This window comes from Cervus elaphus, chromosome 2, assembly GCF_910594005.1.
Source record: "Cervus elaphus chromosome 2, mCerEla1.1, whole genome shotgun sequence".
In the NCBI taxonomy this organism is placed as follows: Eukaryota; Metazoa; Chordata; class Mammalia; order Artiodactyla; family Cervidae; genus Cervus; species Cervus elaphus.
In genome coordinates this window covers 7,188,845-7,257,463 of record NC_057816.1, presented here as the reverse complement: position 1 = coordinate 7,257,463, position 68,619 = coordinate 7,188,845, and the positions used below count along the sequence as shown (strand labels likewise).

Sequence of the window (68,619 nt, the reverse complement as noted above, 5' to 3'; positions counted from 1 at the left end):
AGGTCCACTCTCAGGCCTCAGAGGGTAGTAACCAGAGTGCCCCCCAGCACAGGTCAGGGCTCGATACAGCGCCTCCCACAGTGAGTCCTCCAGTGAAGCGATAGTGAGACCTGCCCTCCACTCTGGAGGCCAGAGCTCCATGGACACTGAAGGCAGCCTTCCGGTGCCCCCCTTCCCCCGCTGCTGTGGATCATTTTGTCTAGAAGTTCTGCAGTTTCTTACCGAGTACAGCTCAGTGCCATTTCACTCCAGCCTGCTGGGTGGTCATGTTTATGTCACATCTGAAAGCATTTTGTTCCTATCAAAGCACATCAGCTTTTGCCTAATCACTGCCTTCTTCCTCACCACCACCCTCCAATACCTACACAGTGCAACAAGGTGCTGGAAACTTCAGAGAACCATTGAGTTCACTTTACACAAGTGTCTCTGGACTGGACATTCCTGGATGGGGGCCTTTCACAGCCCCTCCCTGGCTGGGTTACCAGTCACTCTGCACTTACTGGGAGTCTACTGTGTGTGTTTGTTTCACTCTTCTGTTTTTTTAATTTAAGGATTCCCTGGTGGCTCAGAGGGAAAAGAGTCTGCCTGCAATGTGGGAGACCTGAATTCGATCCCTGGGTCAGGAAGATCCCCTGGAGAAGAAAATGGCAATCCCCTACAGTATTCTTGCCTGGAAAATCCCATGGACAGAAGGGCCTGATGGGCTACAGTCCATAGGGTTGCAAAGAGTCAGACACGACTGAGCGACTTCACTTGCACTTTCAAAATAAATACTATTCCAATGTATTCATTTAATTATTATTTAATAGACACATTCTGAGCTTCTAGTGTGTGCCAGGCACTAGTGATGCCAAGAGAGGCAGCCTTGGCCTCAGTTTTCTCATCCATCCAAGGGGTTAACAAGAGCATCTCCCTCACACGGTGATCGTAAGAACTGAAAAGAGACCGTCCATGGCATGCGTGTGGCACAGTGCTCAATAAATATTACAGAAAAGAAAGCTGCCACTGGATTTCCTGTCCTGCAGGTGCACCAGGCACAATGAAGGGATTGAAGAAAGCTGGGAGACCCTGATCTCCGCCTAGGGAGGGGGTCAAACCGTCTCCACTCAAGGCTAGCCAGGACAAGAGCAGAGGCCACAGGGAGAGCGCACAGCCTAGGAAAGGAAGGTCTGAAAGTGCTGGGTGAAGCCGGTGAAGGGCCCTTAAGCTGGGGATAAACAGGCTGAAATAGAGCTGCCTTCTGCCTCTTGTTGTCATTCTGTCCTCCTACATCCCATGATGCTACCGACTGGCCTTCCGGAAAGATCCACAAATAGGCTGCAGGGCCCAGGGCCAAGAACATCATGTGGCAAATAAACTAAAGAAGGGAACGAGCAGCATGGAGTTCTTGGACTGGAGACGAGAAACCTCTTTTTCAAGATACTTTCGCCTATATTCTCCCCCAGAAAGAGAATTCTATCCACACAGAATTCTTCCACTGCGTCCTACACTTAAAGATGGATTCTTTTCTTTCTTGTTTAAATTATTTATTTATCTGGCTGTGCTGGGTCTTAGTTGTAGCATGTGGGATCTAGTTCCCTGATCAGGAAGCAAACCTAAGCCCCCTGCATTGGGAGCACAGAGTCTTAGCCACTGAACCACCAGGGGAGTCCCTGGGTTCTTTTTTATTAATTTTTATTGAAGTATAATTGCTTTACAAAGGTGTGTTAGTTTCTGCTGTACAGCAAAGTGAATCAGCTACATGTTTATATACATATACGCCCTCTTTTTTGGATTTCCTTCCCATGTAGTTAGTTCACCACTGAGCTGTGAGAAGTTTCCTATGTCATACAAGAGTTTATTAGGTATCCATTTTGCACATAGTGTAATAGCGTATATATGGCAATCCAAACTCCCAGTCCATCCCACCCTCTCACCCCTCTTTTTCCCTTGGTATCCATACGTTTGTTCTCTACATTTGTGTCTCTATTTCTGCTTTGCAAATAAGATCATCTATACCATTTTTCTAGGTTCCACCGTATTTCTCTTTCTTACTTCATCACCCTGTATGACAGTCTGTGTGTCAAGTCACATCTCTGCAAACGTCACAATTTTGTTCCTTTAAGATGGCTGCTTTTCTAGGGAAGATAGGAGGAGAATGTTTCCTTTACTCTTCAGCCTAGTGATCTTCAGTGCCTGAGAGAGAGAGGCTCAGGCTGCCTCTTCCCAACAATAGTTTGGGGAAGGCCGATGACACAGCCATTTTTAGTTTCTGTAACTTGTTTTTGCTAGAAATGCCCACAGTTCTCTGTGAGGTAACCGTGTCTGGTGGATTTCAGTGGTTGATTTTAGATTTTCTCTGGGTACATTTTTAGCTGTCCAAAATCCCCTAGAAAACAATGACCTCTCTTTTGCATAATGGAGCTCTGAGCTGCATCATCTCTGTGGGTTTTTCCTACAGTGGGAGTTGGCTGCTGTGCAGAGAGGAGGGAGCCAAACTTTTGCGCAGTCATCATTCCCGAGATCAGCTTGGGGAAGGTGGGCAGCAGGAGGGAGCTGGGAACTGCAAATTTCTTGAGTCTTTAGAAAACGAGAAAGTTGTTCTCCGGGGTGGGGGTTGGGTGGGGATTCCCCTTGTCTTTTATTGTTGACTGGACTTCCTTGGTGGCTCAGATGGTAAAGTGTCTGCCTACAATGTGGGAGATCCGGGTTCAATCCCTCAGTCAGAAAGATCCCCTGGAGAAGGAAATGACAACCCACTCCAGTACTCTTGCCTGGAAAATTCCGTGGACGGAGGAGCCTGGTAGGTTACAGTCCATGGAGTCAGGAAGAGTCGGACACGACTGAGTGACTTCACTTTACTTTATTGCTGATCAGCATTTCCAAAACTGTCTCTGGCAACAAAGGATTAGCTAAATAGCACAAGCTTAGAGGAAATAAAGAAAAGAGGTGTGGGGGGTTACCAGGTATCCCTGAAGACTCACTCAGACTGGTCTCTGAACCTTAGACCCAGAAAGAAAAGGCCTCAGAAACTTCTCTTGATTAAGCCCCTTGACTAAGCCCCACTGGCCTTATTAGAAAGAGGAGGTGGAGCAGATTCTAGCATTCTTTGGAGGTTTCTGACCTGACGTGATTCTGGAGGATTAGGTGACAGAAGCTCTAGAGGCCTGATTCTAAATTTGTGCTAAATTTGTCAGTCCTTTTCAGTGCCCCACCTCCTTGGAGCTACAGCCAGGAGGCCTAAAATCTTCCATGTTCCCTTCTCATCTCTTTGTTTACTGCATTTCATAGAAACCGCATCATCATTTCTTTCCTCGAATCTCCACATTTTACACATAAGAAAATTACCACTGAGAAGTTATTTGGGTTAGTACCCAAGGTCACACGCTGTCAGGACAGTAATTGCCAGAAACCAGAACCAAGAGCCTCCTATTTTTAGCCTGGGCATTTTGAAGGTGTGGTGGGAGCACAAGGTGACCCATCAGCTAAAATGGATTAGCCCTCTTATACCTGTGCCGTTAGGCCCAAATAAAGACCAGGTTTCAGAACGAGGTAGAGGGGAATAAACAGGGTTTTGAGACCAGCTGCCTTACAATGTTATGAAGTAAAAGGAACATGAACGAGGGCCAGAGAAAAAATGCCTTGAAGAAAATGTAGTTTTGTGTTAAAGAGAACCTTGGTTCAAAAGAATTGGAGAAAGGCTCATAATCAAATGTATTATCTTCTCACCAAAGAAAATGGCAAATCTAGGCCATCTTGTTTAAATTATCTTACAGAAAAAAAGAGACTCACCATGTCAAGAAGAAGGAATTAGAGTATTTTGGAGACCTCTAATTTTGTGAAGCAAAAGCTAGGAAAGATGAGGGCAGTAAACCTTCAGGCGTAAATAGTAAAAAGGGGATCAGTGTTCATAACCTCTAAAATATTTTTTACTTACCAACTGGGAAAAAAAAAGTAAGAATTGTCTTTTTGGCAAGCCATACCTCCCACCGAAGTTTCCTGACTGCTGAGCTTCATTCAAATCTCTTTCCCCAAATTCGGGGGAATTAGCCAAATACAACACAGCCATTCTCACAGTATAAGGAAAATGCTACATCTATGTGTAAGGAGAATGGAAATGACTAGTTAGCTATGCTGACAACTACTTAAAGCACTTCAGGGCTCTTATTTCAGTGGCTCCAGAGTGGGAGAGAGATCCCAGACAAGACGGGGGCCTAGGTCTCCCATCCCTACCAAGACCTAGAGAAGGGCAGTCAAGGAGATTGACAGAAGCCCTTGGAGAAGGGGGGTTAGTGCTAAGAGGGAGTGGAAGAGAAAGGCAGGTGCCACGAGGTTGGAATGCTTGGATTCAAGAATAACTACTGGTACTAATTAGCTGCGTCTTATTTTAAGCAAATCCCAAACTCCCCAGGCCCCCAAACCTCCACTTGTAAAATGAGGTGACCCAACTCACTTTTTCCTCCTTCCAATCCTAAAAATCTACTAAAAATTTTCCAGTCCCTGAGCAAATATCAAAACTGCGTCTGAGGGGAACCATCGGCATCTCAGTAATATTCCACTGTTACAAGGAGGAAGATTGCTTAAACAAGTACAGCTACACTAACATCACTTTAATGCAGCCTCTTAAACTAACCCTGCTTTATTGGGGGTGGGGGGGGGAGTGGGTAAAGTTATGAGGTTAGCACAGGGTACAGAACCCTCACTTGCTAAAGGCCCCCAGGCCTGCTCCCTCACCATTCCACAACCAGTGCTCTTTGTAGGAACCAAAGGGGTTTTAAAAAAATACAGATTAGAGACTTTAAGAAGCCATCCTAACCTATACCGTGCCAATAGACTCCATTTACCTCTTTTGGAATGTACTGCCTAAACATCTGCACACATTCTAGAATTAAAAACCCTGGAGGTGAGAGAGGGCCAGAGAGTGGGTGTCACCCTGTCCTGGGGTCTAGGTTTTTTTTTTTTTTTTTTTGGGGGGGGGGGTCTAGGTTTTAAATCACCATGTGCCCTGGAGCGCTCCACTTTATCTCACCACCACTATCCTCAAAAACAAAACGAACACCCCCTTCCAAAAAAACAAAAACAGGCAGCTGTGTTAGGTCAATCTCTGAGACCCCTTCTGTTTCAAGCAATCTAGATTAACAAGATTTGATGACGTACAAACACTCAATGGCTGTTACAATAAACAATTAAAGAGGAAGGATGATGTGCCAGAATTTTTAGTTAATGGATGACTTTGCGGTAATGAGGGAATGACAAAAGATGAAGGACGTGAAGGAAAGGCCCTTCCGGGCTGAAAATGAAGGCAACATCCCCCGGAAAAGAAGAGGAGCCCAAAAGTGGTGAAAAGTTGGAGGGGCAGCCAATAAACCCCGATCAGGGACAGCTGCCACCCTCCCCCACACACTTCCCTAGGCGAGGCATCTGCCTTGGTGGCGGGGCGCGCGCGCGCAGTGGCGCTCTGCGTCAACCGCCCCCGCCCCCGGAGGCGGCCGGGACCGGTTGGAGCCGGTTAGAACCGGCAGCACCGCCCGCGAGCCGACGCCTCACAAAGGGAGGCGGCTCACGGCCAGCATATCCCTGCGCCGTGCCGGCGTGGGGTGTGGGGATCGAGCCCCACCCGCACCCCCACCCCCACCGCGGACTCAGTGACCGAGGGTTCTGGAGGTTGTACCTATCCCGCTCGGCCTCTCCCTAGTTTTTTGTCGCCGCAGTGGCTTTAGCTGCGTGGAGGGCGTGTCTGGAAGCCACCGGCGCCATTGTGTTTTCTAAATCCTCAGCCCTTGCCCGAGAGACAGGTACCCCTCGCAGTCGGGAGAATTGAGGCTTCTCTTCAAACATTAGAGACGCAACAGTACTCCTTTCCCGGTGCTTCCCTCTGATTTCCCTTTTGGTAGGACACAGGACGTGTTTTAAAAGTGGACTACTGGTTAACCTGCAGAAAAGGCTTTGAGTTTGGAAAAAAGATTCTTTCTGGGCTTTGCTTTAAAAAGTCTTAAGGGAATCAAACCGGAGATAATACAAAATTTGTGGGGGGAAAAAACCTGGTAAACCCTTAAGTAAAGGCTCACAAACATTTTAGAACACGGTCCTTTCCCGAGTGGTAGCCGAAGGTTGTTCTGTCTTTGACGGTGAAACCGTTGGCTTTTCCGGATACAGCACACGTTTGGAAAAGAACAAAAAGTCCAGGCTATGTCTAAACAGGCAACCAAAAGTGTAGGGGTCTAGCTGGTATTTAGTAAATACAAAATCAACAACAAAAGCCTGAAGCATGCCAAGTAACACAAGCCCACCCTAATTCCTTGATTTGAATCTAAGCCTTTAACATGGGTCCAGCACTATTGCAGGGACAACAGTAAACGGTGACTGTTGAGATATTTTCCGGAAGTGGATTTCTACAATTAGTAGAATTCTTAAGTGGATAACCCAGAGTAACTATATTTTACGAATAAGAGGCCAAATGAGCCGGGTGAGGTATAAACCTCAAAACCACCTCGCAGGACCTGGGACCGTTTTTTTTGGGGGGAGGGGTAGGGGGGAACTCCCAAAACTTTACTTCTAAAATGGCTGCGGTCTGTAGTTGTGAGGCTGAAGTTCGGTTATCTAATGGGAAGGAAGGCTGTCAGGAAACTCAGTTTAACCTTCCTTCCAAAACCACTGACTTGTACCCAATGTACTCCAAGGAAACACGAAAAGTATTTTAAAAGCTACTAGAAACATTACCATGTAACGGCGCTTAGTTTTTATGAGCTATTCGATGTTTATTTAAATGTGATTCTCATTGTTTTTGCCCAAATTTTCAGCTCAAATCTACTTGCTAATAAGTTCTAAATATCTGGGTACAGGGCTTGCAAGCAACTTGCATAAACTGTTAGGAAAAATCCAGAAAGTCTTGTAAATGAGATTCTATTTTTACCTCTTCAGAGGAACTATTTTTGCTTGCCTCACAAAGGCGGCGGAGGGGTATTGAATACCGAGGTGTGAGCTGTCTTGTTCTATAAATACACCGCTGCGGACTGAGCGACAGGCATTGAGGCAGCCAGCGCAGAGGCGGCTTTAAAGAAGGAGATGCTGCTTGAGGAGTCCGCAGATAAGTTTTTCTATCATAAAAGATAGGAATTAGTGTATTTCTTTAGGGATTGTAAGTAGTGAGAATACGGAGATATTGCTTTGCATTAAGTCCATAAGTTTTAGGGAAAACATGAAGACTTTAAAGAGTAGTTGGAGAAAGGAAGAGGGAAGAAAAAAGAATCTTAGAACCTGATGGAGGTTAAGAGCTGAAATTTTTTCATGGAGTGAAAAATTTTTAAGAGAATGACTGAGGTAGGACTGCAAAGTTTGGATTTTTTTTTTTTTTAAAAAGCCTTAAGTTGAAGGGCAACCTTTTACCTTAACATTAAAACGTTGGGTTACGTAAATCGAACCTAAACGTTTTTAAAGGTTGAGTTGTAGATGATTAAAATATTATAAAGGCCATCTTAAGATTTAACTGAAGGTGGTTTCAGAAATAATGCCTTCAAATTCACGGCGCAGTAAAAATGGCGTCATGAAGCCTTCTTGATCTTAAGGCTTTGTTTGGCTAAAGTTGACGGAAATATTAGGAATGGTAGGAAAGAAAATTGGAAAGTTGAAGTGGAAAATGAGGAAGACAGAAGTACAGGAAGGTGAAAAGAAAACTAGAGAAGATAGAGATACACGTTTTAGAAGACAAAACCTGAGCCTAGGAAGTAGGCAGAAGAAAAAGACAAATCTAGGAGAAAATTGAAAATACGGGCGAGTGCTTAAGATAGAATGAAAAGCAAGCTATTGGACGCAGACATACAAGATAGACGTCCAAAAATTTAGAAGATAATTCAAAGTCAATAATGTTGGATAAATTACAGGAACAAAAACTAAGAGAAATTTTTATACCATTAATAATCTATTGTAAAAGCCCATCAACTTAATTCTGGTGGTGCAGAAGTTAGATCTCAGAAGATGAGGGTTTTTTAAAACTACTGTAGACCAGGACCAACTTAGAAGAATATCCGGAAACTAGAAGGAAAGGCAGTTTAAAATCTCAGCAAAAAGTTAATAAAAGGGACTGAAGTAACTTAAAAGCTAAGAATGTGTTTGGAAGAGTTAAAAATTTGAAAGGCCTTAAATGCGGTAGCGTAGTTTCTTTTGGCAAATCTAAAGGACTTTATAAGTGAATTAAACTGAAGAGCAAGAATAACCATCGAGTTATTGGACTTTGAGCTAAGATGAATGTTTAAATCCTGAGGACTAGGCGCTAATTAACAGCTGACGCAGGTGCTACACAGAAGTGGATTCAGTGAAGCTAGGAAGACAGGAGCGGCAGACAGGATTCCAGGAGCCAGTGTTCGGTGAAATCTAGGACTGAGGAGCCAGCGGCAGTTCGTGAAGATAGGAAAGAGAAGCCGGAGCCAGTGCGTCTTGGTGAAGGAAGCTAGGAAGAAGGAGCGAGCCCTAACGATTTGGAGGTGAAGCTAGGAGAGGATTCCAGGAAGGAGGAAGCCAGTGCGGTGTGGTGATGAAGCTAGCGTGCGGCGCAGCTTGGCTTGGCAACCACGCGGAGGCGGCGAGCAGGCTGAATGGAGGATAGATAGAGGATCCTAGAGCAGCAGCCCAGTGTGCGAGCCCTGCAGGGAGAGCCAGTGGTGTGGTAAAAACCGTGAGGTCGGCACTATCATGGGTTTTTTTTTTTCTCCTGTAACTCTGGTAATATCTCAAATTTCCTAATAGTAATGGGGGAGTTGTGTACTTAAGCGTAAAGGGTTTTATTACGGGGATATAGGCCGGTTTTCGGGTGTCGTAGGTTTCTCTTTTTCAGGCCTATTTTCTCATGCATCTTGTCTGGAGCTTTTGAGGGCAGACTTCAAGGCCCGGAGGAATGGTAGATGGCAAGTGTTTTTGTTTTTAACCAATGAGGGATATCCTGAATTTGATAGAACAACTGTGAGACAACTTCAGCAAGCTTTGTAAACAGGTTTTATATTCAGTTTGGGGGTAATGAAGCATTTCAGTTTTGTGAGTAGAGGGTCTACTTTTCTTTCCTCATCCTGTATTTTGAGTTTTCTAAATATGTAGTTTCGGTATATAATTCTTGGCGGGGGGAAGTTTTTTGGGGGGGGCAGCAAAATATGTTTTGAGTTCTTTTCCCTTTAGGTCTGTCTAGAATTCCAAAGGCAAATGACTCAAGGTAACAGGCGAAAAGAAAATCCAGTATCAGGATAATCAGAACACCGCAGGTTTACAGTTTATAGAAACTCTAGCACAAGCAGCTTTCACTTTGAGGTCTGTGGCGCAGCTGTCCATTGGAGAAGTGGCTGGTAGTTTATTCTTTTTTTCCCACCCCTTAATTAAATATTTTTAAAGTACATAACTGGTTATTTTTACTGAAGTATTTTGGGGTGGTGTGAACAGGGAAGAGGGTGGGGGAGAAACTGTTTTTTTCTAAGATTTTCCACAGATTCTATAGTACTATTGACAAACTGAGTTAGAGAAGGATTGTACTGCTACGCTGTTTGGCACCAACACCTTCAGGGATTGGAGCAGCTTTTTTCCTTGGAAGAGTATTCCCAGTGAACCTGAAATGTACAGCACAGTGCAGCTTTGGTTCATATTCAGTCAACTCAGGAGAACTTCAGAAGAGCTTGACTAGGCCAAATGTTGAAGTTAAGTTTTCAAATAACGACTTTTAAGATACCTTTATTAAAGGGGAGGGGCAAATTTTGGCAATTTGTAGTTGGCAGCGGCTTGTGATGATTGGAGGGGGGGGGGGGGTTTAGGTAATTGTTTAGTTTTTGATTACAGATGAACATGCCAGAGAACTTAAATACTTAAGATGGAAAAACTAAAGAAATCTCAACTTCCAAGTTGGCAAGTAACTCGCAATCCTCTGGTTCCGTTTTGCCCCAGTTTTTAAGTTTAACAGATGGGGAAGTTCATGAAGATTCACTCCATTTTAAGAGTAGGGTTTGGGAAAGGAAAATGACTGGGGGTTGGTCTGGCCCTCTGCGCTGACTTAGGTAAAAACTTGGGGAATTTTTTTTAAATGGTAAAGTTGTTTGGATATAGTAGTGTGTGGTTCTCTCTTGGAATTTTTTTCAGGTGATTTAATAAAACTTAATACTACTATAGGAGCTTCAGAGCAAAGGAAGTGGCTTAATGATCCTGAAGGGATTTCTTCTGATGGTAGCTTTTGTATTATCAAGTAAGATTCTTTTTTCGGCTGTATATAAGCAAGATTGTTCGGTTTATTTTTCTTTTTTAGCATAGGAAAAGTTTGTTAAGATATGCTTCAAAATTATTGTAAATTGTATTTTGAATTTACATCTAAGTATTGTAAATCATAACTGATAAGGGGGTGGGCTTTTGTTGATGAGGGAGGGGAAACCTTTTTTTTCTGTAGACTTTTTTCAGATAACATCTTCTGAGTCATAACCAGCCTGGCAATCTGATGGCCTAGATGGAGAGGGGAACAGCTCCTTGGTGAATGATAAGTAAAGGCAGAAAAGATTGTATTTCATACCTACATTGGGGAAAAAGCATAACCCTGAGATCCTTACTACTGATGAACACATTGTCTGCACATGCAAAAAAAAAAAAAAGCAAATGAAAAACTACCAATTTAAAGTTAATGGAATCTACTATAAAGTTATGGCTTATCAAGCTGTATCCACAAAAATAATGAATTGATGAAAAAATAATGATGAAAAATAATGATAAAGTGAAGATCAAATGTCCATCTCAATACTGCTTTTACAAAAGCAGAATTAAAAAAGCGAAATGAAATGAAAATAGTGCTACATATTAATCCTGGAAAAAAAGAAGCTGAAATAAGTCAAAGAGTGGGATCAAGTGAATTGAGAGGAGGAAGAGGCTGTGCTGTTTGCCAATCTTTCGTTTGCCTCAGACAGGTTTTTCTTCATTATCAGAAGAGTTGCTTCATTTCATCTGGGAGCAGAAAACAGCAGGCAGCTGTTAACAGATAAGTTTAACTTGCATCTGCAGTATTGCATGTTAGGAATAAGTGCTTACCTTTGTGAAGAGCTGTGGAAGTCCTAGGTTCCTTACCTAAGGGATTCCAGGATTGTGAGGCATCGTCCCATCCAGCCTTTTAAAATTAGACAGGACACCGTTCCTGTGGGCTTCAATGATGGGACAGCACATTTCACTCAAGAGGCAAGTAATTCCTTAAAGCCTCTTGAGATTAGCAAAGATAATGTTTATAAAACTAAGAACATTTGTTTAGCCTTGAATCGGACAACCCTATTTAAGGGATAGTATTGTACTGCTAAGAATTCAGATTTTGTTAATCTTGCTAAAATTTAAATGTTATGTGTATTGTGCAGAAAACCATTAAATCATTCAAAATAAAATACTTTTATTTTTAGAGAATGTATGTTTTTAGGAAGCTGTCTCCTTATTTAAATAAAACATTGTTTGTCTGTAGTTAGTGTTGGGGCAATCTGGGGGGTTTCTTCTCATCTTTCAGAAACTTTGTCTGCGAACACTCTTTAATGGACAAGATCAGGAAATTGAGCAGAAGAACGAATTTAACTTAAGGCAGGAAAAAATTTTGTCCTTCGTAAAAGTGATGAGCATTTAATAATTCCAGGCACATGGCAATAGAGGCCCTCTAAATAAGGAATAAATACCTCTTAGACAGGTGGGAGATTATGATCAGAAGAACAGGTAATTTAACACCTACAATGTTTACAGAAAGTCAGGAGTCTGTCTAGTGGTTAAACTAGAGCAATGGAATATACTGTCCAGATACGCAGTTTGCATGTTAACTTTACTTACAGTCATCTCATCTGGTGTTAGCCAGTGTTCACACTATTGGCCTTTTTAGATACCTGGTGGAGGGAGGGTTGGGGTTTTTGTTTTTTTTTTTTTTTAAAGAATTTTCCTTTGCAGAGGCTTCATTTCATCCTTCGTGAAGCTTTTCAGGATTTTGACTTGCATATATACGCTTGGCTCTGCCTTCTGTTCTCCTAGGGAGTGTGTCAGACCTTGCAGTGAGTTTATCGGCATATTTAAGTATAAACATTTTTCCCCCTGATTTTGGAGGGAAGGGAGGAGGAGAGGGTGGGGCTTACTTGTTCTAGCTTTTTTTTTTTACAGACTACACAGAATGCAGTTGTCTTGACCTCAGGTCTGTCTGTTCTGTTCGCAAGTAATACAGTACTGTTCTGATCCGCTGCTATTAGAATGCACTGTGAAACGACTGGAGTATGAGTCAAAGTTGTGTTTCCCCCAATGCTTGGAGTAGTGATTGTTAAAGGAAAATCCAGCTGAGTGATAAAAGGCTGAGTGTGAGGAAATTTCTTCAGCTTTTAAAGCATTCATGTTTGTGATTGGAGCAGAGTCCCTTTTGCTGTGCTTTTTTTTAGGTAAAATGCATTTTGTTCACTTCTGGTAAGGGGGTGGGGAGGGCACTGAAGCCTTTAGTCTTTTCCAGATGCAACTTTAAAATCAGTGACAAGAAATAATTCCACACGAGCAGCAGTCTTCAGGAAATTTCACTGGCAAGTGGAAATGTTTACCAACAGTTCAGTGGTCTTAGTGCATTTGTCTTTGTTCGGGTGTTTCTCTCTCCTCCCCTGGTCTTAATTTTATATACAGGAACATTCAAAACAACAGACGTATGCGAAAGGCCAGAGAAGCCAGACCCAGTAAGGAAAAATAGCTTATTTACTTTTAAAATCATAAACCAAACATTGCATTTTAAATGTGGGGATTGGGAACCACTAGTTCTTTCAGATGGTATTCTTCAGACTATAGAAGGAGCTTCCAGTTGATTTCACCAGTGGACAAAATGAGGACAACAGGTGAACAAGCTTTTTCTATATCTACATACCAAGTCAGATCTGTTATGAGTAAACAATTTAGTGTTAAATGACCTTTCAGCTTTACGCTGGAGTCAACAGCATGAGCAAGTTGTTTGTTGGCCTGGGGGTGGAGGGGTGAGGTGGGCGCTAAGCCTTTTTTTTAAGATTTTTCAGGTACCCCTCACTAAAGGCACCAAAGGCTTAAAGTAGGACAACCATGGAGCCTTCCTGTGGCAAGAGAGACAACAAAGCGCTATTAACTAAGGTCAATCAAAATGGTGTCGGCCTCAACCCCATCTTCTGTTAGAAATGAGGACTTGACTCAGCCCCCTTGGCAGACAATGCATTGAACCTCTTTCTTTGGGGGAGCGAGCATTCAAAGGAATGCTTGAGTGCCTTGTATATATATCCCTGTGCTTGTCCTAATATTTAGCTGTTTTCATAGCAGCTCTTAATGAAGCCGAACCTCAAGTGATGCTTGAAGGGGAGGGAAAGGGGGAAAGCGGGCAACCACTTTTCCCTAGCTTTTCCAGAAGCCTGTTAAAAAGCAAGGTCTCCCCACAAGTGACTTCTCTGCCACATCGCCACCCTGTGCCTTTGGCCTAGCGCAGACCCTTCACCCCTCACCTCGATGCTGCTGGTAGCTTGGATCCTTGTGGGCATGATCCAAAATCGCTTTTAAGGTAATTGGTGCCAAGGTCTTCCGGTGGGTTGCATTACTAGAAAAGACCATTAATTTACCTGCGAACAGGTAATGATATTTAGACCACAACTAAAAAGCTCTTAAAGTGTTTTAAATGTGTGGCATTATTATCCAATGACTTTAAAAAAACATTTCAACCAGTAAGTGGAGAAACAGCATCTAAGTAGAACTGTCATATTGGGTGGGAGAGTACACTTACAAACTGAAAGGTACTTTGGCAGTTGAGAGGGCTATTGGGTGGGATTGCAAAAATTCTCTGCTAAGACTTTTTCAGGTGAACATAGCAGACTTGACCAAGCTAGCATCTTAGCTGAAGCAGATTCTCCAGTGCTCTTCAGTAGGGCTATTTATAAAGGTTTTTCTTTTCCTGAGAAAACAAAATCTTTTTTGTTTTCTCAGGTTTTGCTTTTTTGCCTTTTCTTATCTTAAAAAAAAAAGCAAAAGATGCTGGTGGTTGGCACTCCTGGTTTCCAGGACGGGGTTCAAATCCCTGTGGCATCTTTGCTTGACTTTAACTTTTACTCTCCAGACTCTTTACTTTTTCCTCATCTTTCAGGTGCTAGGCCCTAGAGTTAGGGGAGGTGGAAGATAATAGCGTCAAACTCTGCCTTTGTGTTTACATGGGAATGTAATGTAATTTTGCCTGTAATTTGCAGGTATTCCTCATGCAATTCGTGTTTGGAGAAGTCTATTTTGAAAACTTGATTATACATATTAATAAAAATTGAAAAAACTTCCTTGGTGTGATTTATTTACATATACACTAAACTTCTGTTCATGAATAGAAGATGGGTGTTTTGTGGGTGTTCTGCCTGGTTCCTGTATAAGTATATGGTTCTGTCATGCAGTCTGATCTCCAGGAAGAGCAGGAATCTAGGGAAGAAAGGGGTGAAACGGGTGAGTGACCTGAAAGACTTGTTTAAAGAAGCCTACTTTCTGCTGTTGAGCAGTTGCCTGTGAGCTGGGCTGGGATGAAGAGGAAACAACTGGGGAACATGGGGAGAAAGGTGTTACCGTTGATTCTATCAAAAGTAAGGCCAATCTAAGAGCTGACAATGGGTGACTCGGACAGTCTTTTTCAGTTGTCAATTCCCAAGCTACAAGTTGGTTATGTGGTCTGGTGTCCTGTGGAATGATCTGTATGCTCAGTTACCAAGTCATGTCCAATTTTTTGCAACCCTGTGGACTGCAGCATGCCAGGCTTCTCTGTTCCTCACCGTTTCCCAGAGTGTGCTCAAACTCATATCCATTGAGTCCGTGATGCCATCCAACCATCTCATTCTCTCTCCCCTTCTACCTTCATTTTTTCCCAGTATCAGGGTCTTTTCCAGTGAGTTGGCTTTTCATATCAGGTGGCCAAAAATGGCCTGTATACCAGCAGATAATCCTTTATTTGCAAATGAAATACCCTCATGGTTCCACCCATTCTCTAAATCCCTAAAATGTCCTAGCTCTTCAGATTGTATTCCCTGCATGAGTAGGTAAAAGGCTCCATCCAGTAAACCTGGCCAGTGAAACCTAGGTCTTCAGACTTAGGTCTGAAGAAGATGCTGTACCTAACACAGGTCTCCCAGCCTTGGCTATACCCTCAGCCCAGTGGAGGGCAGTGTCAGTTGTTTCCGACTCCACTAGCCCATCAGGCTTCTCTGGCCATGGAATTCTCCAGGCAAGGATACTGAAGTGGGCAGGGGCTTTACCAAATGAATCTCTGTCCTGTATTTCTGAACTCAAGTTATGTGTTGCAAATGGGGAAGCAAGCTCTGACTGGGACACTGGCAAGGCGGCAGGGCTGGAATTTGAACCCTAGCCTCCAACACTTCAGCTCTATGGTCTACATAAGTGTACGAGTTCCTCACGTAATTGTCCAGGGACTTCCCTGGTGGTGCAGTGGATACAAATTCGTCGGCCAATGCAGGAGACACGGGTTCAATCCCTGGTGCAGGAAGATTCCACATGCTGTGGAGAGTAACAGCCTGCACTCTGGAGCCCAAGAGTCACAACTGCAGAAGCCCGTGCACCTAGAGCCCACTGTAAGAAGCAGCTCATGCACCTCAAAGAACAGTAGCCCCTGCTGGCTGCAACTAGAGAAAGCCCGCAGGTAGCAATGAAGACTCAGCACAACCAAAAATAATTTTTTTTTTAAAAGAATCAACTGTCCAACTATATGTAACAAGGACCTAGCATATATAGCACAGGGAGCTAGTCAATATCTTGTAATAACCTGTAATGGAAAAGAATCTGAAAAAGTATATAATGTATATGCAATTTATATACATATATATATACACACATATATATAATCTTCACTTGGTGTTCACCTGAAGCACAACATTGTAAACCAAATATACTTGAATTAAAAAAAGAACTGTCCAGTGGGTCAGCAGCAATCTAGTCTCCACGGTGGTCCGTGGACTTGGTTAAGTGCCTATTCTGAATTGATGCCATTCCAGTACTTTATGGAGAAGTCTTTGTTCTTCCAGAACTGGAGGACTCCCTGGAAGGACTTCCCTGGAGGGCAAAGGAGAAGGAGTGGCTAGGGATTCACCAGGGGCTACATGGTTCCTGGCACTGCTTAGGCTCAAAATTGGCCAGGATCAGGAACTGTCAGTGCCAGGGTCAGCAATAAGAAGGGCCAGAGAAAACGGAGGGCTGGCATAGGTGAGGCGGCGGCCGGGTGGGCATGGGGCTTGCGCAAAAAAAAAAAAAAAAAAAGGAGGGCCAGAGAAGCAGGCCGAAAGTCATTTCCTCCTTGGCACAAAAAGAGAATGCAGAAGGAGGCCAACATAAAACTTCTCTGAAGTCTATGTCCAAGTCAAGGGGCTAGGTCTCAATAATATAAATGAACCCCAGGCAAGTCCTTTATAGCCCCCTTCAGCTGTACAAAGGGCTTTCACACTGGACTTTTTGGGATTTCATTATCCTGATAATTCCAGTAGTTCTGTGGGTGCCTAACAAACATGGGTCCAAGTGAGATAGCTCCACCATTTCGTAACCTCTCCAAACTTGTCCTGAAGTCTCCCAGGCCCAGGGCTAGTTGGTTTGGACTTGGGAAATAGATTTCTGACCTCAGTAAAAGGGTGCAACTAGGAGAATGAGACTTGGAGAGAGGGCAGGGTATGGGGAAAGTGAAAAATGGGAGTATCTAGCTGGGTTGCTGATTCAGAAGCTCTGAAAATCTAGGAGACATGAGTCAGATCCTGGTTCTTGGCTGGCTCTGACAAGTTGGCAAACTGGGATGTCATGTGCCCTTTCCAGGTCCTTGCTTTCCTGCTGGTTAAATGGAGATTATGTCCTGTCTACCTGCTATGGTAAGGAAGGATAGCCACAGGAGATGCCAATTTATGAAACTGGAAATGAATGTGCTTTGCCACCATCTAGTGGACTATAACAGTATTGCAACCCTCTCTGTGGAGTGTTTCTTAATGCTACCCTTGTTTGTTCAACAAATTATTTTTATTGCTGACCATTCAGGTATGACCTAAATCAACTCCCTTACGATTATACAGTGGAAGTGACAAATAGATTCAAGGGATTAGATCTGATAGAGTGCCTGAAGAACTATGACCGAAAATTCAGGACATTGTACAGGGTGTGGTGATCAAAACTATCCGCAAGAAAAAGAAATGCAGAAAGGCAAAATGGTTGTCTGAGGAGGCCTTACAAATAGCTGAGAAAGGAAGAGAAGTGAAAAGCAAAGGAGAAAAGGAAAGATATACACATCTGAATGCAGAGTTCCAAAGAATAGCAAGGAGAGATAAGAAAGTGAGAGTGAAGTCGCTCAGTTATGTCCGACTCTTTGCGACCCCATGGATTGTAGCCCATGGAATTCTCCAGGCAAGAGTACTGGAGTGGGTTGCCATTTCCTTCTCCAGGGGATCTTCCTGACCCAGGGATCAAACCTGATCTCCCGCATTGCAGGCAGAGGCTTTACCTCTGAGCCACCAGGGAAGCAAGAACATACAGAGAACTATACAAAAAAGATCTTCATGACCCAGATCACCACGATGGTGTGATCACTCACCTAGAGCCAGACATCCAAGAGTGTGAAGTCAGATGGGCCTTAGGAAACATCGCTAAGAACAAAGCTCGTGGAGGTGATGGAATTCCAGCTGAGCTATTTCAAATCCTAAAAGATGATGCTGTTTAAGTGCTGCACTCAATATGCCAGCAAATTTGGAAAACTCAGCAGGGGTCACAGGACTGAAAAACGTCAGTTTTCATTCCAATCCCTAAGAAGGGCAATGCTGAAGAATGTTCAAACAAGTACACAATTGTACTCATTTCACATGTGCCTCATTTCACAAGGCAATGCTCAAAAATCCTTCAAGCTAGGCTTCAACAGTATGTGAACCGAGAACTTCCAGATGTACAAGCTGGATTTAGAAAACGCAGAGGAACCAGAGATCAAATTGCCAACATCCACTGGATCACAGAAAAAGCAAGAGAATTCCAGAAAAATACTTACTTTTGCTTCATTGATTATGCTAAAGCCTTTGACTGTGTGGCTCACAACAAACTATGGAAGATTCTTAAAGAGATGGGAATACCAGACCACCTTTCCTGCCTCCTGAGAAACCTGTATGCAGGTCAAGAAGCAACAGTTTGAACCAGACATGGAACTACAGACTGGTTCAAAATTGGAAAAGTAGTATGTCAAGGCTATATATTGTCACCCTGCTTATTTAACTTAAGTACAGAGTACATCACGTGAAATGCTGGACTGGATGAAGCACAAGGCGGAATCAAGATTGCCGGGAGAATATCAATAACCTCAGACATGCAGATGACACCACCATTATGGCAGGAATTGAAGAGGAACCAAAGAGCCTCTTGATGAAAGTGAAAGAGGAAAGTGAAAAATCTGGCTTAAAACTCTACATTCAAAAAATGAAGATTATGGCATCTAGTCCCATCACTTCATGGCAAATAGATGGGGAAACAATGGAAACAATGACAGATTTTCTTTTGCTTGGCTCCAAAATCACTGCAGATGGTGACTGCAGCCATGAAATTAAAAGACGCTTGGTCCTTGGAAGAAAAGCTATGACAAACCTAGACAGTGTATTTAAAAGCAGAGACATTACCTTGCCGACAAAGATATGTATAGTCAAAGCTATTGTTTTCCCAGTAGTCACGTATGGATGTGACAGTTGGACCATAAAGAAGGCGGAGCACCGAAGAATTGATGCTTTTTTTTTTTTTAGTTCTACCAGTTTACTGCTACCAACCCATCTCCCTCCACCCCATGGACTGCAGCCCGCCAGGTTCCTCTGTCCATGGACTTTTCCAGGCAAGAATACTGGAGTGGGTTGCCATTTCCTTCTCCAGAATTGATGTTTTTAAACTGTGGTGCTGGAGAAGACTCTTGAGAGTCCCTTGGACTGCAAGGAGATCCAACCAGTTAATCCTAAAGGAAATCATTCCTGAATATTCACTGGAAGGACTGATGCTGAAGCTGAAGCTTCAATACTTTGGCCACCTGATGCAAAGAGCCAACTCATTTGAAAAGACCCTGATGCTGGGAAAGACTGAAGACAGGAGGAGAAGGGGACGAAAGAGGATGAGATGGTTGGGTGGCATCACTGACTCCATGGACATGAGTTTGAGCAAGCTCCAGGAGATGGTGAAGGACAGTGAAGCCTGGCGTGTAGCAGTTCATGGGGTTGCAAAGAGTTGGACATGATGGAGCCCCTGAACAACAGCAACAGTATTCCATTGCAAGGATATTGTAATTGGAGTCTTTTCCCATTTTTTCTAATTATGACTAAAGATGTTATGAACATTGCATACAAGTCTCTGTGGATATAAACTTTCCTTTTTCTTGGTATGTTGTATGGTAGGTATATAAGTAGTGTTTAAGAAATTTCCAAACTATTTGCCAAAGTGGTTTATTGTTTTGCATCTTCACCAATAGTGTATGAAAGTTCCAGTTGCTCCATATTCACCATCATATGGTATGATCATATCTTTAAACTTTAGCTATTCTAGTGAATATGTAGTGATATCTCATTGTGATTTTAACCTGTATTCTGACTCTTGCTCATTGGAAGGAATGCTATGACAAACCTAGACAACATATTAAAATGCAGAGACATCATTTTGCCAACAAAGAACATATAGTCAAAGCTAGGGTTTTTCCAGTAGTTGTGTACAGATGTGAGAGTTGGACCATAAAGAAGGCTGACACCAAAGAGTTGGTGGTTTTGAACTGTGGTGCTGGAGAAGATTCTTGAGAGTCCCCTGGACTGAAAGGAAATCAAATCAGTCAATCCTAAAGGAAATCACTCCTGAATATTCATTGGAAGGACTGACGCTGAAGCTGAAGCTCCAATACTCTGGCTACCCGATGCAAAGAACTGGCTCATTGGAAAAGACTCTGATGCTGGGAAAGATTGAAGCAGGAGGAGAAGGGGACGACAGAGGATGAAATGGTTGGATAGCATCACCGACTCAATGCGCATGAATTGGAACAAATTCTGCGAGACAGTGGAGGACACAGGAGCCTGGGGTGCTGCGGTCCATGGGGTCCAAAGAGTTGGACATGAGTTAGCACTGAATGACAGCACAACCGATGATGTTTAGGGTCTTCTCATGTGCTTACTTGCCGCTTATATACCTTCTTAGGTGTAGTGTCTATTCAATTTTCTTTGCCAGTGTTGTTATTGGGATGTTTATCTTTTTATTGCCGAGTTCTAAGAGCTTTTACATTTATCAGGTTCAAGTTTTTTGTTAATGTATGTTTTGAATATATTTTCTCTCAGTATGTGCCTTGACTTTTCATTTTTTTGTAACTGTCTTTTCAGAGTGGTGGTGGTTTAGTTGCTAAGTTGTGTCCGACTCTTGGAACTCCATGGACTGGAGCCGGCTGTGCTCCTCTGTCCATGGAATTTTCCAGGCAAGAATACTGAAGTGGGTTGCCATTTCCTTCTCCAGGGGATCTCCCTGACCCAGAAATCAAACCCAGGTCTCCTGCATTGCAGGCAGATTCTTTACCAACTGAGCTACGAGGGAAGCCTGTCTTTTCAGAGTAGAAGTTTTAAATCTTCAACAAATCACTAATGTGTACAGTAACGTGGAGAAATTTCAAAATAATTACATTGTGAGGAAGAAGCCAGTTTTTTAAAAATACATACAGGGAATTCCCTGGCAGTTCACTGGTTAGGACCTTTCACTGCCAAGGGTGCAGTTTCAATCCCTGGTTGGGAAACTAAGATCCTACAAGGTGCACGATGCTGTCAATAAAAAAAAAAGTACATACAGTCCAGTTCCATTTATACAAAATTTTTCAAAAATAAAAACTAATCTAAAATAACAGCCAAGAAATTCCCTGGTGTTACAGTGGATAAGAATCTGCCTGCCAATGCAGGGGACACAGTTTCAATCTCTGGTTCAGGAAGATCCCACATGCTGCTGAGCAACTAAGCCCATGTGCTACAACTACTGAATCCAGGTGCTGCAACTCCTAAAGCCCGTGAGCCTAGAGCCTGTGCTCCGTAACAAGAGAAGCCACTGCAGTGAGAAGCCTGTGCACCACAGCGAAGAGTAGCCCCCACTTATGCAGCTAGAGAAGGCCCTCACATAGCAACAAAAACCCAGTGCAACCGAAAAAAATAAAAGAAATAATTAAAAAAATAAAATAGCTGACTAGGAGTTACAAAGGAAACCTTGGGAGTAATGAAGATGTTCATTGCCTAGATTGTGGGTTTCAAGGATGTACATTTATGTCAGAAGTTATCAAATTATATACTTTAGTTACTTGCAGTTTATTGTACATTGATAAACTGTAAAATAAAGTGCACACATGTGAACTAGCATTTCTTGCTCACTTGTTGTGTACCAAACACTGACAAGATGCTGGGGATGCAAAGAGAAACAGTGGACTGTCTTGAGCCCTCCTTGTCACGTCCCCAAGGCTGGGCTGACAGGGTATGTTCCAGGCCCATCTCTGCTCCTTGCTCCTCTGCTTTCACTGACTCCCTGTTAGGGTTCCCTTGCGGATTCCAGCTGTGCCCACCTCACTGGCCTCCACCCAACCTCTGATACCCATACCCACATCCCACTTGACCAGCAGTCTTTCCGTCCCCTACAGGAACACGCGCACACATCCTCTCCTGTCCTGTCTCTGGCCTTCCCTCATGCCTTTCCCCCTTTCTAGAATACTCTCGTCCCCACCAATCTCTAGGGTGAATCCCACTCCTTCAAAGTTCAGCCCCCTCCCTTAGCCCTCGTCTGGGCTGTCTTGCCTGGAGCCCCGATCCCACGTGATCCGCAGCCTCCTGGAGCCTGTGTCCTGGTTCCCATCCAGCCCTACCTGGGCACCGACCCAGGACCATGCTCTGGCTCACTCCACTAAAACAGGAGGGCCACGCCGTCCTGAACAGTTGTGCATGTGCACGTGTGCATGTCACAGCCCCTGGTGTTGCAGACTTGCCAGAGCAGCTCTTAAAAAATTAAGCAATTTTTGGACAGTGACTCTTTATTTTTTGCTGCACCATGCAGCTTGTGGGATCTCAGTTCCCCCATCAGGGCTTGAACCCAGGCTCCTGGCATTGGGAGCGTGGGGTCCTAACCATGGGGCCACCAGCAAATCTCCTTTCTTTTTTACCTTCATAACCTTTTTGTTTTATAATGCGTTTAGACTTACAGAAAAATTGCAAAAATAGTACAGCAAGATATAATGACTTTTTTTTTAACCGAGAAACACATCAAACCAACACACTCCTACAACATTACAACATCAGCAACTAATTCAACATCGAGGGAAAGAGACTCATTACTGAACTCAACACAACAGTTTGGAACAATCTGGAACAAATGGAATCATGGATCAGATTTGGTTGAGCCGGGAGTGCTCAGCTTTGGACGGCAGTCCTGCCAAGCCTGAGAGTGGGCAGAGTGGAAACAGAATGGGTGGTCCTGGACTTGCAGGCCTAAGGCAGGAGTCTGCCTTCTTGCTGAGTGAAGTGGGAACTGTTGGAGGGTCTTGAGCAGTGGAGTCAGGTGACCTGCCTTACCTTCTCTAAACATCTCTCTGGGGGCTGGAGAACAGGGGCTTGCAGGGGACATCAGCTGCCTTAGGACCCAGCAAGAGAGGCTGGTGGCCTGTGGCTGGGGGAGGGGCAGCAGAGGTGGCAATGCCAGGTGATTGGAGCCCCAGTCCCCTGCTGGTGGTCTTCGTGGGATGGGAGAGGAAGCACTGGGGTTACCCTGGCTTCTGGTCTGGAAGGGTGGAGTTGCTGAGCTAGCTGGGGACACGGAGAGCTGTTTAAGGAGTCTGTTAGACATCCGGGCTGGGCGAAAGGGAGGTTCCCAGCTGTGGTGAGGGATGCAGATGGCATTTAAAGCCCCAAACTCCATGAGATGAACTGGGATGACTTGCCCTGGCCAGACCAGCTGCCTGGCCTTAGTTCCTCAGCCTAAGATTCTTCCCTGGAAGCCACCCTCCTCCCTAGCCCACCTCAGCGCCTGTGACCAGGGTTGGGAACTCGGAAGGCACCACTGGGATTCAGCGTCACAGACCTGTAATGCGGACACTGCCAATATCCAGCAGTGTGGTCATCCCTTCTTTTTCCCACCAGGGAAAGAAACCACACCAGCCCTCCTGGCAGCCCAAGTGCCCCTAAAGGGCATTAGTCACTCAGTCATGTCCGACTCTTTGCGACCCTGTGGACTGTAGCCTGCCAGGCTCCTCTGTCCATGGGATTTTCCAGGCAAGAATACTGGAGTGGGTTGCCTTTTCCTTCTCCAGGGGATCTTCCCAACCCAGGGATTGAACCGCGGTCTCCGGTGTTGCAGGCAGATTCATTACCATCTGAGCCACCAGGGAAGGTGGATTCACAAGGGCTCTGCCTAGAACCTGGGATAATGGCAGTGGGGGTGCAGGGTGGTAGGGGGCCAACAAACTTGGGAAGGAAGATGCGAGCATGTAGAGCAGAGGGGGATGAGGGGTGCCTCACCCTCACCTGACCTGGACCACTTTCCCCAGAGAAGTGATGCTGGGGGAGGGTGAGGGTGGTGGTAGAAGCTGGCAGGTTCCCAGGCCAGTGCTGAAATGGTGTTACTGGGAACCAGGCATTCCCTGGCCCAAGCAACTGACAGTCAAACAGGTGGCTCGAGCTGCACCCATTTCCGCCCACGTGGAGCCAGGCCACCTGCAGACAATGCGATCCCTTCATCCTGTTGCCCTTCTAGACGGTCCCATCCTGCCTGCACTCACTCACTCATAACAATCATCCACACACCATCAGTAGTCACCGCACTGAGGTTTGAACCCAGGCAGCCTGGCACTCACCCAACTCACATTCTCAGCACACATTTGCCAGCCAGCTGGGCCTGGGCCTGGTGACAGAGTAGGCACGGGCCCTAATGCCATCAGCCCTGATATGCTCCCGGACATCGGGTGCACAGGCCCTTAGGGTCAGGCCAGGAGCCTCGGGGCTGGGAGGAGGGTAGGCTTCCTGGAGAAGCAGGCATCTGAGTTAGATCTTGACAAAATATTGGGACTCACTCGTGCAAGGACAGGGGGAAGGTCACCCCAAGGGAGAGCCAAGGCAGGAGGCTGAAAGTCTGTCTGTGGAGTTATATCCTCAATTCCAGGTGATCGTGATTCCCAACCTACTCTATGTCACCCCGGAGCTGTGCGGACCGCCCCACCCCAATCCCCACTCTAGATCTTTTCTTGGGCCTCCCCAACATTCACTTTCTCTTGATTTCTTTTTTCTTCTCCTTCCAAAGCTTCAGGGCTTCCTTGGTGGCTCAGATGGTAAAGAATCTGCCTGCAGTGCAGGAGACCCGGGTTTGATCCCTGGGTTGGGAAGATCCCCTGGAGAAGAGAATGGCAACCCACTCTGCTATTCTTGCCTGGAGAATTCCATGGCTTTTTGGCCAGAACCGCCATCTTCCAGTAATTTGCCAAAATGACCAACACAAAGGGTAAGAGGGGAGGCACCCGCTACATGTTCTCTAGGCCTTTTAGAAAACATGGAGTTGTTGTTCCTTTGGTCACATACATGTGAATCTACAAGGGTGATATTGTAGACATCAAGGGAATGGGTACTGTTCAAAAAGGAATGCCCCACAAATGTTACCATGGCAAAACTGGGAGAGTCTACAATGTTACAGCCTACTGTTGGCATCATTGTAAGCAAACAAGTTAAAGGCAAGATTCTTGCCAAGAGAATTAATGTGCGTATCGAGCACATTGAGCACTCTAAGAGCCGAGATAGCTTCCTAAAACGTGTGAAGGTAAACGATCAGAAAAAGAAGGAAGCCAAAGAGAAAGGGACTTGGGTTCAGCTGAAGCGCCAGCCTGCTCCACCCAGAGAAGCACACTTCGTGAGGACCAATGGAAAGGAACCCGAACTGTTGGAGTCCATTCCCTGTGAATTCATGGCCTGATGGGTGTAAAAATGAAGACCTGGACTGTAAAAAAACAAAAAGAACTCCATGGACAGAGGGGCTAGGTGGGCTACAGTCCATGGGATCAAAAAGACATGGGCACGACTGAGCAACTAATACTTTTACTTTCCAAGACTTTCACATTATTTCTAGTCTTTTGGTGTCACTCATACAAGGGCTTCCCTGGTAGCTCAACTGGTAAAGAATCTGCCTGTGATGCAGGAGAGACCGGTTCAATTCCTGGGTTGGGAAGATCTGCTGGAGAAGGGATCTGCTGGAGTAGGCTACCCACTCCAGTATTCTTGGGCCTCCCTTGTGGCTCAGATGGTAAAGAATCCACCTGCAACAACAACAACAAAAATAATTTTATTTTTTTTCAAAAATAACTTTAAAAAGACAAAAAATAAATAAATAAAAGAATCTGCCTGTAATGCAGGAGACCTGGGTTTGATCCCTGTGTTGGGAAGATCCCCTGGAGAATGGGAACAGCTACCCACTCCAGTATTCTGGTCTGGAGAATTCCATGGACTGTAGTCCATGGGGGTCACAAAGAGTTGGACACAACTGAGCAACTTTCACTTCACTTCATACATTTGTACCCAGGACACTGATTATTCACACTGGCCCACTTGTGCCCCAGCTGCTCAGCTCGCCATTGCTTTCTTGGATCCTCTTTCTTCCTTCTGGGCTCAAGGTCCTTTTTCTTTTCTTTTAAAATATTTATTTGGCTGCAAGAGGTCTGCACTAGTTGTGGCATGCAAACTCTGAGTTGTGGCTTGTGGGATCTAGTTCTCTGACCAGGGATTGAACCCAGGAACCCTGCCTTAGGAGCATGGAGTCTTAGCCACTGGACCACCAGGGAAGTCCCAAGGTCCTTCTTCCTAAGGTGCTTCTGGAAGTTCTCTCAGCAAGGATTTCTGAGCAGTAAATACTTAGAGCCTTTGTCTGAAATATCTTTATTTCACTGTCTGCTTTCACAGCTAGTTGAGCTAGTATGGCACTTTCGGTAGCCCTCATTTCTCAGCATCTGAAGATATTGTCTGGATTCAGTTGTTGCTTTTTAGAAACTGCCTCTGCCCCACATTCTGCACCCTGAGTCCTCACAAGTTGCTTCTGGTTCCTTTGGGCCATTTGAGGAATCTCCAGATGGGACTCTCCCAAGGATGAAGCTCTTGGCATCCTACATTGCCCCAATTTCTGGGGCAGTCAGTCCTCAGAGCTGTCTGCCATTGAAGGAGGAGAAAGACAGAACAGGCTCCATCTTGAAAGCAGGACTCCGGTACCTGAGCCGCTGCCGCCAAGTCCGGATCCCACGCCGCGCGCCTCCGACACCCGCCCGTTCGACGGTCACTCCCGGTTCCTTTAGGTTCTAAGTCCAAGATGGCAACTCTCAAGGATCAACTGATTCAGAATCTTCTTAAGGAAGAACATGTCCCCCAGAATAAGATGACAGTTGTTGGGGCTGGTGCTGTTGGCATGGCCTGTGCCATCAGTATCTTAATGAAGGACTTGGCAGATGAAATTGCTCTTGTTGACGTCATGGAAGATAAACTGAAGGGAGAGATGATGGATCTTCAACATGGCAGTCTTTTCCTTAAAACACCAAAAATTGTCTCTGGCAAAGACTATAATGTGACAGCAAACTCCAGGCTGGTTATTATCACAGCTGGGGCACGTCAGCAAGAGGGAGAGAGCCGTCTTAATTTGGTCCAGCGTAACGTGAACATCTTTAAATTCATCATTCCTAACATTGTAAAACACAGCCCAAATTGCAAGTTGCTTGTTGTTTCCAACCCAGTCGATATTTTGACCTATGTGGCTTGGAAGATAAGCGGCTTTCCCAAAAACCATGTTATTGGAAGTGGTTGCAATCTGGATTCAGCTCGGTTCTGTTATCTTATGGGGGAGAGGCTGGGAGTTCACACATTAAGCTGCCATGGGTGGATCCTTGGGAAGCATGGCGACTCTAGTGTGCCTGTATGGAGTGGAGTGAATGTTGCTGGTGTCTCCCTGAAGAATTTACACCCTGAATTAGGCACTGATGCAGATAAGGAACAGTGGAAAGCGGTTCACAAACAGGTGGTTGACAGTGCTTATGAGGTGATCAAACTGAAAGGCTACCCATCCTGGTCCATTGGACTGTCAGTGGCCGATTTGGCAGAAAGTATAATGAAGAATCTTAGGCGGGTGCATCCGATTTCCACCATGATTAAGGGTCTCTATGGAATAAAAGAAGATGTCTTCCTTAGTGTTCCTTGCATCTTGGGACAGAATGGAATCTCAGACGTTGTGAAAGTGACTCTGACTCATGAGGAAGAGGCCTGTTTGAAGAAGAGTGCAGATACACTTTGGGGGATCCAGAAAGAACTGCAGTTTTAAAGTCTTCTAATGTAGCACTTCACTGTCTAGGCTACACAGGATTTTAGTTGGAGGTTGTAACTCATATTGTCCTTTATATCTGACCTGTGATTAAAACAGTAATGTTAAGACAGCCTAGGAAAAAAATCAATTTCCTAATGTTAGAAATAGGAATGGTTCATAAAACCTTGCAGCTGTATCCTGATGCTGGATGGCACTTACCTTGTGTGGTCCTAAATTGGTTTGTCAAATAATTCAACTTCCTCAAGAGGTACCACTGCCCATGTTGCAGATGCTGAAGTTGCCCTTCAAACCAGATGTGTATTTACTGTGTTATATAACCTCTGGTTCCTTTAGCCAAGGTGCCTAGTCCAACTTTTTTCCCTCCAGTGAATCACATCCTGGGATCCAATGTATAAATCCAGTATTGCATGCCACGTGCATAACTGTTCTAAAGAATCTTGCGTACTGTGTGAATCAGAATAGTGTACACTGCCTTGTAATGTAAAAGGGAAAAATTACATAAATAATGCAGTCAACTAAGTGTTACACCAACTAAATAAATAAAGCTTGAACAGTGAAAAAAAAAGAAAGCAGGACTCCATCTTGGGCCGTACTGTGGACTTTGAGCAATATGCCCAGTATCTATGGAAACGACATACCAACTGGAAAACCAGACCCCCCAGATGGAAGAGCCCCAGGGCTCGTACCTAGACTCTCCGTCACCTGAAAGAATACCCTAATTATCTGTGTAACCTAATAGAATCATAAATTTCATTATGCTTACTGAGGTGTGACCACAGGCCTATTGATAATTGTCCACTGTTAACTACTTAGGCTTAAGGCATGTGAATCACTTGTTAACTTTGATTGTATCTTTGTTTTCCTTTGTTCAGACTAGTTTCAGGGAATTTGGGGAAGTGGGTTTGGGTACATACACTTAGGGTACATAAGGTTTTCATAAAAACTGGTCGGGGTCCTTGGCTAAGAGGAGACTCTGTCTTGGGCCCACTGGTGTAATAAACTGCACTCCACTATCTGCATTGTCCTTCTGAGTGAGTTTGTTTCCCGAACATGTGGCTACAACACCATCACCCCGCTCACAAAGTACCCCACCTCTCTGCCCCATGTGGTCCTGAGGCCTGTCTCCTCCTGTGTGACTCTCCCCTCTCCTGCTCCCTACCCCAGATTCCCTTCTTCCTCCTGACTCTCCACCTCGTGCCTAGCTTCAGCATCACCCATGCCTCCCACTGCCCACTGCCTCTGCCCCAGTCCAGCCATCAGCTCCCTGCAGTGCATATCTACAACACTTCCTGAGAGTTCTCTACATGATAATTTTACTCCTTCCAGTCCTTTCCCAGGCTGTGGCCTGATAGATGCTTCTAATGTGCAAATCTGATCATGCCACCCACCTCGTTTTCTCCCAGAGTCAAGCTCCATCACCTGACTGAGGGGCCTCCATGATCGCCTGTTCTCACTTCCTGGTTCCATTTTCCGCACCTCAAACCAAGGACTCCTTCCAAGTCTCCCACAAGAAGCAGTTGGGAAACAATTTTATCTACAGACAAACATCATCAGATAAGCCAAAAGCAGCTACATTGGCACTTTGTCATACACCACAGTCTATTATGGGTAAATGTAAAACCCCTCTGGCTGGGTGAAATGCTGAACATTGTATTTTGGTTTCTACTTTGAACCAGGGGGCATTTTTTTTTTTTAAACTCAACTCTATGTTTATATACAATAAAATTCATGTCTTTTAAAGATGTAGATTGATGAGCTCTGACAAATTACCTGTGTAACCACCACCACAGTCAAGGTTTCTCAGAACTCTTAATTCTATTCCATTTCTCTGTATGTTTATCCTTATGACAGTACCACACTTTCTTGCTTACTATTGCCTTGGAGTAAGTTCTGAAATCAGGAAGAGTGAATCCTCCAACTTCATACTTTTCCAGGATTGTTTTGGCTGCTTTGAATCCCTTGCAATCACATGTGAATTTTAAAATCAGCTTGTTAATTTCTGCAAAGAAGCCCTATGGAATTCTGGTTGGGACTGTGTATTTGTGGAGAATTGATATTCTTTTTTAAATGCTTGGTGAAAGTTACCAATGAAATCATCTGGGCCTGGACTTTTCTGTGTGTGCAGTGTTTCTTTTTTTTGTTTTTTTTCTGACCACACCACGCAGGCAGCTTGTGGGATCTTAGTCCCCTGATCAGGACTGAACCTGGGCCCTCAGCAGTGAAAGTGTGGAATCCTACCCACTGGACTGCCAGGGAATTGGTTTTGTTTTGATTACTAATTCAATCTCTACTTGTTATAGATCTATTCACATTGTTTATTTTGTCTTGGGGGCTCCCCAGGTGGCACTAATGGTAAAGAACCCACCTGCCAATGCAGGAAAGACATAAGAGATTCGGGTTCAATCTCTGGGTCAGGAAGATCCCCTGGAGGAGGATGGCAACCCAGTATTCTTGCCTGGAGAATCCCGTGGACAGAGGAGCCTGGTGGGCTATGGTCCATAGGGTCGCAGAGTTGGACACAACTGAAGCAACTTAGCACGCATGCACACATCTCTTCTTGAGTCAATTTTGGGAGTTTGTATCATCTAAAAATTTGTCCATTTCACTTAAGTTATCTAGTCTATTAACATAAATTACTTAATACAGTCCCTTTTTTCACTTTTGATTCTGTTAATTTGAATCTTTTTTTTTTTTTCTTAGTAAACCCAGCTAAAGGTTTTTCAAGTTTACTGATATTTTCAAAGAACTAGATTTTGGTTTCATTAATTTTTCTCTTTTGTTTTTCTGTTTTCTATTTCATTAGTTTCCACTTTTTAAAAAAAAAATTTAAAAATTTAAAATCTTTTTCTAGTTTTATTGAGAAATAGACTTAATTTTTTTTGTTTCCGATGTACAACATAATAATTATATATACATAGCAAAATGATCACCACAATAGTTCAGTTATCATTCATTACCATTGTTATTCAGTTGCTAAGTCGTGTCTGACTCTGTGACTCCATGAACTCTAGCGCATCAGGTTCCTCTATCCTCCACTATCTCCTGGAATTTGCTCAAATTCATGTCCATTGAGTTGGTGATGCCATCCATCTCATTCTCTGCTGCTCCCTTCTCCTCCTGCCTTCAATCCTTCCCAGGATCAGGGTCTTTTCCAATGAATTGACCCTCCACATCAGGTGACCAAAGTATTGGAGCTTCAGCTTCAGCATCAGTCCTTCTAATGAATATTCAGAGTTGATTTCCTTTAGGATTGACTGGTTTTATCTCCTTTGCTGTCCAAGGGACTCTCAAGCATCTCTTCCAGCCCCACAATTTGAAAGCATCAATTCTTTGCTGCTCAGCCTTCTTTATGGTCCAACTCTCACATCTGTACATGACTGTTGGAAAAACCACAGTTTTGACTATACAGACCTTTGTCAGCAAAGTGATGTCTCTGCTTTTCAATATGCTTTTTAGGTTTGTCATCACTTCCCTTCCAAGGAGCAGGCGTCTTTTAATTTCATTGCTGGAATCACTGTCCCCAATGATTTTGGTGCCCAAGAAAAGAACATTTGTTACTGCTTTCACTTTTACTCCATTTGCCACAAAATGATGGGACTGAATGCCATGATCTTTGTTTTTTTAATATTGAGTTTCATGGAAGCTTTTTCATTCTCCTCTTTCACCCTCATCAACAGGCACTTAGTTCCTCTTCATACTCTGCCTTTACAGTGGTATCAGCTATTTGGAAATACTGCTCAGACAACCAATTTACCTTCTTGCATTTCTTTTTCTTTGGGATTGCAAACCATTTTTTTCTTGTGACAAGAATTTTCAAGATCCATTTTCTTACCTACTTTCAAACATGCTATACAGTATTATAAACTATAGTCACCATGCTCCACAGTATCTCCCCATAGCTTATTAATTTTATAGCTGGAAATTTGTACTTTTGACCACCTTCAATCAATTTTCCCACTCCCTACTCCCAATTTCCATTTATCTTTATTATTTCCTTCCTTCCACTTGCTGTAGGCTTAGTTTTCTCTTCTTTTTCTGATGTTTTAAGATAGAAGTTTAAGTTATTGATATGAGATATTTCTTCTTCTTCTGAGTGAGTAAATTAACTTTTTTTTTTAGGCTATGCCACATGGTATGTGGGATCTTTAGTTCCCCATTCACTGATCAAACCTATGCCTCCTGCAGTAGAAGCATGGAGTCTTAACCACTGAACCACCAGGGAAGTCCCTAAATGCTTTCTTTAATTATCAATTTTTAGACTTAATACAAAGCACAATTGAAATACTTTCTAAAATGACATTTGGGTAACTGCCACAAAAAACCCACCATTGTTTAACAGAATTTTTTCCTTCTGTTTCATGACTTAAATCTCATAAAATAAGTAAAAAAAACACAACTGATAGTTTTATCCTGTGGTAAGTCATCAAGAAACAAAGCATGAACCATCAGCAAGTAGCTCTTGGGATCTTGCAGTGAGTTGAACAGGAAATAGTTACCTCTGAAGTCTTTGGATCTCCATTAGTTGAAGTTTCTATTGTGTTGTAGGGGAAGATACTACTACTGGCAAAGTCAGTTGGACTTCCCTGGTGGTGCAGCAAATAGCAATCTGTCTGCCAATGCAGGGGACATGGGTTCAATCCCTGGTCTGGGAAAATCCTACATGTCTGTGGAGCAACTAAGCCCATGCAGCACAGCTACTGAAGCCCGCGCCCTAGAGCCTGTGCTCCACTACAAGAGAAACCAGTTCAATGAGAAGTCCGCACACCACAACAAAGAGTAGCCCCCGCTCGCCACAACTAGAGGAAGCTCAAGCACAGGAATGAAGGCCCAGTGCAACCAAAACTAAATAAATAAATAAATTTTTAAAATTAAAAAAAAAGAAAAGAGAGAGAGACAGTTGGAGGGGAGACTTTCCAAAACCTACATGTATGCGTAATATGTACCTTTACATCAGCTGCTAAAGAATCCACCTGCAATGTGGGAGACCTGGGCTCCACCCTTGGGTGGGGAAGATCCCCTGGAGAAGGGAAAGGCTACCCACTCCAGTACTCTGGCATGGAGAATTCCTTGGACTATATAGTCCATGGAGTCGCAGAGAGTCAGACACAACTGAGCGACTTTCACTTTCACATTATATGTTTTTATAATGAAAAATATATAATTATACATGTACAGTGAAATTATATGTATACACATATGTATGTAAGTATACATGTACATATACATATATACATAATTTCCTGTTTACAAAAGGAATTCACGCATTGTGAAAACTTCAAACATCACATCTCAGAAATAAATATTATGTTGCACTTATAAATTTGCCAATATTTCACTATTTTTGGATAAAGACAGCGATTTCCTACTGTCAACCTAAGAATATATGGGAGGACTCCCTGTAATCCTTGTGTCCTAGAGGAAACCACTGGCATTCAGTATACATTCCCTCATGCTGGAGAGTAAGTCTGTGCACGTTTAAGGTTAATTGAGTTATCACCACAATGACATAACGTGGATAATTTTGCAACCTGCTTTTTAATCACTTTGTAGAACAAAGCAATATTCATTGGAAGGACTGTTGCTGATGTTGAAGCTCCAATACTTTGGCCACCTGATACAGAGAGCCAACTCATTGGAAAAGACCCTAATACTGAGAAAGTTTGAAGGCAAAAGGAAAAGAGGGTAGCAGAGGATGAGGTGGTTAGGCAGCATCATCCACTCAATGGATATGAATTTGAGCAAACTCTGGGAGATAGCGGAGAACAGAGAAGCCTTGTGGGATACAGTCCTTGGGGTTGCAAAGAGTCAGACACGACTCAGCCACTGAACAACAAGAGCAAAGCAAATCCTAGCACTGGTTGTGCCGTTTCCCTTCGCTGGAGCCTCAATTTCCTTACTTGTAAAACTCAAACTAATAATTCCGTTCCAGTTATTAATTTATTAACTCTCAGCTCCAAATTTATCATGTTTGCCTTCTCTATGAATATGAATCCAGGCTTTTCACATTTTTTTTCCTTTGCCAGATGGCAGAATGTTAAATTTTGCCAGTAGACGGCGCTAACAGACACTGCTTGAGGAAAAGGTTTTACTTCCGGGTTTTGATGGGCATCTCGGCGGACTTCCGCAGGGGGGGCCCAGCCTCCCCAGCTCAGCTTCCTGAGGCAGCTTTTGCAGCACCGGGTCTCTGCAGTGCAGGTGGTCAGCAGCCTTTAGCCCGCAACCTGGGAGGAGTGGAACGCCTCTAGGGAGACTCAATTCCCAGCATTGTAGGGGGTGGTTTTCCAGCAAGTTTCACGGGGCGTGCACAGAATTTGAGTAACTTCTCTACTATCCAATGAGCCCCAGTCATTCCCTCTCTAACAGGTCTGGATCTCAGCCCAGGCCTGGGGATGGGAGCTGCTACTTATGTTCGCTATTGCTGTGCCCTTTAGAGCTCTCTTTGCTTCTTACTAGTCAGTTCCTGGTTACCCCAACCCCCTGTAGATAATTCTTCTATTAGACTTTAATATAAGTCTTATATGGGCTTCCCTTGTGGCTCAGCTGGTAAAGAATCCACCTGCAATGTGTGAGACCTGGGTTTGATCTCTGGGTTGGGAAGATCCCCTGGAGAAGAGAAAGTCTACTGCAGTATTCTAGCCCAGAGAATTCCATGGATTGTATAGTCCATGGGGTCACACAGTATAAATTATATATATTTATAAAAATATAAATAAATATAAATATTATAAATATATTTATTTAAATATTTTTATTTGATATATTTTTAAATAAATATATTTATTTTAAATAAATATATTTATAAAAATGTAAATAATTCTTATATTATACTTTAATATGTCTAATATAACAGTTAATAATTCTTTATATTAGACTTTTCCTGTTCAAATCATTTGTGGTTTTTCTCTGGCACAGATCCCCTACAACATTATTAAGATCAAATTGCAGGCAGATTCTTTACCAGCTGAGCCACCAGGGAAGCCCAAAATTACTGGAGTGGGTAGCCTATCCCTTCTCCAGCAGGTCTTCCCAACCTAGGAGTCAAACTGGGGTCTCCTGCATTGCAAGCAGATTCTTAACCAGCTGAGCTACCAGGGAAGCCCAAATAATTCTTATATTAGCCTTTAAGTCTAATATAAACAGTTAATGATTCTTTATATTAGACTTTCCCTGCTCAAATCATTTTTTTTTCTCTGATTGGCACAGATCCCCTACATTGTTACAAAGATCAGACGAGATCCTGCAGGGAGAGCTCCTAGCTCAGTGCCTGCTGGGCAGCGAGCACTCAAAACAGCTGTAATATCTCTACCACAATCATCATTTCTCCATGTCAGTACCTGTAGAGCAGCCTCTTTCTTACCAACTATTGTGGTTCTATAGTATGTATGGAGTTGTGAATCACTCCATTCCTGATGGACATTTGGATTATTCCAGTTTTCCATGACTACAAACAGCCCTGTGATAGCTCCACAGAAGAGCTATCATTTATTGAGCTGCAGCAGTTACACATATTAACTCAGGAATCCTCACAACATGCTAGTGTATTAGCTCCTATGGCTGCTGTAATGAATTGCCACAACCTTCATGGCTTAAAATAACACACATTTATTACCTTATAGTCTGGATGTCAGAAATCTAAAATGAAGGTGTGGGCAGGGCTGTGTCCTTGTGAAGGCTGCAGAAAAGAATCTGTTTCCTTGTCTTTTTCAGCTTCTGGAGGCCACCTGCCTTCCTTGGCTCATGACCCCTTCTTCCCATCACTCCACCCTCTTGATCCTACTGCTCGCTGTGATCCTCCTGCCTCCCTCTTACAAGGACCCTTGTAACTACATCAGGCCGGCCCAGATAATCCAGTATACTCTCGCCATCTCAAGGCCCTTAACTTAATCAAAACACGAAAGTCCCTTTGACTGTATAGGGAACATATTCATGGGTTCCAGGGATCAGGATGTGGATATCTTTGAGTGGGCATTATTCAGCTTCCCACACCTATGAACTTGATACTACTATTCCACTCATTTGACAGATGAGAAAACCGAGGAACAAGGAGAGTAATTAACTTGCCCAAAGTCACACAGCTCTTAAGCAGCAGAGTTAGGATACAGGCAATCTGGCTTGATAATCCAAGCTCTAAGGATTACATAGCTTTGTTATAAATCTTTGCATACCTGTATAAGCATCTGTGTAGGATATATTTCTAGAAGTGGAATGACTGGGCAAATTGTTTAACAAATTGTTTAAGAATTGCCAATTCTTCCTTCACGACAGCTGTGCCAATTATTTCCCACCAGTAGTGCCTGAAATCCTGAATTGTTACTCACCCCAACTCTTGATGCTCTAGGGTCAGAATGTTACTTGAACACACAAAATCAAAGGATTTTTACTGCTTCTTATCAACTTAGGGACTGAAAAGTGTTTCTCTTCATGAGAGGAGAGGAACGTTCCTTACCTAATAGTAACCAAAAAATTACAGCTGGAATAAAGAAGCATCAATTTCCTGGGGAAAAGAAAATCATTTCATTACCTTAACATATTGTAAGACTGCAAATACTGTCCTAACACTGATCATGAAGACCAGCTTCCTGTCTTCACCAAGACTTAAATGTTCTACCTTGTCAGAAGCACTGCTTCTGAGAGTTTTATTTTCCACCTAAATGGGCTGTTTTCATTTCCCATGTCATCTCTTGAAGATCTCTGGGTAATAGATCACTTCCTTCATTGAGCCTTTTCAATCACCCCCTTTTGGGGGGTGGGGTCACACTGGCAGCATGGAGGATCTTAGTTACCCAGAGGATGGAACCTGTGGCTCCCAAAGTTGAAACACGGAGTTTTAACCACTTGACCACCAGGGAAGTCCAATCACCCCTCTTTATCTTGCATCCACATCACACGTGTTATTTATAGCTTGCTTTTCAAGGTTTTCCATTTCCCTTCCCAGTGTATGGCACCAAATACTTCACTAACCCCAATGGCAAACACTTAATATACTTTTAGAGTCTTCATTTTACATCTGAGGAAAAGGAGTGAAGTGACTGGTTCAAGTTCCCACAGAAACGGGATTCAAACAGGCATCTGCCTAAAGATGCTCCTGCTTGACATCCTACCGTGTCTCCTCTGGAGCAACTGGCCTCCTGGTGTGCCCCTGAACCCCAGGCCTGCCTGCCCTGGGACTTCCCTGGGTCATGGCCGAGCTTGAAGGGCTGCTTGCACTCATCCTGGCAGGTGAGGGAGGCAGCCAGCAACACTCAGGCCCTGCTACTTTCTACTGCGTGAGCCTTCAGAGCCTCAGTTTCCTCATCTGTAAGATGGGAACAACATTGATCCCCCTCATAGGGCAGTAATGAGGAGCTGGTATTATCCCCATTTTGAAACGGAGGGGTCCCACTGTGAGGACAGGCTGCTCCCTGCCTAGGCTGCTAGCCTCTGTGTGCCAAGCTCTGCTGGAGAAGCAGAGTTATAGAATCTGGGAGGCCAATCCTTTATCTGGCTCTTCTTTTGTAACTCTTCCTGGTGTCCCCTGTCTGTCCTGTTGTATCTCCTCACTGTCCTTCTGTGCACTGGGACTTCCAGATGCTCACCCCCCGACCCCAGCTCAGTGACCCTGCCCTTCCTGCTCTGGTTTCCTCTCTAGGTGAGGCCCCATGCATGGCACAGGACTAATGTTTGGCAGGTGCTAAAAGAATGTGCCACTAACTAAACCCCACCACCGGACCCCTGTGTTGTTAAACCCTCCTCTCCAACCGTGATCTCCACCCCAAAGCATCACTCCACCCCAGCCTGCTACACTCCATCATTCCACAAACACAGTTCAGGCTTCAGTAGGGCAAAGTTCCAGACTCTGTATTCTGGTATTCAAGCCCCCTACTTGCTCCTTTTTCATGACAAGATGCTCCCCACCCCCAACATTGCCAAGTCCACATTCACAATGTTGTCACCATCTTCCCAAGGAAGTCAGAAGAATCTCTAGTTAATATTTCTGTTCTGCCCCAAGCGGCCAGCATTGTGTGATCCTTCCTCTGAGTGCCCTGCACAAGTATTTGGATGAGAAAAGGGACAAGTCTCTGCTGAGCAGCTGCTCTGTGTCAGGTAAGGCACCCCAGTTTACAGATGGGGGAACTGAGGCTCCCAGATAATGTGAGTTCCCACAGGCAGTGATGGGGGCTGGGCCAGGATTTGAACCCAGGAAATGGCAGTCCACTCCAGTACTCTTGCCTGGAGAATTCCATAGACAGTGGAGGCTGGTGGGCTATAGTCCATGGATTCACAAAGTCGTACATGACTAAGTGACTAATTTTTATCAGGTTTTTTTTTTTTTTTTTTGATCTACTGACTTTAAGGGGTGTGTCCCTGGTGGCTCAGAGGGTAAAGAATCTGCACGAAATGCAGGAGACCTGGGTTCAATCCCTGGGTTGGGAAGATCCCCTGGAGAAGAGATGGCAACCCACTCCAGTATTCTTGCCTGGAGAATTCCATGGACAGAGGAGCCAGGCAGGCTATAGTCCACAGGGTCGCAAAGAGTTGGACATGACTTAGTAACTGAGCAACAACAACTACTGACTTGGGCATCCCTTCCCCTTGAATCTGCTCCCAAGGGCATCCCAACCAGACATTTCATAATCAGTCTCAGAACTCTCATCCAAGCTCCATAGGGTGTGGCTTCGGGTCCAGCTAAGGGGCCAGGTCTCCATCAGTGTGAAAGGCATTTGAGCTGCTGACAGACCCTCTCTGCACAGACACTGGAGGACCTGGATGCAATGCTGGTCCTAGAGACAGAGAGCCAAGTCTGCTGGGCTCAAGGGAGCAGGGGGCCCTCTTGACCCCCTGGCTTCTTCTGGACTTGCTGGGCTGTTCCTCCTCTACCCTTCTCCTTTCCTAGGTTCACTGTCTTTTCCCTCCCCAGGCTCCCTCCCTTGTCTCAGGGCTCCTAGACCTTCCCAGGACCTTTGCTTCACTGTCTGCTCCCCAACCACGCTCCTTTTCAGAGGTTCTGCTTCCTTGTGCCTCTCTCTCCTGGTCACTCCATCATTCCACCGACACGATGCCTCACTGGATCCTAGAGGTGCCCACGGGCAGGTGAGTGCGAGAGTCTGGCTTGGGGACAGTCGCCCTCCCCAGGTTTTTTCCCCACTGAACACTGCATCCTTTCATATCTGTCTATCGACTTCCTTTTCCATTTGTCTATCTCTGCTTCCTTGCCTCGGTTTCCCTATCCTCTGTCTCTTCTCAGGCTTTCATCCTTATATAACGCTGGGAGGTGGACTCTGTTACCATCCACATTCTAGATATAAGGACACAGAGGGGCTGAGAGTTTAGGTGACCTGCGAGGACGGCAGAGGTGGTAACTGGCTGCGCCCGACCAGTTGCGCCAAAGGTTGGTCTCCAGGCTGCCGGCCACCCTCCGACTCCTACTCCACCCACCGACCACGCCCACCGATCAAAAGCCCCGCCCCATCCGGTTATGCCCCGCCCTCGCCCCGCCCCGCCCCGGCTCGGGCTGCCGGAGGACCCGGAGCTGAGGCACCCGAGGCCGCCGCGGCGGCGGGGACGATGTGGTTCTTTGCCCGGGACCCGGTCCGGGATTTCCCGTTCGAGCTCAGCCCGGAACCCCCCGAGGGCAGCCCGCCGGGACCCTGGATCCTGCACCGCGGCCGCAAGAAGGTGAGAGCGGCCCCACTCTGCAGGCCGCGGCCGACCTCGGTCTCGCCTAGCCAGCGCCGCCGGCTCCGCCGCGTCGCGCCCGCCTGACGTGGCTGTGGAGCCTCTTAGGACTACGGGCCGAGGGAGGGGGACGGGCAGTGTCGACGTGGCGGGAGGAAGGGCCGAGGGACCCACAGGCGGACCCAACCAGGGTTACGTGGGCCGGGTTCAGTCTCTAAGGGCTGACTTGGGGAGAGACCCGGCCGGCGGCCCTTCTCTTCCGGCACTGAACCAACTCCGGGGACTATCTCGGAGGTGGAGTGGTCAGCAACGTGAGGCCCCTCTGCCCTCCCCCAGGCCACAGGGAGCCCGGTGTCCATCTTCGTGTATGACGTGAAGCCGGGTGCCGAAGAGCAGACCCAGGTGGCCAAAGCTGCCTTCAAGCGCCTCAAAACTCTCCGGCACCCCAATATCCTTGCCTACATCGATGGGCTGGAGGTACCTACCAGCTGCTCAGTCTATCCAACCTCTGTCCCTCACTTTCTCCCAGTCCTGTCTTCTGTCTTCCTGTGGATTTCCAGCCCTTCTGCGCCAGCGCCTCACCCCCCAGATTTGACTTCCCCTTCTCTGCCCCTATCTCTATCATGTCTTTCATCGCTTCTTCCTCTCCCCCCATCCCTCCCTGATACCCCGTGTTCCCTTCTTCAGACAGACAAATGCCTCCACGTAGTGACAGAGGCTGTGACCCCGCTGGGAGTATACCTCAAGGCGCGAGTGGAGGCCGGTGGCCTGAAGGAGCTGGAGCTCTCCTGGGGGCTACACCAGATTGTGGTGAGATGAGGGGGCAGTGGGGATGAGAGCAGGGTGGGGGCTGCAGCTCCTGGGCTGTGATGGATCCTTCTGCCCTTAGAAAGCCCTCAGTTTCCTGGTCAACGACTGCAGCCTCATCCACAACAATGTCTGCATGGCCGCTGTGTTCGTGGACCGCGCTGGCGAATGGAAGCTTGGGGGCCTGGACTACATGTATTCAGCCCAGGGCAATGGTGGGGGACCTCCCCGCAAGGGGATCCCTGAGCTTGAGCAGTATGATCCCCCGGAGTTGGCTGATGGTAGTGGCAGAGCGGTCAGAGAGAAATGGTGGGTGCCTAGGGGGAGTATGCCCCATCCTGCCCTATTCTGGAAGCCTCTTGTAGCCTCAGGACCCCTGGACTAGCTGGCACTCCCTCCATTCCCTGCTGCTTGGCTGGGGAGGGAACCAGGGTCCTCAGGGTGGAGCCCACTCCTGGCTCCCAGGATCCTCAGGGAGGAAGGGCAGGATAAACACAGGCTTTGGGGTTAGGTGGTTCTGAATTTGAATGTTATGTCACCTGGGATGGATGTCCTTGCTTCTCTGAGCCTCAGTTTCCTGATCTGTCAATGGGGGCTAATGAAACCTGCTTCTTGAGGCTGATGGGATGATCAGCTAAGGAACACAGCCCAGGGTTTGCCATGCAGTGAGTGCCTGGTGCCCAGGGTAGGTTGGAGGCCTATGCTGGCAGGTGGCAGAGCCTTGAGCAGCTCTGGTCACTGTCTCAGGTCAGCTGACATGTGGCGTTTGGGCTGCCTCATCTGGGAAGTCTTCAATGGGCCCCTACTTCGAGCGGCAGCCCTGCGAAACCCTGGGAAGGTGAGTGTCCGACCCCACCCGCACCCCAGCCCCTCTCCCCCAGCCAACCAGCCACTGCCCTGACCCTGACTCTTCTCCCGCAGATCCCCAAATCACTGGTGCCCCATTACTGCGAACTGGTCGGAGCCAACCCCAAGGTGCGTCCCAACCCAGCCCGCTTCCTGCAGAACTGCCGGGCGCCCGGTGGCTTCATGAACAACCGCTTCGTGGAGACCAACCTCTTCCTGGAAGAGATTCAGGTGAGCCCCTTGCCCCACCCTGGGCTCTGGCCCTACATTCCTCACCTCTGTGCACCTCCCCACTTTACAGGCTCCCTGATAATTAGACCCTTGGAGACAAGCACAGATGATGGAGCTAGGCTCTTTGGGTTCATACCCTGCCTCCAACTATTGCTTATTTAAAATACTTACCTATCTATTTATTTGGCTGGGCTGGGTCTCAGTTGTATCTTGCAGGATCTTCCATCTTCATTGTGGCATGCCAGATCTTTAGCTGTGGCATGTGGGATCTAGCTCCCTGACCAGGGATCAAACTCTGGCCACCTGCATTCGGAGCTCAGAGTCTTAGCCACTGGACCATCAGGGAAGTCCCTCTAGTTATTATTTATATGTGACTTTCCTCGGCTGAAGTTCAGTCTTATTAATAGTACCTACTTCAGAGGAGGAGGGTGAGGAGTCAGTGAGTCTGAAGTGCACAGTACAGGGTCTGGCACATAGTGGGTGCTTTGTGAGTACTCCTGGCACTCTGTTAACTACACACAGACATTCCAGCCCTGGCCCTGATGTTGACTGCAGGGTGGGGAGGAAGAGTCAGACCCAGACCCCTGCCCTCAAGGCTCTAGCATGGAGTGAATGATCCAGGTGTCCACCCTTGGGGACTTTCACTGGGGAAAAGGGACAGAAAACATGTAAATGAGGAAATGTGCTTGCTGAATGCAGACAAGTGCCGGGAAGGGAAAAAGTGAGGATGATGCCTAGGGAAGGGTTCTCTCAAGGGTGACGTTGAGCTGTGACCTGAGGGTGTGAAGGTGGGAGTCATGGGGATGCTAACTGGGGAAGAAAGTTCCAGGCAGAGGGAACCTCTTTGTGAGGAGGGAGCCCTCAGCTTAACCTCCCTGAACCTCAGTTTCCGTATCTGTGTGGTGAGGATAATGGCGGTGTCTGCTGAACCACAGGGTTGTTGTAGGGAATGCAGAAGGGAGGCTCTGCCCCCTGACCTGGCCTTGTGTGGGGCATAGAGAGGTGATGAGAGTCTGGAATGGGAGGAGTGACAGGGCTTCCATGGCCCTCCTTGCTCTGTGGAGTCTTGACTCAGATGGGGCTGGGGGGCCGTCAAAGGATGGGAACCTGCGCTGAAGGAAAAGGTGCTGGAGAAGTTGAGCCTTGCCGCCCCCTGGGCAGTGTGGGGCAGCAGGAGCTCCATTACATGGCGTTCCCACACGGCTGGCTCTGCCAGGCTGCCCTTCTCCTTGGTGTGCGCCCCATAGGAAACAGGCTATTTCTGGAGGGTCCCGAGGAGAATGTGGGAGGGCCGTGCCCAGAGGCCCCCCTTCCCATCAGAGAGCAGAGCGGTGGAGGACGCCAGCTGTGACTCTGTCGGGGGCAACCTTGGATGTGGCTTGGCCTCTCTTTGGAACTGTGCTCCCCAAACCCTGTGTCAGAGCACCAAGCCTGCCTCCCACGCCAGACTGAGCTGCTCCAGCTCAACCAGGTCCTCCCCAACCCGAGTTAGAGGTCACTTCTGGGCCAGGCAGTGGCTGTGGCCATGAGGGTCCAACCAAGAGCACAGGAACTTTGAAAGCACACCGGACGGGGTTGTAATGCACACCCGGCCTCTCTTGCCTGGTGACCTTGAGCCTCAAGCCGCCTCCTTTGTAAATGGGGGAATGACAGCACTTCTTCACAGGGCACAACACAGCAGAAGTGCCACACCACTGGGCCACACCTTTGTATTTATTTATTTATCTGTTTTATTTGGCTGTGTTCAGTCTTGTTGTGATATACAGGATCTTCATTGCATCATGCAGGATCTTCTGTTGAAGAGCACGGACTCTCTAGTTGTACGTGAGCTCAGTTGCTCCACAGCATGTGGGATTTCAGTTCCCTAACCAGGGATCGAACCCGCATCCCCTGCATTGTAAGGTGGATTCTTAACCACCGGACCACCAGAGAAGTCCCCACACCCTTCCTTGACTGCGGCTTACCTGTGTGACTTTGGACAAGCTCCTTGCCCCTTCTGTGCCTCAGCTTCCTTGGATTATTTCATCTGTGTAATGGTTTTAGAATATAACCCTGCCTGGCTATGTGGTCTGTGCTCAGGAAATGTGAGTTGTGGATAGGACAGCCTCGGGCAGGTTAGAAGGATGGAGGGAGACCGTTGAGCTGACAGTGTGGGCTGTGTCGGCTCAGTGAGAGGACCAGATCTGGGGGTAGATGCACCTCATCCCTGCCTTCCGACAGCCTGCCACGGTCTCTACCGCAGAGCTGCCGGTGAGCCCAACCCAACAGGGCCAGGCGGCAGAGTAAGCCCTTATTCCCTGTTTTCTTGTGCCGTGTGTTTAATGGTACGCGTGGGTTAGTGGTGTCCTCTGTGGTCCTGAGGAGCTAAGGCAATACTGATAAAGGGCTTGATCCCCTAGTGGCCGCTTTCACAGCAGCAGGTCAGGTGGCAGGCATGCTGGGCGCCTCCAGCATGGCAGGCGCTGTGCTAGCAGCTTTTATGTGCATTTTCTGGTTGAATCCTCAGAACAGTTGTGAGGCAGTACAGTTATTACTCCATTTTACAGTTTGGGGAACTTGCCTAAGGTCATGTTGTTGTTTAGTTGCTCAGTCTTAACACTCTCTAGTGAAAGTGAAACTGTTAGTCACTCAGTCATGTCTGATGGACTGTAGACCGCCAGGCTCCTCTGTCCATGGGATTTTCCAGGCATGAATACTGGAGCAGGTTTCCATTTCTTTCTCCAGGGGACCTTCCCAACCCAGGGATCAAACCCACATCTCCTGCATTGGCAGGAACATTCTTACCACTTAAAGCCACCTAAAGTCACATGGCTAATAAATGGGAGAGTTGGGCTTTGAACCCAGGCAGTCTGGCTCTGCAGGCTTTTTTTCCTTCTGGTTGGAGGTAACCCCATGTCCTGGCCCTTGGCTGAAGGGACCGTGACCAGGATGATTTCTTGTTCCCTGCCTCCTGCCCACTCTCCCCCAGATCAAAGAGCCAGCTGAGAAGCAAAAGTTCTTCCAAGAGCTGAGCAAAAGCCTGGACTCGTTCCCCGAGGATTTCTGCCGGCACAAGGTGCTGCCCCAGCTGCTGACTGCCTTTGAGTTTGGCAACGCGGGGGCCGTGGTCCTCACGCCCCTATTCAAGGTGAGCGGGGCCTGGAGCCTCAGGACCTGTGGGGCCCAGAGACTGGCTGGGTGGTCTGAAAGGCAGAAGAGAGGGCCGTGGCTGGGGCGGGCCAGCCTTGCCAGCGTCCTGTGAGGGGAGTCTGGTCAGGGGGACCCAAGCCCACTTGAGGATCTCTGACATCGGCGGTTCAGCAGGCCATGGCCACGTGACCAGCTGTCAGGGAGACAGAGACTTCCTGTCCTTGGTGACGGGAAAATCTGTGCCTCCAAAATTCTTTTTCCAAAGACCCTTTGCTTCAGAACCTACAGCCCTTCCTCCATTTCCTCAGGACAGCCTCCCTGGTCTGACCCGGGCACTCTGGTTCCCAGGGCCCAGGGGTCAGCTGCTCACCGCCTTGCTTTCCTTCCTCCCTCCTGACCACTCAGCACTCAGCCGTCTTGGCTTCTTGGGGCTGGATCCTCTCTCCCTCCTCAGATCCCAGCCTGTCAGTACCTGGGCACCTGCCATTCCCTGCTCAGTGGGAGAACCCCTTCCCCAAAGGAACCTGGCGTGAGGGGAGGTGGGGAAGACAGCAAGTACATCCTGTGTAGCTGGGAACCCCCAGAAGTTATGGGCAGAATCCTGTGTGCACGTGGGATCTAGTGCCTGATTACAGGGAAAGGCCCAGAGCTTTTGCGAGCCTCCTAAGAGAGGCCTGACCCAGAAAGGGTAAGGGTAGGGCTAACTTGACGTGGAGTCTGGGCAGAGGGGCTGCTGAGGAAATGCCCGCCTCATCCCACCACCATCACCCTGTTCCCACTTCGAGAAATCAGCAGGGAGACCAAGGAAGTTCACTGAGCCCGGGGACGTCATCCCACTCGTGTGGACGTGGCTGAGCCCCTCTTCCTGCTCCTTCTCAGGTGGGTAAGTTCCTCAATGCTGAGGAGTATCAGCAGAAGATCATCCCTGTCGTGGTCAAAATGTTCTCCTCAACCGACCGGGCCATGCGCATTCGCCTCCTGCAGCAGGTAGGGGCCGTGGGGAGAGCCTGCCCGCTTCTGCTCCACCCAGACCTCACCCTGGCTGCAGGGGAGGTCCCTGCCTCACCTCCAGCCCCAGGCAGATAACTCAAGCCCTTGCTTTGGCTGCATGGGGACCCCAGAAACCCCTCCTCGAAACATACACACAGGTGAGGGAGCAGAGGCTATGCTCTCAGGAAGTCAAGATACTTACCGGGCTCATTGGAAGCTTAGGGAACTCCCCCCACCCAGGCTGCATGGCTCAAACACTTCTCCCTGTGCCGCCCATTCTCCCGGGTTGAGCCTGTTGTTCTGTTGTTTAGTCACTAAGTCACATCCAGCTCTGTGACCCTATGGACTGCGGCATGCCAGACTTCCCTGTTCTTCACTATCTCACAGAGTTTGTTCAAACTCATGTCCATTGAGTCAGTGATGCCATCCAACCATCTCATTCTCTGCCACCCACTTTTCCTCCTGCCCTCAATCTTTCCCAGCATTAGGGTCTTTTCCAGTGAGTCGGCGCTTCACATTAGGTGGCCAAAGTATTGGAGCTTCAGGATCAGTCCTTCCAATGAATATTCAGGGTTGATTTTCTCTTGAGGGGGGATAGCGTCTCTCTTGCCAACCCCTGGGCAGTTGGGAGCATCAGACAGGGTTGATGGGACTGGGGATGGGGGGCCACTGGTGCACTAGGTATCCAGGTATCATCAGTCCTTCTCCAACTCCAGACACACCAGCCTCCTCCCAGCGCTCCTCTAGACAGTGGTTATACCCTTTTAATAGAAAAGGTCGGGAGGTTCCAAGATGGGGTATGACCATTCCACCTGATGAGCAGGACCAGAGGCTCGGCTCTCCGGCACCCAGTCCCTGGCTCTTCTCAGCCCCCTCCCTCGCCCCCAGCACCCTCTCCATTCCATTTGGGCCTGAGACCAGAGGCACAGTGGGGGGTTCAGGAGACTCCCTGGCCAGCCAGTGCCTGCTGGGTAGAGAAACCATGCCAAGGGTGGTCCCCTGGCTCTGGTGAGGGGTGGAAGGCCTCACCGTGTTCTCATGCCCCAACCGGGCCGCAGATGGAGCAGTTCATCCAGTACCTTGATGAGCCAACAGTCAACACCCAGATCTTTCCCCACGTTGTGCACGGTTTCCTGGACACCAACCCTGCCATCCGGGAGCAGACGGTCAAGGTGGGTGTGGGCATGCCCACAGGGGCCACCCCTGGTTTTCTAAGGCTCAGAGGGGGCTCATCAGAGGACACAGAGGCCTTGGTTTTGGTCTGTGGGTCAAGCAGGGTATGGGAGGGGCAGGCACTGTTCTGCATGTGGGTCCTGGCTGTGGGTATAGCACTGCAGGTGGTGGTGGGAAGAGGGTGGGCATGGCCAAGAGTCCTGAGTTCAACAGACACAGTTCTGAGTTCAGCAGACATTCACGGAGACAGGAGTGCAGACAGGGGTTCCCCTTCCGAAGCCTTCTGGGTAAGGCCCAGGACCAGGTTGGGGAGGGCTCTGGCGGGTCTCCTTAGCACCCAGGGTCACTGGTGCCCTCCCAAAAGGCCTCCCCCATGTGTGGCACCCTGCCCGCTCCGGCCCCCACTTTTGCTGTCTCCCGCCCTGCAGTCCATGCTGCTCCTGGCCCCAAAGCTGAATGAGACCAACCTCAACGTGGAGTTGATGAAGCACTTTGCGCGGCTGCAGGCCAAGGACGAGCAGGGCCCCATCCGCTGCAACACCACGGTGTGCCTGGGCAAGATCGGCTCCTACCTCAGTGCCAGTGTGAGTGCCCCGCACACGTGGCAGGAGTTCTGTCAGCGTCACAGCCACAGCCCCCAGGGCCAGGTCCCCTGGTGTGGGGGCTGTCACCCCCCCTACACACACACACACAGACCCAGGCCCTGGGTGCTCCAGTCCCCCTGTCTGAGGGACAGAGTAAGTTGTGCCAGGTCGCACAGCCGGTAGGTGGCTCCTGGAACAGATCCTAGGTCTGCTTACCCCCTCGGGCTTGCATCCCTAGGGCTCACGTCCCCTCCCTTCAGCCAGGGTCTGTGAATGCAGACACTGCAGCCTCCAGGCACTTAGCAGGAATGACTGAATGGGTCAGCAGGGCAGGCAGGAAGGGAGGCGTGGCCCAGCGCCGGGGCAGCTTCTTCTGGCCTCTGTCACTTTGAGCCATGGGCTGGTGATCTGGAAGGACAAGCCAAGATCCAGGGTTGTCGTTAGTGTTTAACTCACACTTGTTAGACTCTGGAGGCCCTGTGGTTGGCCTCTGTTGTGGCAGTTCTGGGCCCCAGGATGGACCCTATACTCAGGAGCCCTCTTCCTGCCCCAGACCAGACACAGGGTCCTCACCTCCGCCTTTAGCCGGGCCACAAAGGACCCGTTTGCACCGTCCCGGGTCGCGGGCGTTTTGGGCTTCGCCGCCACCCACAACCTCTACTCGATGAACGACTGCGCCCACAAGATCCTGCCTGTGCTCTGCGGCCTCACCGTGGATCCTGAGAAATCTGTGCGAGACCAGGTGAGGCGTCGCTGGGGCTGGGCCCTGGGGCTGGGTCTCTGGGGGTACCTGGGCTCCAGCCGGCCTGGCAGGCTCACAGGAACCTCGGAGGCCCCAGCTCTGCCCCTTGCTGCCCCACAGGCCTTCAAGGCCATTCGAAGCTTCCTGTCCAAACTGGAGTCTGTGTCAGAGGACCCCACACAGCTGGCCGAAGTGGGTGAGTGGCCCACGCTCATGTTCCCTGTTCCTCTTGCCACTTTCTTGACTGTGGCCTGTTGTGGCCCCCGTCTGCCTCACTGGAGTGTCTGAAGAGCCCCAGGGGACAGACTGTAAAGCACTCTTCCCACCTCCCACTTCACAGTTGGGAGAGTGCAGGCCTGGGGGAGGACGGCGCCCACTCTAGGTTGCTCTGTTTCTGTTAGTGCCTTCCTATCACCCTCCCCATGGAGGCCTGAGGTGTCTGTACCTGTCTTTCCTGTCCCTGCCCAGAGAAGGATGTCCACGCAGCCTCCAGCCCCGGGATGGGAGGAGCCGCAGCCAGCTGGGCAGGCTGGGCCGTGACGGGGGTCTCCTCGCTCACCTCTAAGCTGATCCGGGCACATCCCACAGCTGCCCCGGCTGAGACCAATGTCCCCCAGAGACCCGCGCCTGAGGGTGAGTGTCCTGGACTGAGAGGGCTTGGAGTCCCCCCCCCCCCCCCCCGGATGCTGATGGGGACGCCCCCAGCCCCAGCAACCTCTGCCCTGGGCTGAGACCTTCCTGGGGCTCAGTGGGCGGGAACTCAGCGAGCCTCTGCTCCCCAGGACTTCCTGCCCCGGCTCCTACCCCCGTCCCTGCCGTGCCTACGACCTCAGGCCAATGGGAGACACAAGAGGAGAGCAAGGACACCGAAGAGGACAGCAGTGCTGCAGACAGATGGGATGATGAAGACTGGGGCAGCCTGGAGGTGAGTGGGGCTGAGGAGAACTCCCTCAGGGGGACCCAGCTTCAAGGTCACAGACTGCCATTCAGGGAGCTCACGTGGGCTTGGCTGGAGTCAGATCTGTCCTCATCTGCAAGTATCCTAAGCAGGAGTCACGGAGCAGCCATTGTGGGTCAGAGCCGACAGCTGAGCCCCATCTCAGCTCTAGAAATGAGAGGCCAAGGTGGTGGTGGTTGGGTCTGCCCACTTCTCTTCCTCGCTCCCCTCCCCATCCCTCCTATGGCTGTTCTGGGGCTCACCTTGCCCTGTGATTAGCAGAGAGAGGTTACCCCCAGGCCTACAACCAACCTGTCCTCCCTGAGGGTGGGCTCAGGATGGGCTGAGGCCGGAGTGGGGCTGTCCTAAAGAGAATGCGGGCAGAGCTCCAGTCACCAGCAGTCTCTGCCCCTGAGGCCACAGGCAGGGGTGTGGAACTCAGGATCTCATTCCCCACCTCACAGAGGAGTGACAACAGGCCTGGTTCAGTGTGTTCAGTTTATTGATGGGACACAGGGCTGAGGAGAAAATGAGATGGAAGACAAAAGAAGAAAGGGTGGAGCCCATAGCTGGGCAGAGACTGGGGGGCTTCCTTGGCCTTTCGGGTGGAGCAAGAGGGCTCTATGGTCGTGCTTTCCTCCCCACCCTGCAGCAGGAGGCCGAATCTGTGTTGGCTCAGCGCGATGACTGGAGGACTGGGAACCAAGCCAGCCAGCCTGGGCAGGTGAGCTGGTGGGACAGAGGGTGTGTATGGGGGGCGGGCTGGCCCCTGCTCCTCCCTCCCCTTCTCTAGCACTGTCTCCTTCTCTTCTGCAGGCCAGCAACCCTGGCCACAGATCCCAGGAGTCAGACTGGAGCAGCTGGGAAGCCGAGGGCTCGTGGGAGCAAGACTGGCAGGAGCCAAGCCCCCCGGAGCCACCCCCTGAGGGCACACGGCTGGCCAGCGAGTATAACTGGGGTGGACCGGAGCCTAGTGACAAAGGCGACCCTTTTGCTGCCCTGTCAGTGCATCGGGAGGCTGGGGCGCAGGTACTTGGTGCCTGTCCAGTGGGAGGGTGCAGACCTGGGGTCCTCAGCTGAGTAGGCCTCCACTGCAGCCCACACCTCCCTTTTCAGTCAAGGCGAGACTCCTGGGGTGATGACAACTGGGAAGGCCTGGAGACTGAGAGCCGTAAGTGTTTACCAGCCGGCTGATGGCCTGGGCCTACCCTCCACCAGGGCAGGCATGGGAAGGGAAGCTGAGACCCAGGTTGTCCTGACACCTTCAGCCGTCCCCTTCTTGTTCCCAGGACAGGCGAAGGCAGAGCTAGCCCGGAAGAAGCGCGAGGAGCGAAGACGGGAGATGGAGGCAAAACGCGCTGAGAAAAAGGCAGCCAAGGGCCCCATGAAGCTGGGAACCCGGAAGCTGGACTGAACCGCGAGTGTGGGCCCTTCCCAGCCTCGGAGGCCCCACAGATGTATTTATTGTACAAACCATGCGAGCCCGGTCACCCTGGCCAGGCATATCTCACATGTACATAATCAGAGCCACAATAAATTCTATTTCACACCTGTTGTGCTGGGCTCAGTCCAGCGCCTCCAAGGAGGCTGGAGTCTGGCGCTGCCCTTTGGAGTCTGCGCCCATCACGGACATGAACATCAATTTACTTCGAAAACCAAGAGTAAAGAGAAACGATCTGATTTATCAGTTTCTGGGAAATGCCCTCTGGAAGGAAGGCCGGCAGCGCCAGAGACACCCAACGTCTGCCTGTGAGCCAGGCGGAACCGGCAGGGGCGCCCTTGGAACATGGGGCGCGGGGAAGGGGTCTACGGGCCCGAAGGGTCCCTGGGTCCGAGCCCCAAGTCGGGGCAACAGCGAGAAGCCGAGCTCGCCCCAAGTGTTGGGCGGAAACCCCTCGGTGATTGCGAAGGTCCAGGCGGAGGGTGGTGTCAGCGGCGGCGCTGGGGCACGCAGGCTCCATGCGTGCGGCTGCGCGCGAAGCCAGCTTTGCAGACGCAGCGGTAGGAACCGCTCGTGTTCACGCAGCGCTCGGTCTTGCATAGTAAGCCGCGCTGGTTCAGCTCTCGGCACTCATCGATGTCTGGAAGTGAGGGTGACAAGTGAGGACTTCACGAGGGCGCCAGAGCTGTGCTACCCGTTGGTTTCTGGTCCGAGCCGGGCTTCTGCAGGGCCCAACCCCGCCCCGCCCCGCCCACTTGCCCTCTGGCCCCGCCCCCTCGGCGCGGCTCACCGACGCAGCGCGCGCGGGACGCGTCCAGCTGGAAGCCGCCGGGACACTCGCACACTGCACCGCCCGGCCGCGGCACACAGCGGCCGCTCACACAGCGACACTCGTCCGAATCCTCCTCCGAGCTGTCCTCTTCTGCGCGGGCGGAGAGAATGAGACGTCAACACTGCCCCCGGTGATGGCCGCGGACCCGCCTGTCCCTCCAGCTACACTCACCTCTGGCGGGCTTCCCCAGCAGCAGGGGGCTCGTGTCCCAGAAAGAATTACTTTCACTCTGCGACGTCGGGCACTGGGACCCTGAGAGGGGCAGGGGGCGGTCAGCAGTCAATGGCCTTGATTCCCCTCGGCTCCCGCCCCCAAACTCCGTCCCGGCCAACCCCTCTCGGGCATGCTCACCAGCGCCGCGCGGCGGGCACGGACGGCACTGGGCTCCCCAGCCTCGACCCTGGCGACAGCAGCAGTCATCGAAGGTGAGGGCGGGCCCGGCCAGGGGGCCTGCACACATGCCGTCGTCTCCGCGCTGGCCCCAACACACGTCCCGCCGCTCCGGGGCACGCTCTGCGGAGGAGGACCCGGCGTCAGGGAGGAGCCCAAAGCAGGGACCGCCCTCCCCCGCTCCAATCCACCCTCGTGGGAACGGCGGCCCCGGGCCTCCACGCGGCACACAGGGCTCTGGAGAGCCCAAGATGACCCTCGCCCTCACCGGCCGGGCTCTCGGGGCGCTGGCAGTCGCGGCCTGAGGGTCCGGGTACCCAGGGCGGGCGGCACTCGCAGCGGTAGGAGCCAGGCAGGTTGACGCAGCGGCCAGGGCGGCAGGCTGTGGGGTCCTGGCACTCGTCCACGTCTGCGGGCAGCAAGTGGATGGGTGGGGGTGGAAGTCACAGCTTGGCTCGGCTAGCTTCCCTCCCTCTTTCCCCAGAGGGCCGACCCGGGCCTCACCCATCTCTTCTGGGCTCAGACATTGGCGCTGCACCGGGCTGTACTCGGCTGGGGGAGTGCAGGCACAGCGGTAGCCACCGCGCGTGTTCTCACACACTCCGTTCCGGCAATTAGACTCGTCCAAACACTCGTCCACGTCTGAGGGGAGGAAAAGCGCGAGTGGTAGGCACAGGCCTGGAGTCGGGTGGTTGTGCGTGTCTCCTGGCTGCTTTCCCACGGCCACAGGGGCAGCTGCACTCACCCACGCATTCCAGCAGGTTCGAGTCGTAGTAGAAGCCGTGCTGGCAATAGCACTCGTAGCCGGGCTGCGTGTTCACGCACTTGCCCTCCTTGCAGATCTCCGCCCCAAACAATATGCATTCATCGATGTCTGCAGAGCGACAGGCCGTGGGCGCCTGCACCCTCTACCTGCCGGGCCTCTGAGGCCCCGTAGCAGAGGACGTGGGGGTGGCGCTTACCGTGGAAGGGCTGAAAAGTCTGCTACGGCTTTTCCCAAGTCCTACTTAAGGTGGTGGGGCGGGGCTTGGCAGAGGGGCGGGGCTTGGCAGAGGGGCGGGGCAGTCGGTGAGAGAGTGGGCGGGCCTTACACCAGTACCCGCAATTGACAAGCAAGCACTGGAGGGATGGGGGCGGTCCAAACCAGAGGGCGGAGCGGGGCGAGCCAGGTGGGCGGAGCCATGTTGGGGCTTACCACGGTGGGCTGGGATGCCATAGTTGACAATGTTGTTGTCCTGGGTATAGCCCTTCCCGTCTGGGCAGAGGCTGTGGAACTCAGCTACGGGAAGACAGTGGCCGTGGGGAAGGAAAGGAGCAGGATTGAGCACGTGCGTGCTGGCCCTAGGGCCGGAGCTCTCACCTCATTTCCCACCAACTCAGGAAGGGGCCCTCTTCCCCAATCCGATCCCAAATGAAGAAACTGAGGTTCAGGAAAGGGAAAAGGCCCCGCCAGGCTCCTGACCTGAGCTGTAGACTGGGCAGGGGTAGATCTCACAATGGTCTCCCCAGCCAGCCCCCAGCGAGCAGCAGCACTCCTGCTGGGTGACATTGGTGGCCAGAACACTGTCACAGAACACGGTGTCATCGAAGTTAAGGTAGCACTCCTTCTTGTGGTGGGGCTGCTCCACCTCTGAGGGGAGGGGAGAGCAGCTCAGGGTCCGGCACCATGTCTTTGCCTGTCCACACTGCCCACCAACCTCTTCCCTCTGTGCCCCCCCATCGCCTGGCTCCCTGTAACTGCCACATGAAAGCCAAGCTCCACCCTCAGTGTGGCATTCAGGGGCCACCTGACAGAGCTGGTCCCGCCGGGCTCTCCCAGGCAAAAGAAATTTCTTCCTGTTCCTCATATTCCGGAGGGTGGGACCAGGTACAACTCTGAGCCCCAACTGCAGCATCTAGATTGAAGAGGGAGTCGAGAGGGCACTCACCCTCACAGCCGTGTTGGTCCTGGGTGGGTGTGAAGCCCTCATCACAGATGCAAACGTAGGAGCCCTGCAGGTTCTCACAGACCCCATGGGGAAGGCACAGGCCTGGGTCCTGGCTGCACTCATCTATGTCTTCAAGGAGGAGAAGAGCAGAAAGAATCACTCAGAGGGAAACCAGACCCTCTCTCCCTGGGGGTGGGCCTCAAGGGCCTCACACAAGCCGAGAACCTGAATTTCCACTTTGACTTCAAAGCACACACAACAGGAAAGCCACTCGTGTAGGTCTGTGCATGTGGGTAGATGTGTACACATTCAGTGCATTGTTCTTCAAAAACCCTAACAGAATGAAGCCCTGGCTCTCAGCTCAGCATCTGGGACTTTCAGTTTAGTCTTCCAGTATCTTTGTCTCATCACCCTTTGCTCTAAACCAGTAACACCCTCAGCTCTATGTCTAGGCCACAGGTATCTACTCACCCTAAAAACACAACTAGCTCTGCTTCCAGATCTCTGTGCTTTGCAAATACTCTTCTTTGGGCCTGGTAAATACCATCCTTTGCTTTTCTCTGCTTAGGGAATCTACTTATGCTTTAGGGAAGCCTGTTTATAGTTCAAGTTCCAATACAACTGTCACTTCTCTGTTGTAATTAATCACTAGCCCAGACCTCTTTTGGCACTGAGCGCTCTGAATTGTAAGAATCAATTTACCCAGGGCTCCGTGCTAGGGGAGACTGTCTTCCTAGCAAGGAGCCCTGGGTTACTGCTCAGTATCTAGCATATAGCATGCTGCTACTGCTGCTAAGTCGCTTCAGTCGTGTCCGACTCTGTGCGACCCCATAGACGGCAGCCACCAGGCTCCCCCGTCCCTGGGGTTCTCCAGGCAAGAACACTGGAGTGGGTTGCCATTTCCTTCTCCAGTGCATGAAAGTGAAAAGTGAAAGTGAAGTCTCTCAGTTGTGTCCGACTCTTAGCGACCCCATGGACTGCAGCCTACCAGGCTCCTCCGTCCATGGGATTTTCCAGGCAAGAGTACTGGAGTGGGGTGCCATAGCATATAGCATAGAACCTGGCAAATATTAGGTGCTCAGTAAACTCTTGTTGGATGAATGCATTGAGGGGTGAGTTGGCATATAGTAATAAGCATCATCTAATTACTGTCATTATTACTGTTATTATTATTTTCTGTGAAAGAGTAGGATGAATGAGTGGATGGATGGATGGATGCAAAGACAGATCAACACTGTGTCTAGGAGATGACTGCTTACTGCCATTGCTCCTTGGGAGTTCTCAGCCAATCCCCCCATACCTTGGCATTTCCGGCCGCCTACCAGCCGATGCCCCTGGGGACAGAGACATCGATAGGAGCCATTGGTGTTGATGCAATCACCCCCAATGCAGGCTGCAGGGAAGTCACACTCATTGATGTCTGTAGAGAATCAAAGGGGTGGAGAATCTCAGGGATAAAGCCCACTCACACGACCTAAGGCTGCCAAGGTTTCCGAAGAGCCCTGGCTAAGGCCCACCCACCATGGCCCATCTTGGATCTGGATGGGGGCTGGCCATGGGAGTGGTAGCCTTGTTCACAGGTAGCCCCTGGGGTTGGGGCCTGTGCAGTGAAGGTCTGGGGCAGGGAGGAACAGGCCAGCCCCCCAGCTTGAGGCCTCCCCTCACCCTCGCAGCGGCTCCGGTCCCTTGACAGATGGTAGCCAGAGAGGCACTGACACTGGAAGGAGCCTGGCGTGTTGGCACAGATGCCATTGTCGCACACGTCCCCAGCCTCACACTCGTCCACGTCTGTGGGGCACAGGGGCCATCAGAGGGCTAAGATGGGGTGGTCCTGGGTCTCTGCTCCCCTCTTCCCACTCCTGCCCACGTCCTGGAGCACCAGAGCTGAGGCAGGTGGAGCTGGGGACAAGCATGGGCCCCTCAGCACCCTGACCCTGTGTGGCACACCGTGCCCTAATGACCAGGCCAGGTGCGGGCAGGAACCCTGGGCCATCTCTGGCTCCAAAGAGCTCAGGCCTCCCATGCCTTGTCCATTCTCACCAAACAGTCCTCCCCATCCGCTGCTCTCGCCCTTCCCCTCCCCTCTGTAAGTAAGCTCCCCTATATCTTTGTTTTCCTGGAATAATTTCTTCCGCTTGTGCGGCACGCTTCTGTGCAGTCCTTTCTGGTGGGAGCTGGTAGTCGCCCACACCCCAGACTCCTTCCAAACCACGCACTTCCTGAAGGATACCTGAGCCCCACACCAGCCTCCCACCTCTCTGTTGCCATCAGCACCCACCTTCCTAGCGCTTCTCCCTTTCCCTCTCCTTTCCTCTCCATCCTGGGCGTTTTCAACATCCATCTGGCCAGCCAGGCCCAGCCTCCGATCCAACAGTCCTCCCTCCCTCAGTGTCCGCGACCTCCACTTCAACGCCAGCCCCTCGCTCTCAGTACGAGCGGCTGGGAGCTTCCCCCGCCATCTCCACGCCCGCTCCCTTTCCACTGCCTCCGATGCTGGTCTCCGGTCCCCTCCTCCGCCTCCTCTCCCCAAGGGCCCCTGAACACCTCTCCTGCCTCCTCTCTGCTCTGGCAAAGTCAGAGCCCTAGCCTGCTTCTCAGCGTGCCGGGTGCTGAGTGGGGCTGAGGCCGGCCACCACGCGGAGCACCAGCGGCCGCTCCACTCCGGGTGGCCTCCAGCTGGGCCAGATCCTCGGCGTGGCCGCACCGCCCTCTCCTCCTCCTCTCAGGCCTTGACACGAGGGAGGCCTAGGGAGCTCCCGTGCCCTTCAGCAGGTCCAAACTTTGCCGTTCTCCTCAGCCCACAGCCTCCACCCCACTCACTCTTCCTCACCTGCTGCCTCCGTCTTCTGGCCTCTCCTCAGGCCACAGAAGCTACCCTGCCAAGGCCGCCTTCTTGTCTCCCCAGTGAGTTCTTAGTTACAAGGACCTCTCTACTGCATTTAGCGCATCCTCCTCTGCCCTCGATGCCTGCCCTCCCCAGCTTCTCAGCTAGTGCTCCCTGGGCCCCCCATGACCCCTGCTCCCCCATCTCCCGCTCCTATCCCCTGCCTTCTGCCGACCTGGCAGTGTCCACAATGCTCCCCTCACGGGACTCAACCTCCTTGACTGCACCCCAGGGCTCCACAGCGCCCCCTAGTGTGCACCTCAGGGCTCCACAGCGCCCTCTAATGTGCACCTGGAGGCTCCACAGCTCCCCCTAATATGCACCCCAAGGCTCCACAGCCCACAGTCGCAAGTGGGTGTGTCTGGCCCAAGGCTTCCAATCTATACCGCCTGCCTTCTGTGGGCATCACCCTCTGAGAGACCCACAGGGACCACACACTCAACTGTCCAACGTGAAACTTAATGTCTTCCTTCTCAAACACGCCTCACCCCCAGGGACCCTATCCCAGTGAGCAGCACCCAATGAGTCACCCAAACTAGAAACCTGGAGACCCTTTACTTCTCTCTCCTTCACCTTGACATCCAGTTAACAAGCCCAGATAACTTGTTTTAATATTTCTCTAATATCACATAGTCTCATGACCATCTTTGAGGCCACTATTATCACATCTGCCACTGTCTCTGTCCTGAGTCTCCACCAGACCTCCAGTCCCTCTCCACAATGGGCATCAGGGAACTTTCTAGAACAAATAGCAAATGTTGTCATTCTTCCCCTTAAAATGCTTCAGGTACCTCCTAATAACTTCAGGGTGAAGTTCAGGGTGAAGCCCTGGGCAGGGCTTAAGTGGGCTCTTCAGGCGGTGGGGGCCTGCCCCTCACCAGCCAGCCTCGACCCCACCCGCTACTTACACCTTACTTTCCCTAGACACTCTGTGCTGGTGTTCACAGAGCCTGGCACGCTCTTCCCTCTCTCTTATCTTTGCTTGGCTAACTCCTGTTGATCCTTTAAGACAACTCAGGCCTCGCCTTCTCCCAGTCCCACTGAGGTTTCCCAGAAACACCCAGACTCCACTGAGGCCGACAGTCCTGCGCTCTACAGTCGGTGTCTACGGTTCTCCAGTTTCTCTGACTCCCATCCCTCAGCCCATCTCCTGATGCATAAGAAACATTATTGTCGGAGGGGAGGGAGGGGACTACTGACACCCCCTTTCTTTTATATCTCTCCCACTCCGTATTCAAGTAACTGTGCTTTGTAAACGCAGCTTCAAGCCTTGCCTCCTAAGATCCTTCCTACCTAGAAATTCCGCGGCCCCCTCCTCCGCCAGGTTGCGGAGAAAGTGAGTGGGTCAGTGAAGGGAAGGTGTCTGTGAATTAACTGTCTCCCGTCCAACAGATGGGGTGACCCGGTCCCCAACCTCGACTCTCGAGTAGGTGGCGGGAGGCAGGGCGGGGAGGGCCGTAGCTCACCCAGGCAACTGCGGCCGTCGGGCGCCGGCGCATAGCCTTGGGCGCACGTGCAGCGGAAGGAACCCGGAAGGTTCTCGCACCAGCCTGGAGAGCAGGGGTTGCCCTCGGCGCACTCGTTCACATCTGCGGCGGAGAAGGCTTGCCTCGGACCCGGCCCCACTGGACGAGGTCCTGTGAGGGGATGGGAGACCCTCCTTCCAGGATGGGGGCGGGGGGGTTCCCCCGCCCCTACGCGGGGAAAGCCGGGTTCTGGAACTCCCACGCCAATAGCCCAGCCCCATCACCGGGGCAACTCCCAAAGGGCCCAGCCCCCACCCGGACCCCAGCCCCGCGCGCACCGCGGCAGGCCCCGCCCCCCTGGCTGCGGTAGCCGGGCAGACAGGCAATGCACTTGAAGCTCCCAGGTTTGTTCTCGCATTTGCTATCCGGGCAGGTGCTAGGGTCTCGGCACTCGTCGATGTCTGCGCAGGAGGGAGGAAGAAGACTTGTTTGGGGACAACGTTGCCGGCCAGATGCTCAGGGGCCTCCGCAGGGCCTCCCTCTGTCACGGATCGACCAGGGGAAGCGGGCCCTCTGGGTTCCAGACCGAAACCTCCGAGAGGCCCAGGGCTGGGCAGAGACGGGAGTGAGGCCCTCCGCCCCCACCCCAGGCCGAGGCACCACTGAGGACCCGCGCCGGTCCGGATGGGTCTTCCCCACCTTCGCACACGGGAGGTCGGGAGGCTTTGAGCCGGTAGCCGGGGTAGCAGTTGCACTTGTAGTGTCCCGGAAAGTTGATGCAGAAGCCGCCGTCGCCGCACAGGTGGGGCTTGGCGCACTCGTTCAGGTCTAAGCGGGAGGAAGGGGGCGCGAGGGGAGTGCAAAGTGGCGGAGGGGATGACACGCAATGAGGAGAGCCCCCCGGGTCCGCCGAGCCCCGGGCCCGCCCCCGGCCACTCCGTGCTCACCCACACACGAGCGCCCCCCGGCGCCGACGTGCAGGCGGTAGCCGCGGTTGCAATGGCAGTTGTAGGAACCTCCGGTGTTCATGCAGATGCCCCGCCCGGCGCCGCACGGCTCTGCCTCGCACTCGTTCACGTCTGAGAAGAGCGCGCGGGTGGGGAGATGTCAGAGGACGGTCCGGAGCCAGGGCCGCCCCCGCGCCACCCCCTCGCCACGCTCACCCACGCAGTAGCGGTGCTGCGGATGCGACCGGTAGCCGGGATTGCAATGGCAGGAATAGTCCGAGGGCCCCGGGACGCACTCTCCGTGGCCACAGATGTTCTGGTTCAGTCGGCACTCGTCCGTCTCTGAGGGGGGCGCCCGGGGGAAGGGCGGCAGGTCAGAGCGGGCAGGAAGGGAGCATTCGCTTTCTGCCACGTTCGCAGGGAAGAACTGGACACCCCATCACTTTCGACGCCGATACCTGAGCCTGGTCGCACTGATTTCAGATCTCTGTACAGCCATTACCCTCTCATCCTAGGATTCCCTACACCTCCATCACAAATACCGTGACATCACAACCCCAAGTAGCCCCAAACCATGATCCCAGGTCCCCGGCATCCCCATCTCCCCAGTCCAGGACCCTTCATACTTCTCTCCTCACTTACTATACTCTGACTCCAGTCACCTCAACATCTCAAACCCTGCAGCCTCAGTCACACCAATATCCTCTAGACCAGCGAACCAACACCCCTTGCCTTAGGGACCTGCCTGCCCCCCCCACCCCCATTCCAGAAGTTTTTCTCCCCCTCCCAAGGCAGGCAGGAGCTGGTTTCCTGGGAACCCTGACTGACACAGGTGATCAGACCCAGGAAGCCTCCTTACCTTCTTTCCTAGGATTCACAGTACTCCCTGCCTCCCACCTCTTTCTCCTAGGGGCCCTTCCCCTGAGCCCTGCCCCAGGAAGCCACAGGCAGCCCTGGCCTCAGGTTGAACCCCACTCCCTCCCAAACACACCTGGCCAGTGGGCTCTTGCAGGCTGTTCTCTCTGCTTAGAGTGCCTCTCCCTAGGCTCCTTAACACCCCGTCCTCTGATAAGTCTCCCCAAGTGCCTCTTTCTCCACATTCCCACAGCCCCCAGGCTGTCACTGGGTTATCCCAGCCTGGGCAGATTTCCTGGGCTGCCACCTTCCACCAGGAGCTTATCTAGGCTCCAGTTTTCAATTGGGTTGGTGGCTTCCTTGCAGCTGGAGTCCAAACAGCCATGGGCTTGAATCCGGCTCAACTGTGTGACCTGGGATGAGCTACTGAACCTCTCTTAGCCTCAGTTTTCTCATCTGGAAAGTGAGGCTAACCGTGCCCACTTCACAGAGTACAAGGAAAGTAAATGGTATTTAGTATGTAAAACTCTCCAGTCAGTGCCTGGCCCAGGGCAACTGTTCAGCCATAGCTAGCAATTATTATGATGCCCCAAACCATGCAGACACTTCCCACAGCCTTTGGGATCAAATCCAAGCCTCTTAAAGCTCCCTGAGCTGGCCCTCTCCTAGTTCAGAAACACTGATCTGTGTGTGGTGTCTCTCTTCTCCATGAAACCAAGGTTTCATGTTTCCATGCCTTTGCCCAAACCTCTGCCCAGACCGGAATGTCCTTTTCCCCAACCTGCTAGCCCATTTCTTTCCCATATTTCATCGTTAATTTCTAACACTCTTAAAAGCTCTGTTCAGAAAGCCTTCTCTCATCGCCATTCTACACATGATCACAATACCCAGACTTCCTTCCTTCTTTGATTTACTTTTGCATAACCCTTATGAGACATACTGTGGCTCAGAGGTTAAAGTGTCTGACTGGAATGCGGGAGACCCGGGTTCAATCCCTGGGTTGGGAAGATCCCCAGAAGAAGGAAATGGCAACCCACTCCAGTACTCTTCCCTGGAGAATCCCATGGAGGGAGGAGCTTGGTAGGCTACAGTCCATGGGGCCAAAGAGTCAGACACGACTGAGCGACTTCACTTTCACTTTATGAGACACACTAGATTTGGACTCATTGATCTGTTTGCTGTCTGTCTACTCCACAAGGACCGGGAATTTTTGTCTGTTTTGTTTACTATTATGTCCCCAGCACTTAAACAGTGCCTGCACACAGTAGGTGCTCCATAAATATTGACTGTAAATGCCTTCAGACTGGCCTGACCACCACCACTCGGATCAGTTGAGGGCAGAGTGGCGTCTCAGAGTGCTGCACCCCGAGGCTTCCCCAGCCCCCAGCCCAGGGTCGAGCTGAAGGGGTGAAAGAGGAGAAACCCTAAGTTGGGGGCGTGGCTTACCTGGGGCGTGACCTAGGTGGGCGGGTCTTACCTGTGACTTGAGTAGGGGCGATTTCCACCGCACTGCGGGACGGGGGCAAGTCGGGCAGGAACTGGGGCGGCGGGGGCCAGGAGATCAGCTCTGCGGGCAGCAGCAGACGACCATTAGCGGGTGAGGAGGCTGAGAGAGCCGCCCCTCTCCCCGCAGGTCACCGAGCCGGCAACTTCACACCCAGCTGCACCGCCCCCTGGTGCCTAAGCTGTGAACTTCCCCGGCAGTGACAGTCCTTGAGGACTGGTGCCTACAGAGCCCAGCTCACCCGGGTAAGGCCGGGCAGGAGATATGGTGACAGTCGGGTGGCTCTGCTGCGCTGACTGCTCTTCAATCACTGGCTGCGGGCGACAGCAGCATGAACCCTCTGTGTCTCCTTGGCCTCCCTGCCCCTCCCACCTGGGTTCTCATACTCACTGAGTCTGTGCTCACCCCTACAAGGGAAGAAGACGGGGCATTAAGTGTTGGGCTGGGAGAAGGGAGTCAAGTCTGGGATTGGCAGTTGGGCATGTGTGGTCAGAGTCCCTAAGAGTTCAACGACCATGTCTCTGGGCCAAGCATCAAGGGTTAGATCCTGATGTCTGGGGATGTTTTCATCACAAGTCAGTGAAGCGATGGCTGGACAAGGTCCTCAGCTTGGGAGGTTATAGCAAGGGTCAAATCCCTGGATCAGGGGTCAGAGGGTCAGATCTAGAGGCAGCATTTGAGCTGCATTAGTGCCCTGATCTGGAAATCAAAGGTGTCCTGGTTTCAGAGGATTGAACCTGGAGGGCAATAAATGATCAAATCCCATGGATCAGGGGTGACATCCTGGGCTTAGTTACAACACTGGTTAGGGGTCAGAGTGTCAGTTCCAGGGGTCAATGCTAGTCTGGGATTAGGAGTTAGAGGTTAGACTCAGGTCCTAACTGTGGGTCAAGGGTCAAGGTGTCAGACCTAGGGGTTCTGCAACTGTCAGGAAACAGGAGGGATCGGGCCAGACCTCTTTCTTCCTCTGTGTCCTCAGGTGGTGGTGCCCGGCTGGGGCTCTCGGGCAGCTGCTGGGGCTTGGGTGGCCCATCGGGGTGCAGGAAAAGGGAAAAGTCACTTTCGCCCTGAATGGTGAGCGTCTGGTGGGAGGTGAGGATGTGGTACCCCTTCCCAGCTGGGCAGATCTCCTTGAAGGCAGCTGTGGCCAGAGCAAGGGGCAGGCAAGTGAGCCCTTCCTGGAGAGGCAGGCTCACAGACAGCCCCCCGGCCCCAAAGGCCCCTGGCTCACCAGTGCCATCAGCTGGGCAGCGCTGGCACCTGGCACCCCAGGCCTTGCCGACGCTGCAGCAGCAGAGTTGGCGGGTGAGACGTGTGGTCAGGGGGTGCTGGCACTGGTGTTCAGGGCTCACCAGGCGGAAACACAGGCTCTTCTCCTCCGGCTTGTCCGCTGCAGTGGCCAGTGATGGGCATGGACATCTGGGCCTGAATGCTGCCCACGTCCCTCTTCCCAGCTGCTCCAGACCTCACCTCTCTGGCACAGGAGGCCTTGATTCTCGTGTGGTCCCTGACCCCACATGACCCTGAATTCATTTGATCCCTGAAACCTGTATTATTCTGATCTCATGTAATACTTGAAACTTCTGTGACCACTGAACCCATTGATCCCTGATTCTAGCTGTTCTAGACTTTATCCCTCCCACTCATCAAGCCCCTGGTCTCATATGACTCTGCCTCCTCATAACCCATGACGCTATGTGACCTGTTATTCCAGATCTCATGCAATTCCTTGAAGCCACTGATCCCTGACCCCATCTGCTCTAGATCTTGCTCCTCCTCCAGCAGTCAACTGTTGACCCCACTCTGACCTCTGTGACCTCTGTTTGGAGCCTTACCCTCCCACCCGTGCTTCATGACCTCCAAGGACCCCCGAGTCTCACCAATGCATTGTGTGCGGGAGGGGCCCAAGCTATGGCCAGGTGGGCAGACACAGCGATAGGAGCCAGGGTTGTTGAGGCAGTCGCCATGGCGACACATGCCTGGCATCGCGCACTCGTTGATGTCTGCGGTAACAAGTGAGAGTTTGGGCCCTCCAGGCTGGGTGACAGCGACCTGCTCCAGAAACCTCATGGTTCTACCCGCCCCCCCCTCCAAGTGACAACTGGCCCGTACCCTGGCAGTGCGTGCTGTTGAGCCTCTTGTAGCCCTGGGGACAGTCAGCGCCCACCTCCCCACGAACAGGCCCTGGCTTCTGCACCCCTGTGTCTGTGGAGAGAGGACAGCATGGCAGGAGAGGACTCGGGGGCTGCAGAGAGGGAAGGGACGGCACTGAGGAGGGGAGTGGGGTACTTCGGGGAACCGGGTGGGAAGTGAGAGGCTCAGGCTGCGGGGCTGGGAGGGGCTGGGGGAGGGTGTGCCCCGTGGGGAGGGGCAGAGATCTCACCGAGCCAGGGCACTCACACTGCAGCTGGGGGCACTTGTGGCACTTGCTCTGGCCCCAAGCGGTGCCGATGCTCCCACAGCAGTCTTCCTGCTTGGTGAGGCCCGGGAGGGGGTTGCTGCCACACTAGGGAGAGGAGCGTGGACAGGGGTCACAGGCTGCCCAGCCCCCACCTGGCCTCCCTCCTCGGCCCCTTTTCCTCCTCCCCCGACTCAACCTGCAGGACCCACCCAGTTTTGAGCAAACCCGGTGGACTGGAACAGGGCGGCCCTGAGCAGCGTCTGTGGGTTCACTCACGGGCTGCTTGGGCAGCGTGTCCTGGAAGCAGCGGCCCAGGGGCTTCTGGGTGGGTGGCCGGGGATGAGGGGGCTTGGGGTGCGGCAGCAGGTGCTGGGAGGGGGCAGGGCCCTCGGCGTTGGGCCCTTCGATGCGGTGCACTTGGACTGAGGCCTCGGGCGGGTGGTGGACGCGCACGTTCACCACGGGGGGCGGGGCCTGCACTGGGGGGCGGGGCACGGCGGCTTCAGGGCTGCCCCGCAGCGCCTGGTGGCAGGTGGTGGCGAGGAGCTCCTCCAGGGCTGGCCCCCGCCCGGGTCCTGCCCACCCACTCCAGTGCCCGCCCACCTCGGCCTCCCGGGGTATGCCCATTGCCTGGTACCTTCCGCTGAGATCTGTCCTGGCCCGAGGGGCACCAGGAAGGTCGCATGCTGGGCAGGGGGCCCCTCCCCGGGCCCTGGCGGATCGGCGATCACCTGGACCGCGTACATGGCGTGCTTGCTGGCCACAGACTCGCCCTCTGGAGCCAGGGGCGGCAGCGCGCCCGTGGACAGGGCCCCGGCCCGGCCAAGCCCGGGGCCTGAGCCGCCAGCGCCTCCGCCAGCTCCTCCAGCCGGCACCTGGCAGAAGCGACCCGTGAAGTCCGGGGGACACAGGCACTGGTTTCGCGAGGAACACTGGCCGCCGTTCATACAGGGCAGGGGGCACACCACTGGGGAGGAGAGGTGGGTCAGGGCCCAGGCAGACCCCTGTGGCCAGCATCCAGACCCAGTCTCTCACCCACATCCTGTCTCTTCCCTCCCTCCTCCCTACTTCCAAGCCACCCACTGGTTCTGTTCTCCCTGGGAAGCTGGCCTTAGTAACACATCAAACACACACACACGCTACCCTCTAGGTCCCCCAACATCCTTATACCCTAGGGGCCACTGGCATCTTGAACTTACATCCTAGCTAGGAGACCCTGTGCCAGCTGCGTGACCCTGAGTGACAGACTTCAGTGGTCTGTCACTTCAGAGGCCTCCCAGGCCTCAGTGTCCTCCTCTGTAGGGCAGTCCCATCTATTAAATGAAGCAAGGCCTGTCCAAAACTCTGCACACTGCCTAGTACACAGAGGGCGTTTAATAAGCAGTAGCAGCTGATGATGATGGTGGTGGACTAGCCTTTCCCTCCCCTTGGGCCTTTCCTGGACATTCAGTCTCTATCTGGTGCTTCCTTCCCCTTGCCCCTCAATCCTTTCCCTGACTCAGCCCTCTCTGGGCTCTCCCTTCCTCTGTTCAGCCATCCCAGGGCCCGCACCTCACTGCTGCCAACTTGAGCTGTGCCTCCCTGGGACCTCTCTTAAGCAACTCCACCCAGGGGACCCTGTCAGAAATCAGCATTCTGCCTCCCCACCTCTTCTTGGCCTTGAACCACCACTGGGATCCCTGCCTGCCCAGTCATTCATAACTGAGCTCTGAGGCTCCAGTTCCGGCCTCTGTAATGTCTCATAATCCATCTTCCCTCCTCCCCATGCCCCCTGCCCCTCCCCTGCCTGTCCACATCCCAAGCACCCCCAGAGAAAACTTGCCTCAGGCAAAGTTCCGGCACAGCCACAGCCCTGCTCCCAGCTAGCTTCCCTGCCTGCTCTCCATGGCCCAGAAGGAACCTTCTTTCGGCCCATCCCGTCTGCTCTTTCCATATGCATCCTACGCTCCAGGACTCATCTCCTGTTTCCTACAAGCATGCCACGTCTTCTGCTTCCCTGCCTTGACCCATGCCATTTCTGCCCACTCAGAGCCTAGTCCCCATCTGTGCATATTCACATCATATCCTTCCAGCCCCTCCCCCAGGAGGAGAGCCTTTCCTCACATCCCACCCGCCCTCTGCCTCAGCTGAGTGCCAGAGGAGGTGCTGGGGGAATGAATGAAGGAGTGAATCAGGGAGCTGATGGGATGTCTGTCTGTCTGTCACACACTCACATCTGAAATCCAGCCTTGGGGACCTGCGCTCTGCACCAAGCCCAGCCCCTCTCCGGCCCCTCCCCCAGGACTGCCCTCACTTCCCAGGATGGGGAGGTGGGGGTGCTGCCCCCTGGACACCTGGAGGGCCTTGGAGGGACGGCCCACATGCAAGGTCACCGGGGCCTGGCTACGAGCAGCCCAGCCCAGCCCAGCCCATCCTGCCCGGCCTCTGGGGGCCAGACTCTCAGGGCAGAAGGGGTGTGTCCTGGGCTAGGGGAGGCAGGATCCTCTCCTTCCTGCCTCCCAGTGAGTCACCCACAGCGGTGAGGGTGACCTCCCAGTGACACCCGCCCACTGTGGCCTGGGCACCGAGCCTGAGGGATGTGGGCAGCACAGATGGAGACAGCAGCCTGGGCAGGATGGCCAGGGGGCTTGGGAGGCTGGGCCCAGGGACACTCACATGCATAGTCATCTCATCACACACACACATGCACAGACTGATTCTGACACCAACACAGGCTTACATAAACACTCCCATAGTCACTGCAGACATGCACCCAAGATAACACAAAGAAACCTGTGCTGAGCCCCGTGTGCCAGCCCAAAGCCCGGGCATACCCCTGCATGTATGCATGTGCAAGCACGCGTGCACACACAGACCCACACACACATCTTATGAGAACTGTGAACCGCATCTGTGGGGTGCCTCAGATCTGTAGTGGCTATGTGAGTATCGGAGTGTGTAAGAGGGGCTGTTTGGCTGGTGCCATCCTGGGCCTGGCCTAATTACCCTGTCCGGGAGGGTAATTACTGCTGGGACACCTCCCCCAGCCTGGCCCACAGGGCCCTGGAGGAGGAGCGCTGAGCCACAGGCCTGGCCCTTTGAAGAGCGATGTTGGGAGAGGGGTGGGCTCCAGGTATAATGGGGGAGTTTTCAGGGGTTGGGGGGTTGAGGGGAGACTCTGAGGCGGAACTGTTCAGAGCTTCTGGGGGAAGCACAGATGGGGCATCAGGAAAAGGAGAGACCGAGGACCCAAGCCAGCCCCTGCCGCCAGGCCTGCTCCCCACTTGTTAGGCCTCAACGCCCCTCCCCTCTAAGACCTCGCCAGTAACTAATTCCCTCACTCCCAGCCTGAGCCTGGCTCCTCCTCCCAGGGAATGCAGGTGTCTACCGCTGGCAGGCCCTACTTGAGACATTTTTTAAAGACTTTTCCTGTTTCTTCCAGAGAGTCTGTTTCTAGGGGGAATACTTAACCCTTCTCTGAGACCTGCATCAGCTTGCATCCCCGCAAAAGCCCCTGCCTGTCGACCTCGACTCCCTCTCAGAACCCAGCACTTTCCTAGAAGCCTGTGCCGTCCAGGGCGCCAGCATGACCCCACACCTTAGGCCTCAACCCCAACCCGAAGCTGTGAAGTTCAGGCTTCCACGCAGCCCTCCCCACTCCGGCCCCAGCACTCCAGCCTCTCAAGCCCCCTGAAGCCTCTGGGGCCGGCGGCCCTCCGGCTGGGCTCTCTGAACCCACGGTCGCCAGGGTCACAAGGCCTCTGCAGCCATGTCTCCTGCGTGGGCTCCCGGAGCTGGCCTTCCCCGCGCCCCCCGCCCGCGCCCCCGGCCCTCACCCACGCGGAAGCCGGAGCCCGTGAGCGTGTCGGTGCTGTGGCCGTTCTCTCCGATGAGCGTCATGTTGGAGCCCTTCTGACAACTGTCCCGACACTGGCCCTTGAGACAGGTCCGCTTGCAGATCACCGGCGCAAAGACCACCTTGAAGCGCTCGCGGGCCAGCGCCCCGCCCCCGCCAGCGCCCCTCTCGCCTGCCGGCCCCCCCTCGGCCCCGCCGTCCGGGCCCAGCAGCAGCAGCAGCAGCGCCAGCAGCCCCGCCGCCCCCGCCCCGCGCATCTCAGGGGCCAGGCCGCCAGCAGCCCCACGGGGCCCGGGCATCCGGGGCCGCAGGACCCGGGGGGCGCGCCCGGGCGGGGGCGATGGTCCCGACGCCCGAGGGGGATAAGCAAGCCGGGAGCCCCGGGAGAGGCTCAGAGAGGGCAGCGAGGGACAGGATGGGAGGAAGCGCGCGGGGAGGGGACTGCAGGCGCGGGCGCGGGCCCAGTGAGAGGCAGAGAGATGGAGGCTGGACCGCGGGGAGCCCAGAAACTTCCACCACCCCGGGAAGGAGCCCAGCCACGAGCCCGGGCCGGGGGCCTGCGGAGGCCCCAACGTGAGGCCGGAGCGAGGAGGCCGGAGCAAGTTGAGGCGGAGAGGAGGAGCGAGGGGAGAGGAAGGCCGGGCGGCCGGCCCGCTCCGCGCCTCCCCCGGCCGGGCTGGGCTCCCGCGGCCGCCGGGAAGCAGGGAGCGCGCGGGGCGGACGCAGGGAGAAGTGAGCAGTTGTTTTCCCTGGCTGGAGCGCGGCGCGGCGGCGGCGAGGGGGGCTGGGACGCTGGCCCCGGGCCAGGGAGACAGTTTTTTTTCTGTTTAAAGCGTCGTCGCTGCCGCCTGGGGGAGCGAGGGTGTGCGGGCGGGTGGAGGCTGGGGGGGGGGGGGGGGGCGGTCCCCGCCCCAGATGCCCGGCCCGCCGGAACCCGCCGCCGCCGCGCTGGGCCCGCTCCAGCTAGCCCTCACCTGGGACCGCTGGCCGCCCCGCCGGATTCCTCCGGGCGGGGCCGGGAGGCCCGCGCCCACCTCCGCCCCGCAGCATCCAAGTGGGAAACCGAGGCTGGGGGAGGAAGATGGGCCGGGCCCGGGGGTCGCGCGGCTGGTGGGAGGCCAGGTGGTGCTGGAACCCAGGGCTCCCAGCCCTGGCCCAGCCTCCCTTGCACATGCGGGGTCTCACCACCCCTCAGTCACTTCTCATGAGTACCGGTCCACCCCTGCCCACTAAGACTCAAGGAGGGGGTACCCCTTCACCAGGGCCTCAGTGGGGTCCCAGGAAGAAGTTCATGGGGCCCTGAAGAAGAGTAGACAGAGCAAAGTTTGAAATCCAACTTGCCTGCCAACCCCCAGTAAATGGCTTCCCGGTGCCCACCCTGCCCCCGCCCCTTTGCCTTGTCTGGCCGGGCTGGCTGGGCTGGCTCTGGGCCTCAGACACTCTGGAATCGCCAAGGTCTGAGCTCAGGGCCTGGCCCCCTTCCCAGGCTAACAGCCGGGAGGAGGGGGGTGATGCCTGAGGGCCCCAGGGCAGGGGCTGGCAGGGACTGGGGAAGGGCCCTGAGTTGGGTCAAGGCTGGAGAGGAGCCAGGCCTGCCCAATGGTCTGGAAGGGAGGCCCTCGAGGGCTGCAGTGGCCTGGTGCCCAGGCCATATCACCGGGGGCCTGGCCAGGGAAGACCCCCGGATTCAGTCTCTGACCCACAGAACTCAGCAGGGGGTGAGTGTGACCAGGGTACCTCCGGAG

At 51.4% G+C, this 68,619-nt stretch overlaps 3 protein-coding genes, 1 long non-coding RNA gene and 1 pseudogene across 7 annotated transcripts; 4 read left to right on the top strand and 1 right to left on the bottom strand.

The window, feature by feature from the left end:
- Window positions 1-6,988: 6,988 nt before the first annotated feature.
- On the top strand, window positions 6,989-14,255 carry LOC122709563. Its single transcript, XR_006345572.1, has 2 exons — window positions 6,989-12,002; window positions 12,109-14,255. It is a non-coding gene; the product is annotated as an uncharacterized LOC122709563 (long non-coding RNA).
- Window positions 14,256-24,431: 10,176 nt separating this feature from the next.
- Window positions 24,432-24,950, top strand: LOC122709562 (annotated as a pseudogene).
- A 1,330-nt stretch (window positions 24,951-26,280) lies between these two features.
- LOC122709553 (L-lactate dehydrogenase A chain-like) lies at window positions 26,281-27,862 on the top strand. Its single transcript, XM_043927027.1, has one exon. The coding sequence runs from the start codon at window positions 26,296-26,298 to the stop codon at window positions 27,292-27,294; it is 999 nt and encodes a 332-aa protein (XP_043782962.1). The 5' UTR covers window positions 26,281-26,295; the 3' UTR covers window positions 27,295-27,862.
- A 10,902-nt stretch (window positions 27,863-38,764) lies between these two features.
- On the top strand, window positions 38,765-49,940 carry SCYL1 (SCY1 like pseudokinase 1). 2 transcript variants are annotated; one of them, XM_043927015.1, is made up of 18 exons: window positions 38,765-38,952; window positions 39,289-39,429; window positions 39,640-39,762; window positions 39,842-40,068; window positions 40,507-40,597; window positions 40,681-40,836; window positions 43,805-43,963; window positions 44,845-44,952; window positions 46,014-46,127; window positions 46,557-46,712; window positions 47,266-47,454; window positions 47,575-47,650; window positions 47,923-48,087; window positions 48,237-48,379; window positions 49,047-49,115; window positions 49,208-49,420; window positions 49,508-49,562; window positions 49,681-49,940. In XM_043927015.1, the coding sequence occupies exons 1-18, from the start codon at window positions 38,842-38,844 to the stop codon at window positions 49,803-49,805; spliced, it is 2,421 nt and encodes an 806-aa protein (XP_043782950.1). In that variant the 5' UTR covers window positions 38,765-38,841; the 3' UTR covers window positions 49,806-49,940. The 2 variants fall into 2 exon arrangements, with proteins under 2 accessions (XP_043782950.1, XP_043782948.1); XM_043927013.1 differs by having other exon boundaries at window positions 38,766-38,952; window positions 49,044-49,115.
- Window positions 49,941-50,053: 113 nt separating this feature from the next.
- On the bottom strand, window positions 50,054-67,668 carry LTBP3 (latent transforming growth factor beta binding protein 3). 3 transcript variants are annotated; one of them, XM_043926988.1, is made up of 28 exons: window positions 66,855-67,666; window positions 63,677-64,006; window positions 63,316-63,518; window positions 63,039-63,144; window positions 62,751-62,843; window positions 62,519-62,641; window positions 61,870-62,028; window positions 61,594-61,779; window positions 61,029-61,045; window positions 60,880-60,952; window positions 60,612-60,701; window positions 58,496-58,621; window positions 58,280-58,411; window positions 58,032-58,160; window positions 57,671-57,793; window positions 57,333-57,455; window positions 54,648-54,770; window positions 54,283-54,402; window positions 52,983-53,111; window positions 52,517-52,684; window positions 52,250-52,333; window positions 51,800-51,928; window positions 51,559-51,696; window positions 51,323-51,463; window positions 51,016-51,177; window positions 50,836-50,916; window positions 50,623-50,754; window positions 50,054-50,472 (listed from the first exon to the last, which is right to left on the bottom strand). In XM_043926988.1, exons 1-28 carry the CDS (start codon window positions 67,171-67,173, stop codon window positions 50,321-50,323), a joined length of 3,891 nt encoding a protein of 1,296 aa, XP_043782923.1. In that variant the 5' UTR covers window positions 67,174-67,666; the 3' UTR covers window positions 50,054-50,320. The 3 variants fall into 3 exon arrangements, with proteins under 3 accessions (XP_043782923.1, XP_043782937.1, XP_043782930.1); XM_043927002.1 differs by lacking the exon at window positions 54,648-54,770 and having other exon boundaries at window positions 66,855-67,668; XM_043926995.1 differs by lacking the exon at window positions 61,029-61,045 and having other exon boundaries at window positions 60,880-60,953; window positions 61,593-61,779; window positions 66,855-67,667.
- Between the last annotated feature and the right edge of the window lie 951 nt (window positions 67,669-68,619).

What these genes read in the sequence shown, in the direction of transcription:
- LTBP3 (XM_043926988.1), bottom strand. Translation starts at nt 67,173, where the DNA reads ATGCCCGGGCCCCGTGGGGCTGCTGGCGGCCTGGCCCCTGAGATGCGC. An exon ending in CCGACCTCCCGTGTGCGAAG is followed by an intron (nt 57,794 to 58,031) that starts GTGGGGAAGACC and finishes CCTCCTGCGCAG; the next exon opens with ACATCGACGAGTGCCGAGAC. An exon ending in GTCCCGCGCGCGCTGCGTCG is followed by an intron (nt 50,473 to 50,622) that starts GTGAGCCGCGCC and finishes CCTCACTTCCAG; the next exon opens with ACATCGATGAGTGCCGAGAG.
- SCYL1 (XM_043927013.1), top strand. Translation starts at nt 38,842, where the DNA reads ATGTGGTTCTTTGCCCGGGACCCGGTCCGGGATTTCCCGTTCGAGCTC. An exon ending in GCTCCTACCTCAGTGCCAGT is followed by an intron (nt 46,713 to 47,265) that starts GTGAGTGCCCCG and finishes TTCCTGCCCCAG; the next exon opens with ACCAGACACAGGGTCCTCAC. An exon ending in AGGCCTGGAGACTGAGAGCC is followed by an intron (nt 49,563 to 49,680) that starts GTAAGTGTTTAC and finishes TCTTGTTCCCAG; the next exon opens with GACAGGCGAAGGCAGAGCTA.
- LOC122709553 (XM_043927027.1), top strand. Translation starts at nt 26,296, where the DNA reads ATGGCAACTCTCAAGGATCAACTGATTCAGAATCTTCTTAAGGAAGAA.